Genomic DNA, 61,963 nt, shown 5'->3' with positions numbered 1-61,963 from the left:
ACCCAGGAGTCCAGGCCCCAGCTCCTCCTCCCTCAGACCCAGGAGTCTAGGCCCCTGGTTTCTCCTCCCTGAGGCCCAGGAGTCTAGGCCCCAGCCCCTCCTCCCTCAGACCCAGAAAGTCCAGCTCTCACCTTCCCCCTGGTTTGGTTCATGCAGCACCCACCCTGTGGAAGGTGTCTCAGGATCACTTCAAGCACCACCAAGGACTCTCATGCGACCCTAATGCTGCCATCACCTTAACCCCAAGGCCAGAGTCTATACTACAGCCTCCCTAATAGAGGGAAAGGACTGGATTCCCACCCCTTGCTCCTTCCCTCTTCCCGCATCCAAACTACATCCCGCAAATACACCAGTGAACCTGGTACCAAGGTGATGGCAGATAGGTTGAGACCAAGAGATCAGAGCTGCAAAGACAAACCCGGTCAGAGGGAAAAAGAGTGAGAAACAGAATCCAGAAGAAACCGAGAACAAGACATAGAGACAGCCTGGCACGGTGGCTCACGCCTGTAATCCCAACACTTTGGGAGGCCGAGGCAGCCAGATCATTGAGGTCATGAGTTCGAGATCAGCTTGGCCAACATGGTGTAACCCTGTCTCTACTAAAAATACAAAAATTACCCGGGCCTGCTGGCGGGCACTGTAATTCCAGCTACTTGGGAGGCTGAGGCAGGAGAATCAGAGCCACATTTCTGCAAGGTGGCCCGCAGTGGTGGCCAGACACTATCCCAGGGCCAGGGGCTAGTGGGGCAGGGGACTCAGAAATGACCTGCTCATGCCTACACTGGAGGATTGCAGTGAGCCAAGATCGCACCACTGCACTCCAGCCTGGGCGACAGACTGAGATGGCCTCATAAAAAAAGGAAATAGAGACAAAAGCACAAGGCAGAAGGCCATAATAGAGACAGGAGGAGGTGACAGGGAGACAAAGACAAGGAAAAAAAATGTGGAGGCAGGGAGGAACTCGAGACAAAGACATGGAAATAGAATTAGACAGGGAGGAGGAGGCCGAGAGCAAGAGACTTAGGTGGGGAGACATGAGAACTCCAGATCAGATGGAGACCAAAACTGGGGCGAGACGGGGAGCCAGAAGGACAGAAATGAGAGAGAGCGCCACACAGAGAGGTGCAGTTAGGTAAAGGCAAGGGATGACAATGTCAGCAAGGTGGGGGGCACATGGAGAAACGGGTAAACTGAGGCAGCACCATGGTGGACAGGGAGGTAGACCCCGACCTTCAAGGAACAGGCAGTGCCGACCTGAGGCGGGCGGGATGTGATCATAATCCAGTGTGGGCATGAGCAGGTCATTTCTGAGTCCCTGTCCCACTAGCCCCTGGCCCTGGGATAGTGTCTGGCCACCACTGCGGGGCCACCCTGCAGAAACGTGGCTCTGACCACAGCCTGTACCTTCCCCACCCAACCCCAGTGGATTCCTTATTTATTTATTTATTTATTTTGAGATGGAGTCTCACTCTCACCCAGACTGGAGTGCAGTGGCACGATTTCGGTTCACTGCAACCTCTGTCTCCTGGGTTCAAGCGATTCTCTTGCTTCATCCTTACGGATTCTTGAGCCTGCAGTGCTGCTGCTGTATCAGCCGAGGTCGGGCGACGCGCACACTAGGCGCAGAGCAGGGATCTGGAGAAGCAGAGAAGCCAGGGCCTCACCACTGCGCGGGAGTTTGAGCCTCTCTGAGCATCGATGTTCCATCCGCCATTTCCGCCTCTCTGAGCATCGATGTTCCATCCGCCATGCGGGCCCGGCCAGGGTCGCACTCGCTCCCCGCATCCTCCCCGCCTCACCTCGTGAAACACGCACAGGCCCCGTGTTCCTCCAAAAAGTTGTTTTTGTCTTTTTTAAATAATGTGAAAATGCCACGCGAAGGTTTGAACCAGAGACCCCTCCAGGGGCTGGGGAGGGAAAGGGGAGACGCGAAATGGGGGGTCCAGGTCCCCGAAGCCTGCAGCCCCTGTCTGGAGCCAGGAGTGGGTGAGGAGGGACCTCCGCTGTGTCAAGGGGCTCCAGGCCCAAAAGAGTTCAGTTCAGTTCCAAGAAAGGCGGCTCTCTATGGAGGGGTGGGGGGATTCCTGCCTCATTTGGCACCGAGGGGGTCAGGGGGGTCAGGGGAGCCATCTGGGGGGCTTGGGGGCGGGGGGCCGGGGCCTCCCGTTTGGCACATGGTGGGGGAGGGGGAGGGGGAGGGCCCAGCCTCAGGGGCCTCCCCGGAGGCGGCGTCTGCGGTGGTGGCAGTGGCGCCGCTGTCCACAGAGGATTCCATTCTCAACCCCTCTTCTGAGGGTGCAGGGGGGTCGGGTCTTCGGGGAATCAGTTCTCCACGGGGCCTGAAGATGGACAGGGGAGAGAGAGACATGAAATTACTAGGGGGACAGCCTCATGCCTTCGAAGTCACTCAGTGGAAAAGCAAAGCCCTCACCCATCGTGACTCAAAAGATCTGCTGTCTCTTCTCTGTCCTCACCTACCCTTCTTCTCCCCTCTGCTCCAGCCACTGGGCCTCCTGCTGTTCCTCCAGTGCTCCCAGCACGCTCCCACCCCAGGGTCTTTGCACGTGCTGTTCCCGCTGCCTGGAACATTCTTCCCCCGTGACTAAGGCCCCACCTGCAGCATCCCCTCCACTGAGTCCTTCCCCAACCATACTGAGTCAAGCAGTCACCCCTGCACCCTCCAGTCTTTCTCACTCATTTCCCTCTGACTGTTTTGCGTTTGTCACTCTGGGATTACCCTGTCCTTGTTTTTGTTGTTGTTGTTGTTGTTGTTTTGTTTTGAGACGGAGTCTCGCTCTGTCACCCAGGCTGTAGTGCAGTGGCGCAATCTCGGCTCACTGCAAACTCCGCCTCCTGGGTTCATGCCATTCTCCTGTCTTAGCTTCCCGAGTAGCTGGGACTACAGGTGTCTGCCAGCACGCTCAGCTAATTTTTTGTAGTTTTAGTAGAGACGGGGTTTAACCATGTTAGCCAGGATGGTCTCGATCTCCCGACCTCGTAATCCACCCGCCTCAGCCTCCCAAAGTGCTAGAATTACAGGCATGAGCCACTGTGTCCGGCCAACCCTGTCCCTGTTTTTTGTTTTTTTGTTTTTTTTTTTGTTTTTGTTTGTTTTGAGACGGAGTCTCGCTCTGTTGCTCAGGCTGGAGTGTGGGATCTTGACTTGCTGCAACCTCTGCCTTCTGGATTCAAGCAATTCTCCTGCCTCAGCTTCCTGAGTAGCTGGGATTACAGGTGCCTGCCACCACACACACACCCGGCTAATTTTTCTATTTTTCTTTTTCTTTTCTTTTCTTTTTCTTTTTTTTTTTTTTTTTTGAGATGGAGTCTTGCTCTGTCACCCAGGCTGGAGTGCAGTGGCGCGATCTAAGCTCACTGCAAGCTCCGCCTCCCAGGTTAATGCCATTCTCCTGCCTTAGCCTCCTGAGTAGCTGGGACTACAGGCGCCTGCCACCATGCCTGACTAATATTTTGTATTTTTTTTAGTAGAGACAGAGTTTCACCGTGTTAGCCAGGATGGTCTTGATCTCCTGACCTCGTGATCCGCCTGCCTCGGCCTCCCAAAGTGCTGGGATTACAGGTGTGAGCCACCGCGCCCGGCCTGCCCTGTCCTTGTGGAGGAGCTTCCTGTCTGCTTGTTCCTATAGAATGTAACCTCAGTGATGACAGCGGCCGTGGTCACTGCTGTGTCCCCAGCAGCCCATCTGGCACAAAGCACCCCTTTTCCCTGTGGAAAGAACTCTCCCCAGGAACTCCGACCAGACTTTCCCATGACTCTAGCTCTGACCTCCCTGGACGAGTGGAATGAAAGCCTCATCCATTGCACAGACCAGAAAACTAAGGTCCGGGAGGTGCAGGTTCTCGCTGGGGGCCTCATATCAGGCTCCCTCATGCTCCACCCTGTACTTCTTACCTGGCGGGCCTGGGTCAAATCATTGCCCTCACTCCCAGTCCCTGAGCTTCAGTTTCCCTCTTTCAATGGGAAGCATGACCTTCGTGCTTCATGAAGACTTTGGGGTATGTGGCATCTCTTAGTACCCAGTAAATGTTTGCTAAGTGGACAGAGCCACACTGAGCAGGGCAGAGGAGAGGACCCGCCTCAGGCCCCCACACCGTGGTCCTGGGAGCCAGACAGGCGCGGCAGCTCGTAGCCCACGCTGCTGCAGAAGTATTTGTCAACAGAGCTAAGGGATTTGGGGTTCGGCACGATTGCGCCCTCCATCTCCTCTGCTGATGATTAAAGGTGAAGTCATTCTCGCTTGCCGGCCCTGCCAGCTCAGCCCTGACTCACCACTTGGCAGTGTCCCCATACCCTGGAATGCACCCCCACCCTGTCCTCACAGAGGCCCTGCGATGACGGCTTCAGGGAGGAAGTGACATTCAGAGTGAAGCCTGAGGATGCAGCCAAGTGAAGGAAGAGTCAGCCCCCAGCTCTGTCCCGCCCGCCCTTGACTCTCTGCCCTGTCCAACCTCTCCATTCCCATGGCCCTGGCTCACTGTGCTTTCCCCAGCCTCTCCCCAGCCTCCCAGCTCCCACTCTTGCCCTTCTGCCCCCAAAAGGCCCCAGAGCAGTCTTCCTACACCCAACATTGACTTCCCTCCCCTGCTTATAGTCCTCCATGGCTCCCTAGCACCCCCAGGACAAAGTCCTAGTCCTCAGTGCACCCCCTGCCCTCACTCCTCAGCCCTCCATGTGCTCTAAGTAACCCTCAGCCACACCAGTCTCCTTCTGTTCCTTGAGCAGGCCAAGCTCTCTCTTGCCTCAGGCCCTGTGTGCAAGCTGTCCCCTCTGCCAGCACGCAGTCCCCTCCTCCTTCACCTAATGACAACCAATCCTTCCAGTCCCCAGTTAAATGACACTTTTTTTTTTTTGAAATGGAGTTTCGCTTTTGTTGCCCAGGCTGGAGTGCAATGGTGCAATCTCAGCTCACCACAACCTCCGCCTCCCGGGTTCAAGCGATTCTCCTGCCTCGCCCTCCCGAGTAGCTGGGATTACAGGCATGTGCCACCACGTCCAACTAATTTCACATTTTTAGTAGCGACAGGGTTTCTCCATGTTGGTCAGGCTGGTCTTGAACTCCTGACCTCAGGTGATCCGCCTGCCTCGGCCTCCCAAAGTGCTGGGATTACAGGCGTGAGCCACCACGCCTGGCCTTAAATGACACTTCTAAGGGGAAAATAAAACCCTTTCCTCTTGTCATCTGCTTTCTCTGCAAGCCTGAGTTTGCAGTTACTCATTTGTCATAGCAGCGTGTGGCCAGCATCTGCAGGGAGGGCCAGGCAGGCTCACCCGTCTTGCTCCACACACAATCCCCTGTGCCCAGCACGGCGCCTGCACGCGGAGGACGATCAGAAAACATCGACTTAATTTTAAGTGCAGTAATAGCTAATAATAATAATAGCTAACAGGGCTGAGCACGGTGGCTCATGCCTGTAATCCCAACTGAGAGGCTGAGGTGGGCAGATCACCTGAGGTCAGGAGTTCAAGACCAGCCTGTCCAACATGGTGAAACCCCATCTCTACTAAAAATACAAAAATTAGCCGAGTGTGGTGGTGGGTGCCTGTAATTCCAGCTACTCAGGAGGTTGAGGCAGGAGAATTGCTTGAACCCGGGAGGTGGAGGTTGCAGTGAGCCGAGATCACGCCATTGCACTTCAGCCTGGGAGACAAGCGTGAAACTCCATTTCAAAAATACTAACTAACTAACTAAATAATAATAATTGCTAATGGTTAGAGACTGCTGCTGCATGAACAGGCTCCGTGCTGCATACATGCATACACGGGAGGATTTAGCCATTTAATTCCCTCAGCAATCTTATGAATTAGATCCTGTTATCATTCCCACTCTATATATGAGGGAACTGAAGCACAGAGAGGGAAAGCGACTTGCCCCAGGTCACACATGTAAGAAATGGCAGGGACAATATCTGGACTCAGGCAAGATTGGGGAAGTAGGAGTGAAACCCTTCAGTGGCGCCTTCTACCTTAGCTCTGACACCGGGGAGCACCACCTGTTCCGCCGGGATGGGTACAAGCCCTGCGTCCTGGGGTGTTCCCTGGCTCGGCAGCAGGGGGCAGCAGAGAGCCCAGTCCCGTTCCAGTCCTGCGCTGGGACCTGCCACTGTGCCCTCCTCTCCCTGAGAGTGGCCTTAGCATCGCTAAGAGTTGGAAACTAGGGGCGACATGACCCCTCTCCCAAGGTGGCCACGAGGATTAACGATATGGTGCATATGAAACTCCAGGAAAGAAACCTGACCAATGTTCGCTACTAGAGAGGGCACAGACTCAGAGGCCGAGCAACTGCCTCTTTGAATCCCAGCTCCTCACTTCTTTCTGTGCCTCGGTGTTCTCGTTTGTAAAATGGGGACGAGATTGGCCAGGCCCGGTGGCTTACGCCTGTAATCCCAGCACTTTGGGAGGCCGAGGTGGGCGGATCATTTGAAGTCAGGAGACTGCCCTGGCCAACATGGTGAAACACTGTCTGTAGTAAAAATACAAAAAAAGTAGCTGGGGGTGGTGGTGCATGCCTGTGAACCCAGCTACTTGGGAGGCTAAGACACGAGAATCGTTTGAACCTAGGAGGCGGAGGTTGCATTGAGCTTAGATTGCACCACTGCCCTCCAGCCTGGGCAACAAAGCGAGACTCCGTCTCAAAAAAAAAAAAAAAGAGGACGAGACTAGAATCCACCCCATGGGATCGCAATGAACATTAAATGGGTTAAACTGTGGGGTGAGGCACTGCAGGGTCCACGCGAGAGCAGCGGTGCCGCTGTGACTGCTCTCTAACCCCCAGCTGTGTCCTCCCTGCTCTGGTTCACACCAACCGGCTTTGAGCACTCTGGGTTTCTCTCTCCTTGTCTGCCCCTGAGCACCGTGTTTCCCAGAGGTGGGATCAGGATCCGGCAAGTGCCAGGCCGGAGTCTGAGCCCAGAGGTGGGACAAAGATGGGCAAGAGTTGGGGGTGGGGGGAATCCCCGCAGAAGACGAAACTGAGGCTGGGGGTGGGGGACAGCCGGCCTGCCTGCCTACGACCGTCTGATTGACATCGCCTGGTCTGAGCTGGTTCCAGAACTGGGTGGGGTGTCTGTTGACTGAGAGGGGAGAGAGAAGAGACTGGGAAGAGAGAGGCAGGGACATTGAAAGATGGGCACAAGAAGTTGGCAGTGGAGGCCGGGCGCGGTGGCTCACGAGGTAATCCCAGCACTTTGGGAGGCCGAGACGGGCGGATCACGAGGTCAGGAGATCGAGACCATCCTGGCTAACACGGTGAAACCCCGTCTCTACTAAAAACTACGAAAAACTAGCCGGGCGACGTGGCGGCGCCTGTAATCCCAGCAAACCCGGAGGCTGAGGCAGGAGAATGGCTGAACCCGGGAGGCGGAGCTTGCAGTGAGCTGAAATTCGGCCACAGCACTCCAGCCTGGGTGACAGAGCGAGACTCCGTCTCAAAAAAAAAAAACAAAAAAAACAACAACAAAAAAGAAGTTGGCAGTGGAACGTAGCGGGACAGAGATGGGCAGAGGAGGGGCAGGGCCGAGGATATGGTACCTGCGGGCCGGGCGTCGGGGGCCCGGGCGGGTGGCCCCGGGGTCTCCAGCGCAGGCGAGACGGAGAAGCGGGAGAAGCACAGCGGGGGGCCTGGAGGGGGGAGGAGGGGGAAATCCTCCGCCCACTCGAAACTGCCTCCTGCGGCAGAAGACCGCAGTCAGGCCGCAGGCACCTGCGGCGCTTCCGCCCTCCGGTCCCGCCCCTCCCACCCCATAGGCCCCGCCCCGTCCGCCCATGGCTCCCGCCCCCTCCTGCCCCATTGGGCCCGCCCTCACCAAAGCCGCTGTCGTTGCTGGGAAACCCATCTCCGGGGGTGGCGGGGTGGGGAGGCGTCGGGGGCGCTGGAGGCGTTGACGGGTCCGTGTCCCCCTCGGGGGGGCCCTGGACGCTCAGCTCGTTGGTTGGCGTCTCCTGTGAAGGCAGATTAGCGGGAAGCCAGAGGGGACAAACCGTCACGTCCCATTTACCGCATCCCCCAAAAGCAACAAAGCCGGCTATTTTTTCTGGGGCTCTAGGAATCCCAATTTATAATCACACGCTCTGGAGAGGTGGCTGGAGCCCCTAATCTGGCTTCGAAGCCTCGGGCCAGCCTTAACCTCAACCTGGCCCGAGGCTCCTTACCTGGCAGCTGAGCCCCGCGCACAGCTAAGTAGCCCAACGTGGGGATTCTCTCCTGGCTCATTAATGCGCGGCCTCCACCGGATCCCCTAACCTAAAGCGATCTCCATAAGCCCCACCCCGTCCCCGTCAGTCCCACCCACCTCTGAGATCTAGACCTGCTCCAGTGGCCCTCCCAACCCCTGTCCCATCCTGAGCGCATCCCATGCTGGACGCAGTGACCCTGCCCCCGAACCCTCCCTCAGAAGTAGACCTGCTCCTGCCCTCTAAGTTCCACCCCTCTGAATATATTTCAGTGGCCCAGGCCCCAGTTCTTGGCCTTATTTCCATTTCTCTCACAATCTCAGCCCGGTATGCCTGCCCCAGGTTCATCTAGACAAGGCCCCAGTTCCTCAGCACCACTCGCCCTCCCTTTTTCTCTTCAACACCATCCGTGTTTTTCTTTTTGTTATAGACGGAGTCTCACTGTCGCCCAGGCTGGAGAGCAGTGTTGTGATCATGGCTCAATGCAGCCTCAACCTCCCAGGCTCAAGTGATCCTCCCACTTCAGCCTCCCGAGTAGCTGGGACTACAGATGCGCACCACCACACCAAAATAATTTTTTTCTTTTTAAGAGATGAGGTCTGGCCATGTTGGCTAGGCTGCTCTCGAACTCCTGGCTTCAAGCGATCCTCCCGCCTCGGCCTCCCAAAGTGCTGGGATTACAGGCGTGAGCCACTCGCGACTGGCCTCTTAACACAATCCTCTACCCATCTCTCTAAAGACCCGTCCGTCCCAGTCGTTAGGTTCTCTCATCCCTGACCCCACCCCAAAATACTTTAAGACTGCCTGCTGCATCTCTGAAGCCCACCTGCAGCCTAGCCATGGCCCTTCCCTAGTGGGTAAGATCTGCTCCATCCCGAACCAGCCCTATAGACACTAGAACTCTAGTCAACAAACAATGCCCAAACTCTCACTAGGCCCCGACCACACCGTCCAGGCCACTTCTCAACACTTCCTCTTCTCAACACTTCCTCCCTAGTCTCTCCAGAATCCCATACTTGACTACCCAGTACGCCCTCTTTCCTTCCAGACTCACCCTCACTTTCCAGGCCTCTCCTCGCCCTCTACACCCCGCCCCCATCACAAGCCCTGCCCTCACCCTAGGTCCCACCCCAGCTCTAGGCTCGGCCCGTCCTCCCGGCCCTGCCCCACTGTCAGGCCCTGCCCTCACACTCAAAGCCTCCGCCCGTCTTCCTAGTCCCGCCCCATTTCCCTGACCAGTCTCTTCCCAGACCCCGCCTTCACCCCCTAGGCCCTGCCCGCGCCTTGCTCGATCCGCCTCGCCTTAGGCTCCGCCCCCATTCCAGCCGTGGACTTTCTCCAGGCTTCCTCTTGCCGCACCATAGGCTTGGCCTCCCTCAGACCCCGATCCAGACTCTGTCCCGATCCTAGGCGCAGTCTCCTTCCAGGCCTCGCCCCCGCTCTAGGCTTAGCCTGCCTCCAAACCCTGCTCTAGACCCCGCCCCACTCTAAGCTCAGCCTTCGTCTAGGCCCCGCCCCAGGCCCTGCTCCTCTAGGCGCGACTTCCCTCCAGGCCCCGCCCTGGGCTCCGCCCCACCCTAGCTCGGCCCCGCCCCACTCCAGCTCTGCCTCCCGCCAGGCCCCGCCCAACTCTAAGCTCGGCCTCTCTCCAGGCCCCGCCCCGCTCCAGGCTCCGGCTCCCTCCGGGCCGCGCCCCCGCAACCGCGCCCTCTCGGGTTCCGCACCTGGTCGAAGAGGTAGACGGTCACGTCCCCGTGGAAGGAGACCATCTTGCGCTTCCTCTCCAGCTCGCTGTCCTCTGGCTCGTCGGCCCCGCGCGGAGACTTGAGCAGCCCCCGCAGCGGGCGGGCCGCGTCCGCGTCGGCGCTGCTCACCACGACGGGCACCGGGGCTGCTCGCGCCCTCCCGGGGCCCCGCGGCCCCGCCGCCGCGCCCGACGCCGCCGCCTCCTCGTCCTCCTCCTCGTCCTCGTCCTCGTCCTCCCCGTCCTCCTCCGCCGGCCCCGGCGCCCCCGCCCCGCCGGCCTCCCCGCCAGCCGCCCCGGCGTCCGCGCCCTCCCACGGGGGCCGCCGCGGGCCCGGCCCCGGGAACGGCGTGAGCGTGAGCGGCGGCAGCGCCAGGGAGAGCCGGGAGAGCCTGGCTGCGAGGGGAGAGACCTGGTGAGCCCCTGTCCCGGGGAAACTGAGGCAGGCCCTCCCACCTAGCTGTGTGGCCTCAGGTAAGCCCTCCACACAATCTGGGCCTCAGCACCCACTTCGTGAACGGAAGAGCTGCACTGGGGCCTTTCTCCAGGCAGTGTGGGAAGGGTCCTCTCCAGTGCTCAACCTCCCCAGAGCTCCCCAGTGGCAACGGCTTTAAGCCCCAACTTCCCATAGCCCACCAGGCCCGCATGCCCTGGCCCTCTGATCTCTCTGGCCTCTGTCCCCACCTCCTTTGGCCTGACGTCCATCTAGCCACATGGGCCACCCCACCATTCCTCCCACCGAGTAGCTGGGACTGCAGGCGCGCGCGCCACCATGCCCGGCTAATTTTTTGTATTTTTAGTAGAGACGGGGTTTCACCATGCTAGCCAGGCTGGTCTGGAACTGCAGACCTCGTGATCACCCATCTCGGCCTTCCAAAGTGCTGGGATTACAGGCGTGAGCCACCGCGCCCGGCCTGGACTGCCTTTTCTAAGGCAAGTCCTGCACATCCTCCAGCTCTGGGCTTTCAAAGCCTTCAGAGATCTCCTAGGGCTCCTGGGAGGTTAGGAGCACCCACTCTGCACCCCATCCACCGAGCACCTCTCCTTCTGAGCAGTTTTCTCAGCGTGTAATTATACTTCTGTGGTAGTGTGTTGGCCTCGCTAAAGAACAGAGACCGAGTCTGGCTCATTCATAGCCTCATTTCCAGGCCCCAAGCACATGGAAGTACTCAGTCAATATTTGTAGGATTAATGAGTGAATGCTCCTGCTCTGTGAAAATGACCAAGGTACTTCCCCTCTCTGGCGCCTGATCGCCAAAGTTGGGGTGTCTAACCATCTCCAGGCCCCTTCCCTGCTCTAAGACTTTTCAATTTTAGTCTGCTAGGAAGGAAGGACTTGAGGTCCCTGAAGGAGAAAACCTGGCTTGGAATCCCAAGTTTATCTTCGCTTGCTGTGTGTCCCTGGGCAAACAGATCCACCTCTCTGTCTCTCTCTCTTTTCTTTTTTTTTTTTTTTTTTTTTGGTGGGGAGGGGGATGGAGTCTTGCTTTGTCACCCAGGCTGGAGTGTAGTGGCGCGATCTCGGCTCACTGCAACCTCTGCCTCCCAGGTTCAAGCAGATCACCTGCCTCAGCCTCCTGAGTAGCTGGGACTACAGGCACATGCCACTACACCTGGCTAATTTTTGTATTTTTTAGTAGAGACGGGGTTTCATCATCTTGGCCAGGCTGGTCTTGAACTCCTGACCTCGTGATCTGCCCTCCTTGGCCTCCCAAAGAGCTGGGATTATAGGCATGAGCCACCACACCCAGCTAGATCCACCTCTTTGAGCCTCTGTTTCCTCACTGGCAAATGAACAGGGGTCACTTATCCCTCCATTACTGCATAAGTTAACTAACTGCCCTTTGTGGGCTGATGGCAGGGGCAAGAGGAAGATTTAGGTGGGGCAGGGAGAAAGATGAATGCAGATGGTCCCTCTCTGGTCCTCATTCTCTATACTCAAGTTTCACTACCTTTTGCTATTCTCTTTTTTTGTTTTTGGTTTTTTTTTGAGACGGAGTCTCGCTCTGTCGCCCAGGCTGGAGTGCAGTGGAACAATCTCGGCTCACTGCAAGCTCCGCCTCCCGGGTTTACACTATTCTCTTGCCTCAGCCTCCCGAGTAGCTGGGACTACAGGCGCCCGCCACCTCGACCAGCTAGTTTTTTGTATTTTTTAGTAGAGACGGGGTTTCACTGTGTTAGCCAGGATGGTCTCGATCTCCTGACCTCGTGATCCGCCCGTCTCGGCCTCCCAAAGTGCTGGGATTACAGGCTTGAGCCACCGCGCCCGGCCTGTTTTTTGTTTTTTAACGAAGTCTCCCTCTTGTCTCCCAGGCTGGAGTGCAGTGGTGCGATCTCGGCTCACTGCAACCTCCACCTCCTGAGTTCAAGCGATTCTCCTGCCTCAGCCTCCCGAGTAGCTGGGATTACAGGCACTTGCCACCATGCCCAGCTAATTTTTGTATTTTTAATAGAGACAGGGTTTCACCACGTTGACCAGGCTGATCTCGAACTCCTGACCTCAGGCAATCCTCCCACCTCGGCCTCCCAAAGTGCTGGGATTACAGGGAGAGCTACCGCACCCAGTCTAGAGGGGGTTTTTCTGGAGCTATGAGTACCCAGATAAAGGTCAGGGTGACAACCTTTAAAAATTAGGAAATTTGGAAAGGGGAAATTTGGGGTCTTGAAGGATGAGTAGTTTACTTGGAAAAAAGCAGGCTATTCTCTTTTCACCCCCCAATTCTTCTTCTTATTTTTTTTTTTTTGAGACAGAGTCTCGCTGTGTCACCCAGGCTGGAGTGCAGTGGCCGGATCTCAGCTCACTGCAAGCTCCGCCTCCCGGGTTTACGCCATTCTCCTGCCTCAGCCTCCTGAGTAGCTGGGACTACAGGCGCCCGCCACCTCGCCCGTCTAGTTTTTTGTATTTTTTAGTAGAGACGGGGTTTCACCGTGTTAGCCAGGATGGTCTCGATCTCCTGACCTCGTGATCCGCCCGTCTCGGCCTCCCAAAGCGCTGGGATTACAGGCTTGAGCCACTGCGCCCAGCCTCACCCCCCAATTCTAATCCAACCCAGATCCTCTGAGGCATTTTAGCTGCTCATCTCCCAACATTTTCTTGCTGCCTGGGCTGTTTCCTGATACAGCTGGTCACAAACTCCCTACAACAATCTCAAGGAAGTGACAGTGTTCGAACACCACAGGCTTTGAGGAAGAAACGTCCTCTGTCCAGCTCACTTCCTGACCCTTGCCCACTGAGCCACAGGCTCCTCTATGGAGATAACTGTTTCCTCAAGTGTGGCTGTGAGGTTGCCAAAATAAAACAGGACCCAGCCACTTATAACTTTCATACCCACATTTAAGGAAATTGCGCCTCCCAGAGATTCTGCTGGAACTGTATTTCCTATGTCCACATCTAAACAAGGGCTATTTATTTTTACCCTTCATTTATCTTAAATAGTTTCCTCTGTGGCAAAACACTTCCTGCATTCCTACCAAAACTTTTCAAGAAAAGGCATAGCTGTGCCTTCCAGCTCACTAGTCCCATGGTGGTGGAGTTGGGTCAGGGCAGGGTCTGAAGCTCCCTGGGTCCCAGCCTTGGGCAGCTCAGGGCCTGGCACACAGGGGGCCTGGCACACTGGATAGATGCCTTAGCTTATTGGAAAGTTGTTTTTGTTGTTTTTTGTTGTTGTTTTGTTTTGGGGACAGAGTCTTGCTGTCACCCAGGCTGGAGTGCAGTGATGTGATCTCGGCTCACTGCAACCTCTGACTCCCAGGATCAAGCTATTCTTGTGCCTCAGCCTCCCGAGTAGCTGGGACTACAGGTACATGCCACCATGCTGGCTAATTTTTTTTTTTTGAGACAAGAGTCTTGCTCTATGGCCCAGGCTGGAGTGCAGTGGCGCAATCTTGGCTCAGTGCAAACTCTGCCTCCCGAGTTCAAGCGATTCTCCTGCCTCAGCCTTCCGAGTAGCTGGGATTACAGGCGCCTACCACAAAGCCTGGCTAATTTTTGTATTTTTAATAGAGACGAGGTTTTGCCATGTTGTCCAGGCTGGTCCTGAACTCCTGACCTCAGGTGATCCGCCCACCTTGGCCTCCCAAAGTGCTGGGATTACAGGCATGAGCCACTGAGCCCAGCCAGCTTATTAAGTTTAAATCAGCACATGCTGGCAGCCTGGGGGCCTTGAGCCATCCACAGACAGGCTTCCTTTCAATTGGCTACAACCATAAAAACACAACTAAACAAAACCCAGAGCTCTAGTTCAAAAGGGAAAAGTAGCAGATTCGCCAACACCAGGTACATATTCCTGAGAAGTGGCTGCCCTGTCTACGCAGGGCATTTCTTCTGAAGCCCCATTCTGCCTCCCCAGCATGCTTCATTCATTTCCCTATGTTGTCTGGCCCCTGTGGGCATGAGTTTGAGACCCCTGGTCTAAGTGAACTGCAATAATAAAAGCAGGTGCTTACTGAATCCCCAGCTCTGATTAAGTGCTTTGGACGTCCTAATTCATTTAACCTTCACAGCAACCCTATGAGGTAGGTTCTAACCCTGCCATGTGTTTTTGGCAGATGGGTAAACTGAGGCACCATGCAGCAAGGACATTTGCCCAAGGCCAAAGAGCTAGAACGAGGACCGAGCCAGGATGTGAGCCCAGGTAGTGCGGGCTTCAGGGCCTGCATTCATCACTGCCAGCCCGACCCCACATCTTTACCCACACTCACCCTCCGCAGCCTGGGAAACAGCCGGACCTCAGCCCCGACTGCGCCTCGCAGCCTCCTCACCTTTGATCTGCTCGCTGTTCCCCTGAGGGGGTCCCAAGTCCAAGAACAGTCGTGGCATCTCGGGGCCCTTCCTCTCGGGCTTGGGGGGGTCCCCGTCTCCGCTGGGTGCCGTGTCTCCGCCGGCCCTGCTGTCTGGGGCCCCGGGCTCTCCCTCGGGCGCCACCTCCGGCCTGGCTCTCGGGGGCGCTGGCTCCGGCCTCCTCGGCTGTGCCTCCGGTGGCGGTGGCAGCGGTGGCGGCGGTGGCTGCGGCCTCGTGTAATCTACCCATCCGGCCTTTGCGTCCACGCCGCTTCCGGGGCCGCCGCCGGGGGCCGTCCCCGTGCCCACTGGGGCTCGGCCCCCACTCCCGAGGTCCAGCCTCCCAGCCCCTGGGGCTCTCGGCGCCCCCCCAGTCTCGGGGGCTCTCCTCTCGGTCCCGGGTTCCAGCGTCCCGTTCTTGGGGGCTGGGCCAAGGGGGCCAGGGGCTGTCTCCCCGCCGTTCCGGGAGGAGGCCACTGCGCTGGGTGCAGGGGCTCTCTCCAGAGAGGTCTCTGGGGCTGGCTCCCCGATCGTGGGGGCTGGACCCCAACTCTCGGGCGTCTTCTCCCAGGGCCCTGGGGCTCTCCAAGGCCCAGTCTCTGGTAGCCTCTCCGTGTTCCTGGGGAATCTCAGGACCCCATTCTCTGACACCTTGTCCTCGCTCTTTGGGGGTGTCAGGCCCCCATTCACCAGCACCTTCTCCCCGGCCTCTGGGGACCTCAGCTCCCCATTCTCCAGCGCTTTCTCCTCCCTCCTTGGGGGTGTCAGCTCCCCATTCTCCAGCACTTTCTCTTCTCTCTCGGGGGACCCCAGGGCCCCATTCTCCGCAGCCTTCTGCTCGATGCCTGCCTTCTCCTCGATGCCCGGGGCTGTCTGGTCCCCGTTCTCCAGCACTGTCACCCCGTTCACTGGGAGGCTCAGGCTTGGGGCTTGTTTCCCGTTGCCCAGGGCTGTCGGGTCCCTGTTCAGGCCCAGGACTTTCTCTCTGTTCCCGGGGCCTCTCCCCGCCTTCCTGGGTCCTGTCTCCCGGGCTGTCGCCCCCTTCTCCCCCAGGAGGTTCCTTGTCACATCCTCCCGCAGGGACATCAGCAGCTGCTCCGTGCTCACTTGAACCACGAAGGTCGGCTTCTCCCGGGGCCCCGGGAGTGGGAGCGGACCCGGATCTGGAGGTGGCCGGGGCGCTCCTGGGTCGGGTGGCTCGGGGGGAGCCCGCGGCCGAGGGACCCCTTCCTCCTCGGCCGCCCCCCCACCTGGGAAGGCTCCCTCGGGGGAAAAAGGGGTCTCGGTCTCGTAGCCGCTGTCCCCCGGCTTGGGGCCCGGCGACGAGAGGCCTGAACCGGGACTGGCCACGGCCGAAGGGGGGTCGGGGGACGCGGCCGGGTCCGCGGGGGCCCGAGGAGGTGGCGGCGGGGGGGGGGGGGGGGGGGGGGGCCCCCCCCCGGGGGGCGGGGGCGGGGCCGCGCCCCCAAGAGGGGGGCCGGAAACCGGGGGGGGGGCCGGGGCGGGGGGGGCCATGGGCAAGTCGGCCAGGGAACCCCGCTCTGCCCGCAGCGAGGAGTCGTCCTCGGGGGGGTGGGGGCAGCCAAGAGCAGGGTGGCCCCCCCAGCCTGCTACGGCGTCCCCCCGCTCCAGTGGCAGGCAGGAGCAGGCCCCCTCGCGGCTGCACAGAGGACAGGGTAGGGGACCCCTGCGGCTTGGGCCACCTCCAAGGCTGCTGCTGTCTTCCCCTGGGGAGCTGCCCTCCTCCTCCTCCTCTTCTTCTTCCACCCACGGGGCGGTCCCCCGCTCCCCCAGGACCTCGGCAGGGTCTCCGGCCAGGGTCTCCCCGGCGCCCCGGCCCTCGGGGTCCCAGCCGCTCAGCAGGAAGCTGCCTGACGCTGAGGACTGGGCTGGGAAGGGCCGGGGTGCAGGGAAGAGGGGGGAGGCCCAGGTCTCGGACACCAGCTGGGGGACCTCGGAGGGGGCCTGGGGGGCCTGAGGGGCGGGCACTCCTGGGTCCAGGGGGTCCCAGTCGTTGGGGAAGAGGGGCTCAGGAGGGGAGCCGTGCTCCTCCAGGCGGATGTAGTACTCGCTGCTCACGGAGGGGCTGCGGGCGCTGATGACAGGCAGCACGCTGGGCGTGGACAGCGCCTCGTAGAAAGGGTTGGAGGGGTTAGCGTGGGGGGCCGGGGGTGCCGACGCTGGCTGCCAGGCAGGTGCCCCCCCACCCCGGCCGGCCCCACGCCGGGCCTTCTCCCACAGGCACTCGAGGTTGAGGCCGCGGCTGCTCTCGGTGACCGTGAGCACATCGTCGGGGTCGGCTCCAGGGAAGCCATCCAGTAGGGGGAATGGCGAGGAGAGGGTCCCCGGGCGGGGTGCACTGTGTGCAGGGGGCCAGGGCCAGGGGAAGGGACCGTCTCGGGGTGGAGGTGGCGGCGGTGGGGGCCGGGGGGGCCGCTCCGAGAGCAAGTAGGTGAGCTGCAATTGGAGATCAGAGGCTGAAGGGCGCTGGGCAGGTGGCCGCCAGCAGGACTGAAGGATGTCATACCTGGGGAGAGGTGGGGCAGAGTGAGCAGGGCAGGGACCCAGGGAGGGGAAAGAGACCCAGGGAGGGGACAGACAATCAGAGATAGGGGGATAGAGATGCAGAGGGGAACAGAGACCCAGAGACAGAGGGACAGAGACCCAGAGACAGAGGGACAGAGATCCAGAGAGAGAGGGACAGAGGGCCAGGCTTAGTGGCTCATGCCTGTAATCCCAGCACTTTGGGAGGCTGAGGCAGGTGGATCACCTGAGGTCAGAAGTTCAAGACCAGCCTGGCTAACATGGTGAAAACCCGTTTCTACTAAAAATACAAACAATTAGCCCGGTGTGGTGGTACCTGCCTGTAATCCCAGCTACCTGGGAGACTGAGGCAGGAGAACCGCTTGAACCCGGGAGGCGGAGGTTGCAGTGAGCCAAGATCGTGCCATTGCACTCCAGCCTGGGCAACAAAAGCAAAACACTGTAAAAAAAAAAAAAAAAAAAAAAAAAGGAGAGGAACAGAGACCCAGAGAGAGGAGGACAGAGAACCAAGAAGTGGGGCAGAGATCCAGGGAGAAGAGGGGACGGAAGAGGACAGAGATTCAGAGGAGGTAACTGGGCTGGGGAGCTAGGTACTGAGACCCAAAGAAGCAGGGGTGGGGGTAAGATGCCCAGAGAGAGAGGGTGACGGGGACCTGGAGGCAGAGGGGACACAGCAGCAGATGGGAACAGCTGGTGAGGGTGGTGGTGTCCCCGTTTGGGCTGTGAGCTCTGGAATCAGACAGGTAAGAAACGGGTCTCTTAGGATGAAGTGGGTTCAAATCACAGCTCAGCCATTCCCTGCCTGTGTCCCCCTGCAAGTAGCAAATGCTGGCAGAAATGGTGGGGACAGCTCCTCTTCACTCTTGAGGGGTATGGAGGGCAAACGGGATGTGGGTGATGTGGGAAACGAGACGGGGAGCTGGGACCATCCTGGGTGGGGTGCGGCAGGCCAGGAGCCCCGAGTGGGCTAGCCCTCACCAGTAGTCCGCATAGGGCAGCTTGAGCCTCGGCCGGGCCAGCTTCACGTGCTGCTGGCGGACCACGAAGGCGAGGACCTCCTCGTCTGACAGGTGGCGGTAGGGTTGGGCCCCAAACTCAAACAGCTCCCACAGGGTCACCCCCAGGGACCTGCAGAGAGCAGAGAGAGGTCAGAGCCCAGCCCTGACCCGCCCGGGACTCAGTTTCCCCATCTGTAGAACTGGTGGCATCTAGTAACCCTTCCATCTTCCTGGCCTGCCTCGGCCCCCGCGGCCCCTGGTCCTCACCAGATGTTGCTCTCGCGGCTCTGGTCCACCACCATGAAGGTCCCGTGGAGCTCCCCGAGGAGCTCGGGCGCCGCCCAGCGCAGCGGGATCCACAGGCGCTCTGGGGTCAGGTAGTAATCCTCCTGGGGGAACCAGGGCGGTGTCAGGCGAGTCAGGGCACCCCACAGCCCCCACCCCGACGGAAGGAAGCCCTACCTTGTAGTTGCTGTGGGCCAGCCCGTAGTCTCCGATGCGCACGGTCAGGTCAGAGGTCAGCAGGCAGTTGCGCAGGGCCAGGTCGCTGCGGGAAGAATGAGAGGAGGTGAGCACAGGGGCAGCCCTCCAGCCACACCCTGACCCCGCCCCTTCACACTAACTCCACCCTTCCATTTGATCTGTCTCTCCCCTCTGACTGCTTTCATTCTCCCCTGCTGTCTTGTCTTCTCCCCATCCTGATTCTTCCAAGTTTCCTCTACTTTTCCTCTGCACTGGCTCCTCCTCTTCTTCATCTGACCCTTCTGGCTTCTCCTACTTCGCTGTTGACTCCGCCCCCTCCTCTCCCGGCCCCTCTCCTCGTCACGTGACCCTGCCTCCCCCCGTCACCCGGCTCCTTCCGTTCCTCTCCTGGCCCCTCCTCCTCTCTTGGCCCCTCCCCCTCCTGATCCTCCTCCTCCCCTGACCCCTCTCCCTCCCCTGGTTCCTCCTCCTCCTCTCTTGGCCCCTCCCCTCATCACCTGACCCTGCCTCCCCCTCACTTGGTTCCTCCCATTCCCCTCCTGGCCCCTCCTCCTCCAGACCCTCCTCGGTTCGTCCCTATTTTGTGTCAGCCACTCATGGGTACGCCCCTCCTTTAGCCCCTCCCCTGCAGCCTCCCCTCCTTCTCCCTTTCCCTTAGTAGCTCCTCCCGCGGTTCCCCGGCCCGCCCACCTGTGCACGTAGTTGTGGGAATGCAGGTGCGCCAGCCCGCGGGCGATCTCCAGGCCCATCCTCTGCAGCGTCCGCAGGTCTCGAGGGGGTAGCTCAGGGGACAGGCCCTCGGGGGGCCGCTGGGCTCGGAGGTAACGCTTCAGGTCCCCCTGGGAGGGAGGCAAAGAAGGTCAGCAGCACCAGTCGCCCAGGCCTCCAGCCAGTCTGCCCGGAGGATGGAATGGCCTCTGCTGTCACTGGGTAGCCCCTCTGAGCCTCAGTTTCGCCTGCTGCTTGCAGCAGGTAATAACACAGCCTATCTTGCCTGCTTGTTCAGGGCAGCCCCCAGGACAGTCAGCACTCATGAAATGTTAGCTCATGCCACACATCATCTACGATGATGATGATGATGACGACGAAGCCAGGGGCACCAGGCTTGGCCCCGGCCCCGTCCAGCTCTCCCCTCTGCCCTTCCCCAACCCCCCAAGACCCTCACCAGTTGACAGAACTCCATAATCAGCAGAAACGGCAGCGTCTCCACACACAGACCCAGGCACTGGAGGACATTGGGGTGCTGCAGGCTCCTGTGGAGTGAGGAGGCGGCTGGGTTGGGAAGGCAGCCCCTTCTTCTTCATCCAGCCCCAACCTCCCAGCAGAGCCAAACTGCTGCCTCCACCCTTTTTTTGTTGTTGTTTTGAGATGGTGTCTCGCTCTGTTGCCCAGGCTGGTATCCTGCCTCAGCCTCCTGAGCAGCCAGGATTACAGGCATGCGCCACCACGCCCGGCTCATTTTTGTATTTTTAGTAAAGACGGGGTTTCACCATATTGGCCAGGCTGGTCTCGAACTCCTGACCTCAAGCCATCCACCCTCAGCCTCCCAAAGTGCTGGAAGTACAGGTGTGAGCCACTGAGCCCGGCCCACTCTACCTTTTTGATCTGTTTCCTCATCTCAGAGTCTCTCTCCTTGACTGCACCCCAGTCCTTCCCCAGGTCCCCATCTCTGGATGGCGCTCACTGGCCTGCTCCTGGGGCCAGATCCCCAGGGACCCCTTTACCTCTTCTTCCTCCTCACACCTCACCTCCACCTTCGTTCCTGCCCTTGACTCTTCTCAGTCTTCTCCTCCTCATCCCCACAGCCTCCTCCTGGCCTCCCTGGCTCCAGTCTCTACCCTTCCCTTTGCCCCGACCTGCTTTTCACCGCACACAACCCTCTGTCGCTCCCCAGCACCCCAGGATAGAGCACCAGCTTTTTGATTCCTCCTGCCCCTCAGGCTGGCCCAGGAGTAATCCTATGTGGGTTTTCCCAAACCTGCAGGCCCTTGCTTAGGCCTGGGCCTTTGTACCTACAGTTTTCTCTCTCTCTCTTTTCTTTTCTTTTTTTTTCTTTCTTTTCTTTCTTCTTTCTTTCTTTTCTGAGACAGAGTTTTGTTCTTGTCACTCAGGCTGGAGTGCAATGGAGTGATCTCAGTTCACTGCAACCTCCACCTCCCGGGTCCAAGCGATTCTCCTGCCTCAGCCTCCTGAGTAGTTGGGATTATAGGTGCCTGCCACCAAGCCCGGCTAATTTTTGTATTTTTAGTAGATAGGGGGTTTCACCATGTTGGCCAGGCTGGTCTTGAACTCCTGACCTCAAGTGATCTGCCCACCTCAGCCTCCCAAAGTGCTGGGATTACAGGCATGAGCCACCTATGGTTCTCTCTCTGCAGAACGCCCTCCTCTGATCAGAGTTCTCTTGGCACCCCCCTGCCTCTGCCTCAACATCATCTCCCCTGGAAGCTTCGCTGCCCCCCAGTGCCAGGTTGGATACCCCCTTTACCCTCACGCTGTGGGAAAGAGTCAGACTCGGGGGTTTGAACCCTGACTCCCACTTTCCTAGGTGTGTCATCTAGGCAAGTCCCTTCACTGCTCACTGCCTCGGGTTCCCTCATCTGTAACAGGGGGACCTCTAGAGCCAGCAACTTCCTCCGAGGAATTTCATGAGATCTGAGAAAAGCTGGTATGTGCTGAGATCCTAGCAATTACTGCTGTTTTAATGGCAACATATTATTTGCTTTTATTTTCACCCTGCATTTTTCTTTTTTTTTTTTTTTTTTTTTTTTTTGAGACAGAGTCTTGCTGTTTCACCCAGTCTGGAGTACAGCGGTGCAATCTCGGCTCACTGCAACCTCTGCCTCCCAGGTTTAAGTGATTCTCCTGCCTCAGCCTCCCGAGTAGTTGGGATTATAGGTGCACGCCACCACACTCAGCTAATTTTTGTATTTTTAGTAGATACGGGGTTTCACCATGTTGGGCAGGCTGGTCTTGAACTCCTGACCTCAAGTGATCTGCCTACCTCGGCCTCCCAAAGTGCTGGGATTACAGGCGTGAGCCACCGTGTCCAGCCTTCACCCTGCATTCTAACTGTATTTCCAGGGATACTCACTCTCCACGAGCTTCTTTCTGTCCTACATTCTTTGCACCTGCTGTTCCCTCTGTCTGGATTGCATTTCCCATGGTGCTTTGCATGGCCAACTCCTCCATATCAACCCCGCCTCCCTGATGGTCCTGTCCAAAGTGGGCCCTGTCTCTGTCACATATTGCCTCAATTCCTCATGGTACTTGTCATTCTCTGACAGTTTCTCTCGCTCTCTCTCTTTTTTTTTTTGAGACAGAGTCTTGCTCTGTCGCCTAGACTGGAGTACAGTGGCACAATCTTGGCTCACTGCAGCCTCCGTCTCCTGGGCTCAAGCAGTTCTCCTGCCTCATCCTCCTGAGTAGCTGGGATTACAGTCATGTGCCAACACGCCTGGCTAATTTTTGTGTTTTTATTAGAGATGGGATTTCATCATGTTGACCAGGCTGGCCTTGAACTCCTGACCTCAGGCAATCTGCCTGCCTCGGCCTCCCAAAGTGCTGGGATTACAGGTGTGAGCCACCGCACCGGCTGACAGTTTCTCTTTTTAAAATGGATTTATGGCTTGGCACGGTGGCTCTCACCTGAAATCTTGGCACTCTGGGAGGCCGAGGCAGGAGGATGGCTTGAACCTAGAAATTTGAGACCAGCTGGGGCAACATAGTGAAAATCCATCTCTACAATTAAAAAAAAAAAAGAGGCCGGGCGCGGTGGCTCAAGCCTGTAATCCCAGCACTTTGGGAGGCCGAGACGGGCGGATCACGAGGTCAGGAGATCGAGACCATCCTGGCTAACACGGTGAAACCCCGTCTCTACTAAAAATACAAAAACTAGCTGGGCGAGGTGGCGGACGCCTGTAGTCTCAGCTACTCGGGAGGCTGAGGCAGGAGAATGGCGAAAACACGGGAGGCGGAGCTTGCAGTGAGCTGAGATCCGGCCACTGCACTCCAGTCCGGGCGACAGAGCAAGACTCTGCCTCAAAAAAATAAAAATAAAAATAAAAAAAAAAATAAATAAATAAAAAAAATAAAAATAAAAATAAAAAAAAAAAAGAGAGATCGGGCGCAGTGGCTCACACCTGTAATCCCTGCACTTTGGGGGACCGAGGTGTGTGGATCACTTGAGGTCGGGAGTTCGAGACCAGCCTCACCAACATGGAGAAACCCCATCTCTACTAGAAACACAGAGTTAGCCAGGTGTGGTGCTGCATGCCTGTAATCCCAGCTACTTGGGAGGCTGAGGCAAGAGAATTGCTCGCACCCAGGAGGCGGAGGTTGCAGTGAGCTGAGGTCGTGCCATTGCACTCCAGCCTGGGCAACAAGAGTGAAATTCTGTCTCAAAAACAAAACAAAACAAAACAAAAATACCTGTAATCTCAACATTTTGGGAGGCCAAGGTGGGTGGATCACCTGAGGTAGGAGTTCGAGACCAGCCTGGCCAACATGGTGAAACCCCGTCTCTACTAAAAATACAAAAAATTAGCCTGGTGTGGTGGTGCATGCCTGGAATCCCAGCTACTCGGGAGGCTGAGGCAGGAGAATCGCTTGAACCCGGGAGGCAGAGGTTGCAGTGAGCTGAGATTGCACCACTGAACTCCAGCCTGGGCAACAAAGCAAGACTTCATCTGGAAAAAGAAAAAAAAAAAAAAAAAAAGACAAATAAATAAATAAATAAATAAATAAAAATAAAAGTTAGCCAGACCTGGTGGCTATGCAGGAGGCTGAGGCAGGAGGATCACTTGAGCCCAGGAGCTCAAGGCTAAAGTGAGCCTTAGGGGAAAAAAAGTCTCTTTCTTTATCTGTTGTGTGCCTTTTCCACTAGGGGGTGAGCTTTCCTAGGATGAGAATTTGGTGTGTCTTCCTGCCTGCGTCCCCGGTGCCTGGGTTAGTAGATGCTGAATAAACACATGCGGAGAGAAGAACTGGCTTGGAAGTCTGTAGGAGGAAGAGAACATTTCAGGCTTGCAGCCCAGGGTCTGGCCAGGAGTAGGTGCACAGTAACTTACTAGTTATTTTCCTACTGGGTGCCTGGCTGGAGGCAGAGCCACTTGTGTGCTGTGGGGCCGCTGCCCGGTACCCAGCCGTCTACTGCCTGTGTGTAACCACGGCTCTGCTGTGTATGCTGTGTGTCCTTCTCAGGAGAACAGGGTCTCTTGCTCCTGCTTGGCGGAAGAATTGTGCAACAGTGTTGTTGTTATTGTTGTTGTTTTCTCACTCTGTCTCCCAGGCTGGAATGTGGTGGTGGGATCTCAGCTCACTACAACCTCGGCCTCCTGGGTTCAAATGATTCTCCTGCCTCAGCCTCCGGAGTCGCTGGGATTACAGGTGCCTGCCCACCACTCCTGGCTAATGTTTGCATTTTTAGTAGAGACAGAGTTTTACCCTGTTGGCCAGGCTGGTCTCGAACTCCTGACCTCATGATCTGCCTGCCTCAGCCTCCCAAAGTGCTGGGATTACAGGTGTGAGCCACTGTGCCTGGCCAATTTTTTTGTATTTTTGTAGAGATGGGGTTTCACTCAGGCTTGTCTCCAACTCCTGAGCTCAGGCAATCCGCCCACCTCAGCCTCCCAAAATGCTAGGATTACAGGCGTGAGCCACCGTGCCTGGCCCGACAAAGTGTTCACAAGGCTCCTGCCATGTGTGAGGCTTAAACAGTGGCTGGAGTTCCCAGCACTTGGGGCAGCTGTTGTAGGAGGAAGCCAGGATTCACTGTACACCCACAAATCTGGCCAAGGCCGGCCGCTCTGCTGTCAAATCCTCCCAGCAACCTGCTAGGCAGGATGATGATCCCCATTTGATCCAGGTGGAAACAGAGGCTCAGAGAGGTGAAGTGACTTGCCTAGGGTCACACAGCTGGTAATGATGGGAACGTTGGGATTTCATCTCGGGTCTGTGGCTCGCTCAGCACAGACAGCACTTGTCTTGTCTCACAGACAGTGAGAGCCAACAGCACTTGTGCTGGGGTAACGAGACAAACCCCGAGCTGCTGCTAGTAGAGACCTGCACTGTCCAACAGAGCTTTGCGAAGGTGGGGATGTTCTGGACCAGCCCTGCCTACCAGGGGAGCCACTGGCTACAGGTGGCTATCGAGCACTTGAGATATGATGATATTTTTAATTTGATTGCGTTTTAATTTAGCTTACATTTTATTTATTTATTTATATAATAGAGACGGGGTCTTGCTCTGTCGCCCAGGTGGGAGTGCAGTGGTACAGCCATAGCTCACTGCATCCTCCAATTTCTGGCCTCAAGTGATCCTCCCACCTTGGCCTCCCAAAGTGCTGGGACTACAGGCATATACCACCTTGCCCATCTTAGCTTAAATGTAATAGGCATATGTGGCCAGTGGTTGCTGGCACAGGTTTAGGGAGAGACAGGCAATAAGCAAGTGAGCAGATGGTATAGTGACAACCTGGGGTACGGGTTATGAAGAAAACACACACCATGACGGGGTGGAGCATCTCAGGCCCCTCTTTGGAAGGAGGGGAGGAGTAAGGGAAGGTGTCTCTGAGCTGAGGCCTGAGGAAGGGAAGGGGCCCCATCCACACCTGGGGGTGAGCAAGGAGTGACATTCTAGAGAAAGGATATAGCAAGGAGCAATGCACTGGGGCAGGGAAGAGGCTTCCGTGGGGAGGGTCAGTGAGGAGGCCAGGGTGGCTGGGGTGAGGGGGACAATGGAAGGAAGGGGACTGTGTCAGACTCTGCAGGGCCTGTGGGCTGTCAGGAGGAGCAGATGTGTCCTGTAGGCAGTTGGGAGCCATGGAAGGTTTTGGAGCAAGGGAGTGCCAAAACCCAATGTGTTTCTCAGGGTAAAGCCCACCTTTACAACTGTTCTGATAAGGGGTCTCTGCAAACACACCCTTTCCAAAACAGGGAACTCACTACCTCACAAGGAATTTATCTGGCAAGTGTGTACCTAGACACCATCCTAGAAGCACTGAGAGTGGAGTAGAGACCAAGCAGGGCAGGGATGGAGCTCCACAGTGACCTGCTCAGGAACCTAGTCTGTGGCCTGGGGAAGGGAAGTACCAGCCGGTACCCAACATTGAACATGGAAATCTCACATCCTCTCAGCTGCCCACTTCATGAGGACACTAGGGCTTCTTGGACTGACTTTCCAGATGAAGATCCAGAGGTTCAGAGGGGAGAGGAACAGGCCTCTAGCTCAGCTTCTGTGCTCCGGCCTCCTCCACCATCCTGCCTCTCATTTCCCACCCTTAGCTCGGTCCAGAGGAAGGACCTGAGGTTCAGGGAGGGAAGTTCTGCCAGAGCTGCACAGCCAGGAAGAGGTAGATTCCAGGTTCCACCCCATACAGTGCTCCTTCCACTCCTGAATGTCACCTCAACAAGGCACACACCCACTGGAAACCCCCAGTACCTGTACGGCTGTGCTTCCGAGATGAACTTGCGTTGCTCCAGGGGCCCTGCGCTGGCTCGGAGCTCCTTCACCACCACCTGGGCAGGGGTGTAGTCGGAGAAAATCTCTCCCAGGATCACCTGGTCAAGGGGAACCCAGGAGTCAGCCAGTGCCATTTCCCCAGCCCCATCCCTGGGACCAGCTCCACCCCACCACACAGCTTCCAACCCCCGGCTCCTTCCCAGCTTCTCCCTCCACATCCCACCACCCTTGAACCACACCAGACATGGGGTGAGACACTCACAGGCCCAGAATCCGATGGACGCAGGGACGGATGGAAGGATGGACAGACGGACGGACGCGTGGAGAGCCGGGTGGCGCGGCGGAGTGGTCAATGGAGTGAGGAGGGAGGCGCTGACTGACAGATGTCGGGGATGGGGCGGGTGGGAGCCGGTGAGAGGTGGACGGAGGGGGAATGGGAGGCTGAGGGGGCACGGGGAGGAGGCGAGGGATAGATGAGAAGTGGTGAGAGCAGGGGTGTGGACACAGAACAGGAGGACAGCTCGGGATCCATGGAGCCCTGCCTCCCCTCCCCAGCCCACTCACCTTCCCAAACCAGCCACTCCCAATCTCCTGCAGGTAGCTGAGGTGCTGGCGGCTAAGGCCCAGGGGGGTGGTCATGTCTGGGGAGGGCAAGAGGGGAAAGCCCCTGAGCCTCTCCCCACTCCCGAGTGCCACCAACACACCCCAAGTCAGTGGGGACTGGGGTCAGAGCAGACATCACTCTCTTTTCATTGGCTGCCACCCATATTCCATGTCAGGATCTCAGCTTCCTCATTGGTTGCTCACAAGACTCCAGCATCCAATCAGTCCTTCCCTTTGGCATCCCAAGCTCCTATGATGTGATTTCAGCCTCCCATTGGTTGCCTCTGAGACTGTGCTCTATGCTAATCTCACCACTGCTTGCCCCACAAGAATCCCCAAATCTGGTTTTGGATTAAGCAATGGCTTCCACCAAGATGATCTTTGTCTGCCTTCCCATAGGCTGCTTCCAAGATTCCGGGGCTCCCACCTATGCCTTTCCCGTTGGCTGCCCCTGGTCTCAACCGCCCCAGCCCCTAAAGGAAGACACTCAACATCTTCTGGCCTTTCCCGGGACACCATGGGATTCCGGTCATGGCGTGGAGCAGTACCTGAGTGTGAAGGCTGCGGGGCAGGCATTGGCAAGGAGACCTCAGCCAGTGGGAGAATGTAGACATCAGGCAGCGACTGTGAGGAGGAGGTCTCCTCCGCAGGGGGAGTGTACTCCCCGGAGCAGTCCTCCCCTTCAGGGTTCTCAAACTCCTGGGGCCGAGAGAGGCGAGGAGGAGTGGGAGAAGGCAGGGCTGAGAGACACGCCATCGTCTTTCTCTTACGTTTGTCTCCCCTTCATTTTTGTAACTGTCTCCCAGTCCCAGCCCAATTTCCATCCCCCCGTTTCTCCATCCCAAGGCTCCAGATCTTGCCATAGCTTCAAACTAGAAGGTGCTCTCGGATTTACTGCCCCCCTCTCCCCACCAACCACCTGTGTTGGGGGTAAAGGCCTTGCTGGAGTCTTCCTCCCCAGGTTGAATCCCCTCATGCACCTCACCTTGAAGCCGACATCGCCCCGTTTGCAGCACAGACAGGTGAGGAGGAGGAAGATGAAGGCCAGCAGGCCTGAGCAGGAAATGAGGACCACAGCGTAGGGAGGAGCCAGAGGAGCCCGGCCCAGGGCGAATCCATCTGCAGGCACAGGGCTGGGCTGGGGTCCCAGCTTCAAGTCCCTGGATACTGAAATCATGCCCCCTCCCGGCCGGGCACCTTTTGGACTACAACTCCCATGATGCTCTGCGACCAGGGTCCCTTGGCAGAGGTGCAGAGTGGCCCAAGGCATTGTGGGAGTTGTAGTTTGGGGCCTTCCCAAGTGGTTGGATTGGGGGTGGGGTCTCTTCTCTGGTCCCAAACTGGGACCCCCCCCACCTCACCCCACCCCATCCCCTCACCCCAGGCTTGGATGAATTCCAGTGAGGGCTGAAGGAAAGAGGAGTAATAGTGAAGCCTGGAGCTTGCAGAATTTAAAATACGCTCCCATGGACAGCCTCATTACCCCTCATTGGGGAGGAGGACGAGCTCTCAGCTGCAGGCTGGGACAGGATTCTTGCCCCATGCTGAAACCCCCCAGTTTGTGGGGTTGAGATCTGTCTCTTTTAGGGACGCTTGGCGCACACCGATGTCCTCTATCCCCAGCCCCAAGACCCAAAGAAGGGAACTCCGCAAGCCCTGGGTCTCTCCAGAAGCCAAAGACAGCCTCCCGTGTTGTGTCCCCCTTAGAAATAGTATTCCTGTCCTCTGCCCCCAATTCTACCAGAGGCCCTATCCTTCCCCGGCTTCCTGCACACACCAGCACAAACACATGCGTGCACGCATACACACATGTTGCCGAAACGGAGCCCCCTCCCCACCCAGCCCCCAGCCTCCCTCCCACAGGCCCTGCTGACAGAGGCACCGTCCCCGTCGCTCCGGGCCCGGCTGGGCTGCGGGAAGACGCGCACCAGGTGACGGGGCAGGACCTGCAGACAGACCCCTGGGAAGACAGCGAGGCCGCCGCGCGGGTGGGGGCCGCCGGACAGACGGATGGCCCGACAGACTCACCGGGGTGGGCCGGGGACGCCAGGCAGCCGGAGGCGGAGACGGCCGCAAGGAGGATGAGGGCGCCGGGGGCAGGCATCTTGTCGAGGATGGCAGGGAGGTGGAGGTGGTGGCGGCTGGGGAGGAGGGGGGGGCGGGCCCTCAGCCCCCAGCCATGGGGACCCGCGCGACCCTGGCCTCCTCCCGGCCCAGGAGAGGGGCAGGAGACGCAGGACAGGGGGAGGGAGGGGCTGCTTGCTGGCTCAGGTACCCCCCTCCCCCTCTTTGAAGGGACAGACGGATGAAGGGATGGAGAGGCGGACAGAGGAGAGGAGCTAGGGAGCCGGGGTTGCTGGGGTGGGGGGGAGAGGGTAGGATGGGGGGGGGCGAGAAAGAGGGCCCCGCCCCCGAGGGCAGCCAGGATTGGGGGAGCAGAGAGCCTGTCACAGGAAGGGTGGGAGGAGGGAGGATGGAGCGTCGTCATGGCAACTGGCTCCCCCGTAGCATTGGCTGCCAGGAGGGAGGGGAGGAAATGGGAGGGGGAGGGACAGACAGGGACCGGCACACGCTTGCGGCGTGGGGGGAGGGGGGGCAGGGCCCACGGGTGCCTGGCTCGGACACCGCTGTGACATGCCACCAGCATGGACACATGTGCTACACGCTAAGATGCAGATGTCAGGCACGCGCAGCCCACACACAGCTGACACACGTCGCAGGGACGCTCATAGACAAGCGCATCACATACAAAGGTGGACAGCCATCAGCAGACGGGGACACGTACACGTCACACACAAAGACGCAGGGACCGCACTGGAAACTCACAGGCAGGCCGGCTTCCAGCACAGATGCACCCGGCCACGCAGGAACGTCAAAGCATCACAAAGACCCACACATGCCCCAGACAAAGTAAAGCCCCAAATCCACAGACGCACACGGCACAAAGATCCCCACGGACACCACTGTGATATGCTGACACTCATAGTCACAGTCACGCAGACAGTTCCTAGACAAATGAGCAACAAAGAATACCCACAGACACAAGTATCACATACATGCATGTCACATGGACATGCACAGACAGCAATTGCACGGACACACGCAGACACACACATCATATGAACTAACATAGACATGGACCCAGCAGCTACACAGAGACAGGCACATCACATACGTGAGTACACAGAAACGTAACACATGCATATATACGGACATGTAACATGCATCATTCACACGGACACACACTTCACACACATGGATACACACAGACACATTACCTACACATGCATACAGGCACACACAACTCATACATACAGGGCTACATAAATCACATGCAAAAATGCACATACATACACCACACACTGATACACACAGACACATATAACATGCACATATACACAGTCACACACTATACATAAACACAGACATAGGCACACAGATCAAATACAAAAACACACAGAGATGCATGTATCACATACCTAAACAGACTTGGACACACACATCACAAATACACACACCTTTCACACAAGGTTACAAAGACACAGAACCCCACCACAGTCACACATCACATGCAGAAACACGCACGGGCACACATGACACATACAAAGATTCACACACCCACAACACAGACACAGACACGCGCACAGACACACGGATCGCAAATACCCACGTTTCCCGTGAGGTTTCGCAGACATTACACAACCACAGCACTTGCCTCATACAAAAGATACATGATCATAGTTTATTTAATGTATTTATTCTTATGAGTATTTAGTCTGTGCCAGGTATCGTCCGCAGCGTTTTACACGTACAGAATTACCTTGCAATCCTCATAACAGCCCTCTGAGACAGGTATTTTTAAATCATGCCCATTGTACAGATGAGGCAACTGAGGCACAGCGCGGGGTAGTCACCTGCCCCAAGGCACACAAGCCGGGAAGTGGCAAAGCTGGGACTGGAACCCGGTCCATCGGGGACACCGACACATCAGACAAGGACACACATACATCACGTGCCAGGCCGCCGCCGTCTCGGGGTCACATCCCACCCTCCAGCGCCCCGAGCTGCAGACACACCCGGAAGCGCGGACTCCCACCCTCGGCGCGGACCTCTCCATCGTCCGTGAGCACCTGCGAGGCGTTCCCCTGGGTGAGGCTGGGCCGGAGCTGCGCACCCAAGACGCAGCCTCAGCAACACTCGGCGCAGGCAACCCAGCCCCCCACCCCAACCCCCCAGCGGGGACCCAGGGCTTTCCACCAAAACGCGCAGCCGTGGCGCACACCGGCCGGGCAGTGCACACTCCCCGCAGAGCGCAGCCCTCCTCATCTGGGGGCTCAGGGGAAGGGGGAAGGGGCTGCCTTCGGGGTGTCTCATTGGAGAAACTGAGGCAGGTTCATCGCGGGAGGGAGGGGGCGCACGGAAGGGCTGCAGAGTGGAGGGGATGCAATCGGGGGGCGGGGAGTGAGAAAAGACGCAATTTGCTGCCCCGGTGGCTGAAGGGCACAGAACCTGGCGGAAGCAGAGGCTTATGGGAAATGTAGTCCTGGCCTTGAGACTTGTAGGAAATGTAGTCCTGCTCGACCCAGTAAGGCGGCTCAGGTTAAGCTGCGGCTGGATGCGGGTAGCAGAAGCCGAGGGAGGGTCCGCTGCATGGGTCTTTGGAAGTGATGTGAGCAGAGTTATCGAGTCCTAGGGAGCGGCACAGGCGGGGCTGCAGTCCTGACCCTGGCCCCAGCTCGCTTGTTCATGTATTCACTTAACAAACGTTTATCAGGCGCCCACTATGTGATTAGGCAGGCGCTGGGCCAGAAGCTGGGGCCGCAGCAGGAAGCAAGGGAGACGTGTTCCCTCAACTTCTGGAAGTCTCGGGGCTTTAAGGAAAGCAGCCACGAGTGGAAGAATTGCACATTAGGACTTAAGCACTGCCAGGCACCTCTGAGTCAGGGTGGGGATGGAGTGGGTCTTGTCTGGGGAGTAACAGAGGGTTCCCTAGAGCTTTTCAAACTGTGAGCGCCCAGCCATTAGCAAGGGTGATATCAAGATCTTCGGTGGTCTCAGAAACAAAGTCACTCTCTGAAAAGAAAGAAAGACAAAAAATACTCCGTGGCAATCAGCAATTTTTTTTTTTTTTAAATGGGGGCCGGGCATGATGGCTCACGCCTGTAATCCCAGCACTTTGGGAGGTCAAGGAGGGCGGATCACGAGATCAAGAGATCGAAACCATCCTGACCAACATGGTGAAACCCCGTCTCTATTAAAAATACAAAAATTAGCCGGGTGTGGTGGCAGTTGGCTGTAGTCCCAGCTACTCAGGAGGCTGAGGTAGGAGAATTGCTTGAACCTGGGAGGCAGAGGTTGCAGTGGGCCCAGATTGCCACGCCACTGCACACCAGCCTGGCAAAAGAGAAACACCCCATCAAAAAAAAAAAAAAAAAAAAACACACACATAAGGAGAGAAAAAGAAAAAAGAAAAGAAAAGAAAAATGGAATAGAATAAACTAGAACTCCATAGCAGACTGCATGCTCAGTATAAAGGAAATGTTAATGTATGAAACTTTTTTTTGTTGTTATTGTTGAGCCAGGGTGTCGCTCTGTTGCCCAGGCTGCAGTGCAGTGGTGCAATCATAGCTCACTGCAGCCTCAAACTCCTGGGCTCAAGCAATCCTCCCACCTCAGCCTCTGGAGTCGCTGGGACTACAGGTGCATGCCACCACACCAGGCTAATTTTAAAAATTTTAGTTTTGTAGAGATGGGGGGTCTCCTTGTGTTGCCCAGGCTGGTCTCAAACTCCTGGCCTCAAGCAATCTTCATCCCTCAGACTCCCAAAGGCCTGAGCCACCGTGCATGGCCCATATATGAAACTTTTCTTTCTTTCTTTCTTTTTTTTTTTTTTTTTTTTGAGATGGAGTCTCATTCTGTTGCCTAGGCTGGAGTGCAGTGGCATTATCTTTACTCACTGCAACCTCTGCCCCCTGGGCTCAAGCAATTCTTCTGCCTCAGCCTCTCTAGTAGCTGGCATTACAGGCATGTGCCACCATGCCCAGCTAATTTTGTATTTTTAGTAGAGACGGGGTTTCACCATGTTGGCCAGGCTGGCCTCGACCTCCTGACCTCAGGTGATCCACCCGCCTCAGCCTCCCAAAATGTTGGGATTACAGGCGTGAGCCACTGTGCCCAGCCGATTTTTCAGATTTTAAACAAGGTCATAGGAGTATCTACTGCATCTGTTGAACAACCCCAGAGGGGCTTGGCGGCCGACCTGTCATCCAACACTTGAGTATTTCCATGATGAGACTTAGTTAGGAACAATCCCACCTTACAAAAGAAATAATTTAAGAGTGTGAAGCCTGGGCTAGGTGTGGTGGCTCACACCTCTAATCTCAGCACTTTGGGAGGCCAAGGTGGGTGGATCACATGAGGCCCGGAGTTCGAGACCAGCCTGGCCCACGTGGTGAAACCCTGTCTCTACTAAAAGTACAAAAATTATCCGGGCGTGGTGGCGCACACCTGTAATCCCAGCTCGGGAGGCTGAGGCAGGAGAATCGTTTGAACCTGGGTGGTGGAGTTTTCACTGAGCTGAGATTGTGCCACTGCACTCCAGCCTGGGCGACAGAGCAAGACTGCCTCAGAAAAAAAAAAGAAAAAGAAAAAGATTATGAGTCTGTTTGGGTCAGTTTTATCACCAAATTTATCCTAATACTTTTTCCTTTTTGGCACTTTATTGATTTCAAAAAAAACTGAAACTACATGTCAGTGGTTCTCAAAGCATGGTTCAGAGTTCCCTAGGAGTCCCTGAGACCCTTTCGAGGGGTCCATGAGGTCGAAATTATTTGTACATTACCCTCCTGAGATGTTAACTGCCTTTTTTATTCTCGTTCGCTCATGAGTGGACAGTGGAAGTTTCCAGAAGTTGCCCAACATGTAATGAATGGCAGCACTGAAGACAGACACAGATGCAATGATCCAGCCAGATATTAAAGAGATGTGCGGCCGGGTGCACTGGCTCATGCCTGTAATCCCAGCACTTTGGAAGGTCGATGCCAGTGGATCACTTGAGGCCAGGAGTTTGAGACCAGCCTGGCCACAGAGCGACAGAGTGGAACTCTGTCAAAAAAAAAAAAAAAAAAAAAAAAAAATTTCAAAAAGACACAAACAATGCCATGCGATACACTGAGGTTTTTTGGAAAATAGTTCTTTTTTTTTTTTGAGATGGAGTTTCATCTCATTGCCCAGGCTGGAATGCAATGGGGGTGATCTCAGCTCACTGCAACCTCCGCCTCCTGAGTTCAAGTGATTCTCCTGTTTCAGCCTCCTGAGTAACTGGGATTACAGGCGCCCGATACCAGGCCTGGAAATTTTTGTATTTTTAGTAGAGACGGGGTTTCACCATGTTGGTCAGGCTGGTCTCGAACTTCTGACCTCAGGTGATCCACTCGCCTCAGCCTCCCAAAGAGCTGAGCTTACAGGTATGAGCCACTGCGACCAGGTTTTTTTTTTTTTTTTTTGAGACAGAGTCTTGCTCTGTCGCCTAGACTGGAGTGCAGTGGTGCAATCTTGGCTCACTGCAACCTCCTCCCAGGTTCAAGCGATTCTCCTGCCTCAGCCTCCTGAGTAGCTGGGATTATAGGCGCCTGCCACCACGCCTGACTAATTTTTTGTATTTTAGTAGAGACAGGGTTTCACCGTATTGCCCAGGCTGGTCTTGAACTCCTGAGCTCAGGTGATCCACCTGCCTTGGTCTCCCAAAGTGCTAGGATTACAGGCTTGAGCCACCACACCCCACCAAATAGTTGTTTTTATAAAAATAGGTTTATAAGTTAACTTGCAATGGAAACCCAGTGCTTTGGGAGGCCAAGGTGGGAGGATCCCTTGAGGTCAGGAGTTCAAGACCAGCGTGGCCAACATGGTAAAACCTCGTCTCTATAACAAATACAAAAATTAGCTAGGCGTGGCGGCACACACCTGTAGTCCCAGCTACTTGGGAGGCTGAGGCATGAGAATTGTCTGAACCCAGGAGGTGGAGGTTGCGGTGAGCTGAGATGGTGCCACTGCGCTCCCGCCAGGGTTACAGAGCAAGGCTCTGTTTCAAAAATAGCAACAACAATAACTTTGCTGAATGAAGGAAAGAACAAGGTTATTTCCTGCAGGTGCATTTGATGACTGATTCAAGCCGGGAGCACTCCCCTGTCCCCTGGGTGTTGCCCACTTAGCGCAAGTTCCCAGCTGATGGGCTACGACTGTCCATTCCAGGGAAGAGGAAGAGAAAGTTGTCATGAGGACGCAGAAGGGTGCACTGCACTGAACCAGCGTTCCTTGCAGAGAAGCCTCCACAGAGGATGATATTTAGGCCCGGCTGTGGCTGGGGGCAGGGTTGAGGCTGAGGCTGGGGGTGGGGAGCTGAGCAGGGAGGGCATTCCAAGCAGGGGCCACAGAGGGCACAAAGACCTGGAGCTGTGGAACCGCTTGGGACCTTCAGGAAACTTGCACCTGCCCCGCCCACCGCCTCCCCTGCGCGGTGGCTCTGGCCGAAAGCTCCCAGTCATTGCCGACTGGCTGTCTTTTTCCCACACCTCCACGTCCAGTCCATTAGCTGACTCTACTTTCAAAATATTTCCAGAATCTGGCCACCTTTCACCACCTCTGCTTCCACCCTCATTGTTTGCTTGAACTATTGCAGTAGCCTCCTTGATGCCCTCCACACTCGGCCCCCCACCCCATCATCTCTTCTTGCTACAGCAGCCAGGAAAGCCTCTTAACTCCGAAGTTAGCTCATGTCCCTCCTGTGCTCTCAACCCTCCCCTGGCTCCCATCTCACTTGGAGTAAAGGCCAACATCCTCCCCATGGCCCACGCACCTCTAAATGATCCGCCCCTCCAAGTCTGTCTGCCCTCTTGCTGGTACACTTCCCCTTGTTCATGCCTTTCTAACCACGTTGGCCTCCTCCCTGTTCCTCCAACACTGCACAGGCGAGAAACAGCTTCGGGGCCTTTGCACTCAGCGCCCTGTGTTCTCCGGGGACTCCCCATTCCCCAGGTCTGCACCTGGCTGACGTCTTTGTTTCAATTAGGCTTCTGCCCACGTGTGGCCTCCCCCAGAGATGCCTTCCTTGGCTACCAAGGCAGCAACCCTGACCCTGACGCCCTTCTTGTCCCTTAACCCATTTAATTTTTCTTTCTTTCTTTCTTTTCTTTTTTGAGACCTAGTTTTGCTGTTGTCGCCGAGGCTGTAGTGCAATGATGCGATCTCGGCTCATTGCAACCTCTGACTCCCTGGGTTCAAGTGATTCTCCTGCCTTAGCTTCCCAAGTAGCAGAGTTTACAGGCGCCCACCACCACGCCAGACTAATTTTTGTATTTTCAGTAGAGATGGGGTTTCACCATGTTGGCCAGTCTAGTCTCAAACTCCTGACTTCAGGTGATCCACCTGCCTAGGCCTCCCAAAGTACTGGGATTACAGGCGTGAGCCACAATGCCCAGCCTCCTTTTTTTTTTTTTAAGACAGAGTCTTGCTCTGTCACCCAGGCTGGAATGCAGTGGAACAATCTCAGCTCACTGCAACCTCTGCCTCCCAGATTCAAGCGATTCTCCTACCTCAGCCTCCTGAGTAGCTGGAATTATAGGCACCACCAAGCCCCGCTAATTTTTCTATTTTTAGTAGAGATAGGGTTTCACCATGTTGGCCAGGTTAGTCTCGAACTCCTGACCTCAGGTGATCCTCCAGCCTCTGCCACCCAAAGTGCTGGGGTTACTGCGGCCAGTCCCTGTATCATTTTTCATAATTGCAATCAGCTCCACCTGACTTGGGGCCGCATATTCGTGCATGGAGCCCTGGAGAACAAGGATCTTTGCTTCTGTTTCCTGCTGTGTCCCCAGTGCCAGGTACACAGAAGAGTCTCAGTGAGTGTGACTGCAGGAATGAGGCTAGGATGACAGGGAGAGACAGCCCCAGCAGTGGGCAGAGGTGAGGTTGCCAGAGGCTCTGTCTGCAGAGGCAAGGAGTTGAGTCTCCACTGGGAAAGTGAGTGTGTGTGCAAGCAGGGTGACCAGGGTGACCAGGCTGCAGGATTGGGGGAACACGGCCTCCTCCTCTTTTATGAAATTGAAGGACCATTAGGGTAAGAGAGGCTGGGGGAGGAATATTCCATGAGCCCAGAATGCTGCCTCAGACTTCATTCACTAATTCATTCATTCATTCATCCATTCAGCAAACAAGCCCCCATTCCAGCAGGCCGGTTGGGTGGACGAAAAGAAAGAAGCTGAAGGGACAGCAATATCAATAATGGTATTTTTGAGACAGAGTCTCGCTCTGTCGCCCAGGCTGGAGTGCAGTGGCCAGATCTCAGCTCACTGCAAGCTCCGCCTCCCGAGTTTATGCCATTCTCCTGCCTCAGCCTCCTCAGTAGCTGGGACTACAGGCGGCCACCACCTTGCCCGGCTAGTTTTTTGTATTTTTAGTAGAGACGGGGTTTCACCATGTTAGCCAGGATGGTCTCGAGTTCCTGACCTCGTGATCCGCCTGCCTCGGCCTCCCAAAGTGCTGGGATTATAGGCTTGAGCCACCGCGCCCGACCCTATTTTGTTTTTGTTTTTTTTTTTAAGACAGAGTCTCTCTTTGTTGCCCAGAGTGCAGTGGCACGATCTCGGCTCACTGCAGCCACCACCTCCTGGGCTCAAGAGATTCTCCTGCCTCAGCCTCCTGAGTAACTGGGATTACAGGCGTGCGCCACCACGCCCGGCTAATTTGTGGATTTTTAGGAGAGGTGGGGTTTCACCATGTTGGTCAGGCTGGCCTCAAACTCCTGACCTCAAGTGATCCGCCTGCCTCGGCCTCCCAAAGTGCTGGGATTATAGGTGTGGGCCACCACAGCCTGGCCTATTTCACTTTTAATGGAGGTATAATTTAAAACAATAATAAGCAGAGATTTATTTATTTATTTATTTATTTTTTTGAGATGGAGTCTCGCTCTGCCACCCAGGCTGGAGTGCAGTGGCGCAGTCTTGACTCACTGCAACCTCTGCCTCCCAGGTTCAAGTGATTCTCCTGCCTCAGTCTCCCAAGTAGCTGGGATTACAGGCGCACACCACCACGCCCAGCTAATTATAGGCATGCACCACCACGCCTGGCTATTTTTTTTTTTTTTTTTTTTTGTATTTTTTAGTAGAGATGGGGTTTCACCGCATTGCTCAGTCTGGTCTCGAACTCCTGACATCAAGTGATCCACCCTCCTCAGCCTCCCAAAGTGCTGGGATTACAGGCGTGAGCCACCGCGCTCCGCCAGCAAGCAGGGATCTTAAGGGTACAGTTTGAGGCCAGGCATGATGGCTCATTCCTGTGATCACAGCACTTTACACTTTGGTGCAAAGTTTGAGAGTTTGAGACCAGCCTGGGCAACATAGTAAGACCCTGGCTCTACAGAAATAAACATTAAAAAATAATCTGGGCATGGTACACCTGTAGTCCCAGCTACTCAGGAAGCTGAGGCAGGAGGATCACTTGAACCTAGGAGTTGGAGGCTGCAGTGAGCTATGATCGAACCACTGCACTCCAGCCTGGGTGACGGTGTGATACCCTGTCTCTAAAAAAAAAATGTTGGGTGTGGTGGCTCACACCTGTAATCCCAGCACTTTGGAAGGCTAAGGCAGGTGGATCACTTGCGGTCAGGAGTTCGAGACCAGCCTGGCCAACATGGTGAAACCCTGTTTCTACTAAAAATACAAAAATTAGCCGGGTGTGGTGATGCATGCATGTAATCCCAGCTACTAGGGAGGCTGAGGTGGGAGAATTGCTTGAACCCAGGAGGTGGAGGTTGCAGTGAGCCGAGATCACTCCACTACACTCCAGCCTGGGCGACAGAGTGAGACTCCATCTCAAAAAAAAAAAGAGCCAGGCGCGGTGGCTCAAGCCTGTAAACCCAGCACTTTGGGAGGCCGAGACGGGCCTCCCAAATATTCTTTTGCTTCCTCACTGTTTTGAAATATCAGTTATAGGCTGGGCGCAGTGGCTCAGCCATTCTCCTGCCTCAGCCTCCGGGGTTGCTGGGATTACAGGCGCCGCCACGTCGCCCGGCTAGTTTTTTGTAGTTTTTAGTAGAGACGGGGTTTCATCGTGTTAGCCAGGATGGTCTCGATCTCCTGACCTCGTGATCCGCCCGTCTCGGCCTCCCAAAGTGCTGGGATTACAGGCGTGAGCCATCGTGCCCAGCCGATTTATCTTTCAAAGCTGTGGCTGAAATGTTCCCCACTGACCAATGACACTGCTGACAGCCCCTGGGGGACCACGTTGATCTGTTTCCGGCGACTTAGCTGCCTTGATGCGTCCAGCGGGTCGTCCTAACGTCCCGTCTGGCTTTACTCTTGTGCGTTTGCACATCTGCTGTTAATTTCAATAAGACAAAAACCCTCACTCTGTTTAAATGCAGAGAATACAGAGTTGTGGGTTTTTGTTTTGTTTTGTTTTGTTTTTTGAGACGGAGTCTCGCTCTGTCGCCCAGGCTGGAGTGCAGTGGCCAGATCTCTGCTCACTGCAAGCTCTGCCTCCCGGGTTCATGCCATTCTCCCGCCTCAGCCTCCCGAGTAGCTGGGACTACAGGCGCCCACCACCTCGCCCGGCTAGTTTTTTTTATTTCTTAGTAGAGATGGGGTTTCACCGTGTTAGCCAGGATGGTCTCAATCTCCTGACCTCGTGATCCGCCCGTCTCGGCCTCCCAAAGTGCTGGGATTACAGGCGTGAGCCACCCCGCCCAGACTAGAGTTGTGGGTTTTATTTTACCTTTTTTACTAAGGGGAAAGAGAGTGATGCATACTTACGATCCTCTGTTGGTTTGACAAAGGCATCTTCTAAGTATGCCTTTGGAATTCAGAGTTGGCAGTTAAATTCCGATGGCCACATTTGAGAAGTAAGAAGTTATCTTGGGTATGGAGGGAATGGGAATAAGGGCTCCTGGGATGAGGGATGGGAATGGGCTTCTGAGAGGCTGGGAATATTTTCTTTTTTTTCTTTTAAATCTGGTTGCAGCATAACTGATGTGTCCATTTGGAATTAATTCATCAAGCTGTACACTTTTGAAACATGTTGTCTTTTTTTTTTTTTTTTTTTTTGAGACAGTCTTACTCTGTCACCCAGGCTGCAGTGCAGTGGCGCAATCTCAGCTCACTGCAGCCTCCACCTCCTGGTTCAAGCAGTTCTCCTGCCTCAGCCGCCCAAGTAGCTGGGATTACAGGTGCCGTGTTGTCTTATGTTTGTACAGTATAACCCAATAAAAACTATAAAAAATGTTATTGACAGGGAAACAAATAATCAAATAAGATAACAAATGAGAGTCAAAGACTTTTTAGAAACATAATTGTCCAACGGTTAAGAGCCTGGGCTGTTTATATTTGAATCCCAGTGTGCCACCAAGGCTGTGTAACTTTGGGTAAGTTACTCAACTTCTCTGACCCTCAAGTTGTATATCTATGAAATGAAGATAACACCTACGTCTACCTTAAACAATGAGAAGCAGGAAATGTGATTAAGAATTGAGTTTAAGACTGGGCGTGGTGGTTCACACTTGTAATCTCAACAATTTGAGAGGCCGAGGCAGGAGGATCACTTGAGTCCAAGAGTTTGAGACTAGCCTGGGCAACATAATGAGACTTCCATCTCTCTTTTTTTTTTTTTTTTTTTTTTGAGACGGAGTCTCGCTCTGTCACCCGGGCTGGAGTGCAGTGGCCGGATCTCAGCTCACTACAAGCTCTGCCTCCCGGGTTTATGCCATTCTCCTGCCTCAGCCTCCTGAGTAGCTGGGACTACAGGCGCCCGCCACCTCGCCCGGCTAGTTTTTTTGTATTTTTTAGTAGAGACGGGGTTTCACCGTGTTAGCCAGGATGGTCTCGATCTCCTGACCTCGTGATCCGCCCGTCTTGGCCTCCCAAAGTGCTGGGATTACAGGCTTGAGCCACCGCGCCCGGCCAGAGACTTCCATCTCTATAAATTTTTTTTTTTAATTAGCTGGGCGTGGTGGCACCTGTGGTCCCAGCTATTGAGAGGCTGAGGCAGGAGGAACGCTTGAGCCCTGGGTCACAGAGTAAGATCCTGTCTCTAATAAAACCCCAAAACAAAACAATAGAGTTTACTCAAGCACAAAGTTTGAGACAGCCACAGACTCTGAAAGAATGTGGTCATTCTTAAGTGGCGAAGAAAAGGTTTCACTTATGTAGGTAGAAACAGAGAAGTTTAACAGCATTTAACATGTTCCATACAAAGCCAGTACACTACGTTCTGTGATACGATTGGTAGCAGCTTGCTAGATTTTAAGGAAGATTTTTGTTTTATTTTGATTTTGTTGGTTTGTTTTTGAGACGGAGTCTCGCTCTGTCGCCCAAGCTGGAGTGCAGTGGCGTGATCTCAGCTCACTGCAGCCTCTGCCACCTGGGTTCAAGCAATTCTCCTGCCTCAGCTTCCTGAGTAGCTGGGACTACAGGCACCCGCCACCACACCAGGCTAATTTTTGTATTTTTAGTAGAGCTGGGGTTTCACTATGTTGGCCAGGCTGGTCTCAAACTCCTGACCTCAGGTGATCCGCCTGCCTTGGCCTCCCAAAGTGCTGGGATTACAGGCGTGAGCCACCATGCCGGACAAAGAAAGATTATTTTAACATTCCAGGAAGAGGGATAATGATCTGTGGCGTCTTATCTCTGACGCCATTCCATTATTTCTCATCATTTACGGGAAGAAGCGGAAGTTTCAGTTGCCGGCGTCATGACTCAAGCCACTTAGATTTCTCTTGAGGCTCAAAATAATGTAATGTTCCAACAGCTCTAAGTTTGACTGATTTAATTTCACACCAACTGGGCAGAATTACCTGAGATAAAGAGAACAAAGCATCTAGCCAGGTAGTTGTCACAGAGCAGATGTTCAGTCAATGATATTCGTATCGTTTTGGTGGTAGATGTGATAAATGGGTAAATAAATAGAAAATGGACCAGGAATGGCGGCTCACACCTGTAATCCCAGCACTTTGGGAGGCCAAAGTGGGCAGATCACTTGAGGTCAGGAGTTCAAGACCAGCCTGGCCAAAATGGTGAAACCCTGTCTCTAGTAAAAATACAAAAATTAGTCGGGTGTGGTGGCATGTGCCTGTAGTCCCAGCTACTCAGGAGGCTGAGGCAGGAAAATCACTGGAACCTGGGAAGCAGAGGTTGCAGTGAGACGAGATCAGGTCGCTGCACTCCAGCCTGGGTGACAGAGCAAGACTCCATCTCAAAAAAAAAAAAAAAAGAAAGAAAGAAATAGAAAATGCAGAACTGCTATGCCAATAAAAAATGGACAAGGACAAGGACGTGAACAGACAAGTCACAAGGCAGAATGACAGTAGATTACCAACTGATGGGAAGGCATTTATCCTCAGTACTCACTATTTTTAAATTTCTTTGTGTGTGTGTGTGAGAGAGAGAGAGAGAGAGAGAAAGAAAGAGAGAGTCTCAGGCTCTTGCCCAGGCTGTAGTACAATAGCTCACTCTCAGCTCACTGTAACCTCCGTCTTCCAGGCTTAAATGATCCTCCCACTTCAGCCTCCTGGAAAGCTGGGAGACTACAGGCAACCACCACCACACCTAGCTAATTTTTTTTTTTTTTTTTTTGAGACGGAGTCTCGCTCCGTCGCCCCAGGCTGGAGTGCAGTGGCTCAATCTCGGCTCACTGCAAGCTCCACCTCCTGGGTTCACACTATTCTCCAGCCTCAGCCTCCTGAGTAGCTGGGACTACAGGCAACCGCCACCATGCCTGGCTAATTTTTTGTATTTTTAGTAGAGACGGGGTTTCACCGTGTCAGCCAGGATGGTCTCGATCTCCTGACCTCGTGATCCGCCCGCCTGGGCCTCCCAAAGTGCTGGGACTACAGGCATGAGCCACAATGCCTGGCCACACCTGGCTAATTTTTATATATTTAGTAGGGACGGGGTTTCACCATGTTGCCCAGGCTGGTCTTGAACTCCTGGACTCAAGCGATCTGCCCATTTTGGCCTTCCAAAGTACTAGGATAAATAATTTATTATTATTGTTATTTTTTCATTTTTTGTAGAGGTGGGGTCTGGATATGTTGCCCCAGGCTGGTCTTAAACTCCTGGGCTCAAGTGATCCTTCTGCCTCTGCCTCCCAAAGTGTTGAGATCACAGGCGTGAGTCACTGCACCGGCCAGTAGTAACTGTCTTAATAGTATGTATTGCTCTCCGAAGTAATCATGTCCACTTGTTTGTCTGTATGTTTACTGTCCATCTCCCCTCTTCTCACCCCTTAGAAAATGAGGTCCCTACCAGGCACAGTGACTCAGGCCTGTAATCCCAGCACTGTGGGAGGCTGAGGCGGGTGGACCACGAGGTCAAGAGTTCGAGACTGGCCTGGCCAACATGGTGAAACCCCATCGCTATTAAAAATATAAAAATTAGCCCAGGCTGGGTGCAGTGGCTCACACCTGTAATCCCAGCACTCTGGGAGGCCAAGGCAGGCAGATCACCTGAGGTCAGGAGTTCGAGACCAGCCTGACCAACATGGAGAAACACCATCTCTACTAAAAAATACAAAATTAGATGGGCATGGTGTCACATGCCTGTAATCGCAGATACTCGGGAGGCTGAGGCAGGAGAATCACTTGAACCCGGGAGGTGGAGGTTGCGGTGAGCTGAGATCATGCCATTGCACTCCGGCCTGAGGAACAAGAGTGAAACTCTGTCTCAAAAAGAAAAGAATGAGGTCCCCGTGGGCAGGGCCTGTGTGTCAATCTTGCTCACGGCTGTCTCCCAGCACCTAGAGCACAGGCTACCATACAACAGGTGCTCCAGAAAGTATTCGTGGACTCAATGAGTGAATACATAAATGAAAATGAAAGTCAACTCTTCACTTACCAAATTAGCAAAGCTCTCTAAAAGGCTTAAATTCAGTGCCAGCGAGGACGCCGTGAGTGTGAATGAGTGGAGATTATTTTAACTTTCCTAGATGCCAACTTGGTACTCTTACCGAGTAATTCCATTTCTGGAAATAATATAAGATGTGCACAAAAGTTTATGCATGAAGATTTTCTCTATAGCATTATTTGTAGCAGTAAAAATAATAGAAATAGCTTTAATATTTGTATCATAAACTTTATGTATTTCTAATAATAAGGTCTAGAGAAAGGCTTTGGAAACTACAGAAAAGCAATATTGTGGAATATCATGTAATTAGTTTAGTTAAAATGGAAGAAAGGTTTTATGGTATATTAAGTAGAAATACGTAGGGCTGGACATGGTGGCTCACACCTGTAATCCCAGCAGTTTGGGAGGCCGAGGCAGGTGGATCACCTAAGGTCATGAGTTTGAGACCAGCGTGGCCAACATGAAGAAACTCTGTCTCTACTAAAAATACATAAATTAGCTGGGTGTGGTGGTACGCACCTATAATCACAGCCACTAGTGGGGCTGAGTCAGGAGAATCACTTGAACCCCAGAGGCAGAGGCTGCAGTGAGCTGGGATCACGCCACTGCACTCCAGCCTGGGCAACAGAGTGAGACTCCATGTCAAAAAAAAAAAAGTTATGTGTAATACAGCGAGATGACATACGGTCATCCATTGGAATCCATGGGGGATTTGGTTCCAGAAGCCCCTGCAGATACCAAAACCTGAGGATGCTGAAGTCCCTGCTATAAAATGGCATAGTGTTTGCATAGAACCTGCACATATTCACCTTGTTGGTTTATTTATTTATTTATTTTTTGAGACGGAGTCTCGCTCTGTCACCCAGGCTTACGTGCAGCGGCGCGATCTCGGCTCACTGCAATCTCCGCCTCCAGAGTTCAAGCCATTCTCCTGCCTCAGCCTCCCGAGTAGCTGGGATTACAGGTATGCGCCACCATGTCCAGCTAATTTTTGTATTTTTATTTTATTTTATTTATTATTTATTTGTTTGTTTACTTATTTTGAGATAGAGTTTCACTCTTGTTGCCCAGGCTGGAGTGCAATGGCATGGGCTCCACTCACTGCAACCTCTTCCTCCTGGGGTTCAAGCAATTCTCCTGGCTCAGCCTCCCAAATATCTGGGATTACAGGCACGCGCCACCACATCCTGCTATTTTATTGTATTTTATTTTATCTTATCTTATCTTATCTTATTTTAAGATGAAGTCTCACTCTGTCACCCAGGCTAGAGTACAGTGGTGCGATCTTGGCTCACTGCAACCTCTGCCTCCCAGGTTCAAGCGACTCTCCTGTCTCAGCCTCTGGAGTAGCTGGGACTACAGGCGCATGCCACCATGCCTGGCTAACTTTTTTGTATTTTTAGTAGAGATGGGATTTCATGGTGTGAGCCAGGATGGTCTTGATCTACTGACCTTGTGATCCGCCCGCCTTGGCCTCCCAAAGTGCTGGTATTACACGTGTGAGCCACCGCGCCCGGCCTCATTTTTGTATTTTTAGTGGAGACAGGGTTCCACCATGTTGGTCAGGCTGGTCTTGAACTCCTGACCTCAAATGATTCACCCACCTTGGCCTCCCAAAGTGCTGGGATTACAGGCGTGAGCCACCGTGCCCGGTCTCCTCCCGTATATTTTAAATCATCTCCACATTACTTGGAATGCCTAATACAGTGCAAATACTAAGTAAATAGTTGTTATACTGTATTGCTTAGGGAATAATGACAAGAAAAAAAGTCTCTACACATTCAGTACAGACACAATTTTTTTTCCTGAATATTTTTGATTCACTGTTGGTTGAATCCACGGATGCAGAAACCCACGGAACTGGTACGCAGTAGCACCTCCTCTCTCTCACACTATATATAGAGAGAGGGGATTTTATTTATATATATCAACGTAGTGTAAATGTAAGTTTTCATATATACATGTGAAATTGGTAGGACAACAGGATGGTAACCACACAATTTTACAAAGATAAAACTTGGAAATACTGGAAATAGATGTGTCAGAATGCTATCACTGGTGGGAGAAACGTGGCTCCTTGCTGGGGGACATACTCTTATCTGTGGGGTGTGTCTCCTAGGAGTTTTTTTCTGTATATTTTTCCCACATATTTATTTATTTATTTATTTATTTATTTATTTATTTATGGGTGGGGAGACAGAGTCTCACTCAGGCTGGAGTGCAATGGCGTGATCTTGGCTCACTGCAGTCTCTGCCTCCGGGTTCAAGTGATTTTTATGCCTCAGCCCCACCAGTAGCTGGGATCACAGTCACCGGCCACTACACCCTACTGACCCCTACTGAGATGGGGTTTCACCGTGCTGGTCAGGCTGGTTGGTCTCAAACTCCTGGCCTCAGGTGATCCACCCACCTTGGCCTCCAAATAGCTGGGACTACAGATGCATGCCACTATGCCTGGCTAATTTTTTTATTTTGTAGTGATGGGGTCTCACTATGTTGTCCAGGCTGGTCTCCCACACCTGGCCTCAGGTGATCCTCCCACCTTGACCTCCCATAGTGCTGGGATTACAGGCCTGAGCCACCATGCGTGGTCCTATTTATTCATTTATTTTGTAGAGACAGGGTCTTGTTCTGTTGCCCAGGCTGGAATACAGTGGTGAGATCATGGCGCACTGCAACCTTGACCTCCTGGGCTTAAGCCATCCTCCCACCTCAACCTCCAAGTAGCAGCCGGGACTACAGATGCATGCCACCATGCCTGGTTAATTTTTTTATTTTGTATAGATGAGGTCTCACTATGTTGTCCAGGCTGGTCTCCCACTTCTGGCCTCAAGCGATCCTCCCACCTTGGCCTCCCAGAGTGCCAGGATTTCAGGTGGGAACCACCGCACTCGGCCTCGGTTTGATCACTTTAATTGGCTGCATCGCATGTCCGAGAATGGCTGTGTCTTGGTTTATTTAATTTTTCCCTTTCGCATGTCGTCTGGGTTATTTCCAGCTTCTTTCCCATGACAAACATAAACAACACTGCCGGGAACATCACTGAGTTCGTGTTCACATATGTCTCTAGGGAGATTCGGAGACGTGGAAATTCAGGAACGAAGGTGGCCCACATCTAAATGTCAACTGAGCTGTCCCGTGGCCTCCAGAGAGACTGCACGTCCCTCCTCGTCCATTGTTTTACAATTTTCAGGATTTCGATTTTGAGCCTGTGTTATTTTTCTTTCTTTCTTTCTTTTTTTTTTTTTTGAGACGGAGTCTCGCTCTGTCGCCCAGGCTGGAGTGCAGTGGCCGGATCTCAGCTCACTGCAAGCTCCGCCTCCCGGGTTCACGCCATTCTCCTACCTCAGCCTCCCGAGTAGTTGGGACTACAGGCGCCCGCCACCTCACCCGGCTAGTTTTTTGTATTTTTAGTAGAGACGGGGTTTCACCGTGTTAGCCAGGATGGTCTCGATCTCCTGACCTCGTGATCCGCTCGTCTCGGCCTCCCAAAGTGCTGGGATTACAGGCTTGAGCCCGGCCGAGCCTGTGTTATTTTTCTTTTCTATTTATTGATTTATTTTTATTTTACTTGAAGTTCTGGGATACCTGTGCAGAACATGCAGGTTTGTTACATAGGTATACATGTGCCATGGTGGTTTACTGCATCGATCAACCCATCATCTGGGTTTTAAGCCCCACATTCATTAGGTATTTGTCCTAACGCTCTCCCTCCCCTTTCCCCCCATTCCCCACCAACAGGCCCCGGTGTGTGATGTTCCCCTCCCTGTGTCCATGTGTTCTCATTGTTCAACTCCCACTTATGAGTGAGAACATGCAGTGTTTGGTTTTCTGTTTCTGGGTTAGTTTGCTGAGAATGATGGTTTCCAGCTTCACCCATTTCCCTTCAAAGGACATGAACTCTTTCTTTTTTATGGCTGCATAGTATTCCACAGTGTATATGTGCCATGTTTTCTTTATCCAGTCTATCGTTGATGGGCATTTGGGTTGGTTCCAAGTCTTTGCTGGTGTAATATTTATTTATTTATATTTAAGACAAGAGTTTTGCTGTGTCACCCAGGCTTGAGTACAGTGGTGTATTCTTGGCTTACTGCAACCTCTGCCTCCCGGGTTTAAGCGATTCTCCTGCCTCAGGCTCCCAAGTAGCTGGGATTACAGGCGACTGCCACCACACCCGGCTAATTTTTGTATTTTTAGTAGAGATGGGGTTTCACCATGTTGGCCAGACTGGTCTCGAACTCCTGACCTCAGGTGATCCTCCCACCTTGGCCTCCCAAAGTGCTGGGATTATAGGTGTGAGCCACCACACCTGCCCTAAATGAAGCTTTATTAAGTTTGGGCTCAACATGTATGGCGTGAATTCTTCCCAGTTTGTTGAGAGAGCTGTGGGTCCATGGTGCTGAGCGGAGTGGCCAAAGCCCCTCCTCCTGAGACCCCAAACCAATGGGGGAGACAGACGGAGCTTCCGACTTCCTTAGCCTGGGGAGTGGCTTTTACAAACTGCACAGGGCTTGGTGCGGTGGCTCACGCCTGTAATCCCAGCACTTTGGGAGGCTGAGGCAGGCAGATCATGAGGTCAGGAGTTCAAGACCAGCCTAACCAATATGGTGAAATCCCATCTCCACTAAAAAATACAAAAAATAACCAGGTTTGGTGGTCTATGCCTGTAGTCCCAGCTGCTCGGGAGGCTGAGGCAGGAGAATCGCTTGAACCTGGGAAGCAGACGTTGCAGTGAGCCGAGATTGCACCACTACACTCCAGCCTGGGCAATAGAGTAAGAGTCCATCTCAAAAAGAAATTAAAACGAAAGTAAAAATAAATAAATAAAATAAAATAAATCAAAATGAAAACTGCCCAGGAGTTGGGCGTAGTGACTCATGCCTGTAATCCCAGCACTCTGGGAGGCCCAGGCAGGCGGATCATGAGGTCAGGAGTTCGAGACCAGCCTGGCCAATATGGTGAACCCCTGGCTCTACTAAAAATACAAAAATTAGCCGGGTGTAGGGGCAGGTGCCTGTAATCCCAGCTACTCAGGAGGCTGAGGCAGAAGAACTGCTTGAACTCGGGAGGCGGAGCTTGCAGTGAGCCGCGACCGCGCCGTTGCATTCCAGCCTGGGCGACAGGGCAAGACTCCGTCTCAAAAAACAAAAAAAAACAAACTTCCCAGGAAATTCTGATGCGCAGCCCTTCGTGGGGACTAGTGGCCCAGGGCTACTGCTTATTACCCATTTATTATGAGCCGGGAAAGGTGCAAAATGTTTTATCCTTGAGTCCAGTTCATGTCTCCAGCAGAAGTCCGGGACGCTGGGTTCTAGCACCGCCTTCCGCCAGCTTCGACTCGGACAAGTGACGTCAGCGCCCTGTATGTTGGTTTTCTTATTGGTGAGATGGAGATAATAATAGTGCCGACTCATAGGATCATCATGAGGCTGAAAGGTGTAGCTGTGCAGATCTCTTGGCACCGTGCCAGACACTGAGTATGTGCTACACAAGTGTTTGACAAATATAATAAAACTGACGGCTGGGCACCTGTAAATCCCAGCACTGTAGGAGGCCGAGGCGGGCAGATCACTTGAGGTCAGGAGTTCAGGACCAGCCTGGGCAACATGATGAAACCCCATCTCTACTAAAAATACAAAAATTAGCCGGGCATGATGGCGGGCGCCTGTAATCTCAGCTACTCGAGAGGCTGAGGCAGGAGAATCGCTTGAACCCGGTAGGCGGAGGTTGCCGCGAGCCAAGATCGCACCACTGCACTCCAGCCTGGACGAAAGAGCGAGACTTCATCTCAAAAAATAACTGACTGTGTATCTTGGAGTGACAGAGCTGTCCCTGCTTCTGTAATGTGCCTATCTATGCATTGGCGAGGCATGTCAATCCTGCAGCTGGGAGAGAGTTTACATGGGAGGAGGCAGCATGAGGGATCCGTCCCCAAGCACAGAGGAAAACGGAGCTGGGACTCAGCCCTCACGGTCCTGCCACTCAGCCAGCTGAGAGGCACGGTCCCACCTCCAGACCCTCACCTGTGCTGTCTCCTGGGTCCAGAACGCTCTTTCTTTTTCTCACCTCCTTCAAAGGCTTGTTCCAATGTCATCACCTCGGTTTAAAGTGGAAATTCAGCTTAACCCCTTCCCTACCGGTGCCTACTGTCTCCTGATTGGCCTTATTCTTCTCCATGGCCCTAAATGTACACGTTTACCTGGAAAGAGCTCCCTGCAAGGCAGCTGCATACCATTATTAAGACTCTGTGACAGGAGGGGCACAGTGGCTCATGCTTGTAATCCCAGCACTTCCAGACTAGCCTGACCAACATGGTGAAACTCTGTCTCTACTAAAAATACAAAACTTAACTGGGCGTGGTGGTGAGCACCTGTTATCCCAGGTACTCGGGAGGCTAAGGCAGGAGAATCGTTTGAACCCGGGAGGCAGAGCTTGTAGTGAGCTGAGATGGAGACACTCCACTCCAGCCTGGGCAACAGAGCGAGACTCTGTCTCAAAAAAAAAAAAGGACTCTGTGACTACATGTATATATATACACACACACACACACATGCATATATATATATATATATATATATATATATATATATATATAAATTTTTTTTGTACAGACGAGGTCTCACTATGTTGCCCAGGCTGGTCTTGAACTCCTGAGCTTAACCGATTCTCCCACCTCACTCTCCCAAAGTGTTGGGATGGCAGGCGTTAGCCACTGCACCTGGGCCGCCAATATATATATATAAAATATGTATATATGTATATATACATATATATACGTGTATATATATATATTTTTTTTTGAGACAGAATCTCCCTCTGTCGTCCAGGCTGGAGTGTAGTGGTGCAATCTCGCCTCACTGCAAGCTCCTCCTCCCAGGTTCCTGCCATTTTCCTGCCTCAGCCTCCCGAGTAGCTGGGACTACAGGCGCCCGCCACCATGCCCAGCTAATTTTTTTTATTTTTAGTGGAGACAGGGTTTCACCGTGTTAGCCAGGATGGTCTCGATCTCCTGACCTTGTGATCCGCCCGCCTCAGCCTCCCAAAGTGCTGGGACTTACAGGCATGAGCCACCGTGCCCAGGCGATTTTTTTTTTTTTTTTTGAGACAGAGTTTTGCTCTTGTTCCCCAGGCTGGAGTGCAATGGCACTATCTCGGCTCACTGCAACCTCTGCCTCCCAAGTTCAAACAATTCTCCTGCCTCAGCCTCCTGAGTAGCTGGTATTACAGGCACCTGCCACCACGCCCAGCTAATTTTTTGTATTTTTAGTACAGACAGGGTTTCACTATGTTGGCCAGGCTGGTCTCGAACTCCTGACCTCAGGCGATCCACCCGCCTCGGCCTCCCAAAGTGCTGGGATAACAGGCGTGACCCACCGTGCCCAGCCAATATTTTTAAAGGTCATTTTCTAACTGACACTAGGTGTGTGGGCCACCAGCTCCTCCCCCATGTTCTCTGCTCCGGCCACACTGGCGTCCTTTACATTCCTCTATCACACCAGGCTCCTTTCCACCACAGGGCCTTTGCACTGGCTGTTCTCAATGACTACAGTACCTTTGCCCCAGATATGCACCCAGCTTACTCCCTCACCTCCATCAGGCCACCTCCTCTGAGAGGCCCACCTTAACTGCCCACCTAAAGCATCCCTTAATTTAGCCAGGCATGGTGGTGAGCCCCTGAAGTCCCAGCTATTCAGGAGGCTGAGGCAGGAGGACTGCTTGAGCCCAGGAGTTCGAGACCAGCATGGGTAGCATAGGCAGACCCCACCTCTACAAAAATAAAACATAACAAATTAAGGCCAGGTGCGATGGCTCACGCCTGTAATCCCATCACTTTGGGAGGCCGAGGCCGGCGGATCACCTAAGGTTGAGAGTTCAAGACTAGCCTGGGCAACATGGAGAAACCCTGTCTCTACTAAAAAAATACAAAATTAAGCCAGGCGCAGTGGCTCATGCCTGTAATTCCAATAGTTTGGTAGGCCGAGGCGGGCGGATCACCTGAGGTCGGGAGTTTGAGACCAGCCTGACCAACATGGAGAAACCCTGTCTCTGCTAAAAATACAAAATTAGCAGGGCATGGTGGTGCGTCTCTGTAATCCCAGCTACTTGGGGGGCTGAGCAGGACAATCGCTTGAATCCGGGAGGTGGAGGTTGCAGTGAGACGAGATGACTTCACTGCACTCCAGCCTGGGCGACAAGAGTGAAACTCAGTCTCAATAATAAAAATAAAAATAAAAATAAATAATAATAAAATCAAAAATTAGCCGGGTGTGGTGGGGCATGCCTGCCTGTAATCCCAGGTACCCAGGAGGCTGAGGCAGGAGAATCGTTTGAACCCAGGAGGCAGAGTTTGCAGTGAGCCGAGATTGCGCCACTGCACTCTAGCCTAGGCGACCGAGTGAGACTCCGTCTCAAAAAAAAAAAAACCTCACTCCATCACATCTGCAGTCTCTTTCGTGGTGGGAGGTCACACGTTCGCACTTCCCAGGATTAGGACCTGAACATCTCTGGGGGGACAATGTTCAGCCCACCATGAGTCCGTTCTCACTTTTTTTCCTTCCACTGTGTCTCCAGTGCTTGGAACAGTGCCTGGCATGCAACAGGTGCTGGGGAATGAATGAACATGAATGGATGGGACCCAGCAGCAGGAAGGGCTGGATGCATGTGTCATGGAGCATGTTTCTGGGGACTGAGGGCCAAGGAGGAAGCCAGGCCCCTGGAGGAAGTGGGGGCAGTGCCCTGGCCCGAGGCAGGAGGAGGAGGGACGGAACAGGGATGAGCAAGATGAGGGTGGCAGGCGGAAAGATGAAGCAGCGATTGGGGCGTCCTGTTCTGTAATCCGGCCTCCTGCCCACCCGTGCACCACCCTCGGGCTGGGCCCAGGCCTCTCTGAAGCCACTGCAGAGAAGGGGGGCATGGGGGGGGTGGTAGTGCACGGGGATGCCCAACTGGCACAGCTGGTTTGGCTGGTCCTGGCGTTTGGCAGAGGAAAGCACCGGGGACAGGTGAGGATGGTGTTGGGAGCACCCCAGGCCCAAAAGACACAGGGGAGGAGCGGCTACTGTGCTCACTGGTGCACCCCTATAAACCCAGACCCCCCAACACAACACTCCCACCTCACACCCCTCACTTGGCTCAGTCTGTCCCAGCCCAGGAAACCAGAAACCCAACCTCCCTGACCCGGAGCCCCAAGCCCCTCCTCCCTCAGACCCAGGAGTCCAGGTCCAGCCCCTCCTCCCTCAGACCCAGGAGTCCAGTCTCCAGCTCTGGTTCCCTGACACATTGTCGCTACAACCGTGGCCTGTTGGACCCCCTGCTCTGTGTGCACCTGCCTGTCTCCCCACCCTGTTCTCCTTTTGTGACCATGCAGCCAGTAAGGACCCAGGTTCTGGCCTTCAGTGCCCCCACCCCATTCCCCCAGCATCCCTCCCCAGTCTCTGTCATCTTGGGGACCCAGGAGCCAGCACTCTCAGCCGCCCCCTCCCAAGAGAGGAGCCTAGGTGTGATGTGGGGCCCACCCCCACGTGGCCTCCAGCCCAGCCCCAGCCCAGCTCAGGGCAGGCGGGGCATGAGTGTGAGTGTGTGGGGTGGGGCGGGCGGTGGTATCGGCCCTGGGGGCCTGTGCCGGCACATCGTGGGGATGGAGTAATCAGGGTGGGGTGGGGAGCAGACAAGGAGGTTTCGCTGCACCCCAAGATGGACCCACTGATTACAGGGGACGGCTGGGGGGAGCCAGCGTGGCTTTGAGGTATCAGCCACCACCTCTCACCCCACCCATCTGAGGTGACCTCCTCAAAGGGGACATTGCGTGGGCTTGGGGACAGGGGTGTCCTCTACCACCCGCAACCTCCCCCCAACCCCCTTCCCCCGGTCCACGTGTCTTAGTGTCCCATTTTGTCTGTCTGGGTCACCAGGGTCTGGCCCAGGCCCCTCCTCTCTCAAACCCAGGAGTCTGGGCCCCCAACTCGGGACTGTGCCCCCTCCCCACCCTATTCGGCTCCCTCCTTCGATCCTTCCTGACTTGGGATTTGGGCGCCCCACCCCCAGCCCCTGCCCCCTCGGGAATCCAGCCTCTAAGCAGCCAGGGCTGGCTGTCCTCAGGCTCCCAGAACTCCCGGCAATGACTGGCTTTTAATGGAAAGGTGAGGCTCTGGAGGTGACAGTGGCCTCGATTCTGTGGAAACGTGACCTCATGACCCAGTGACCTCCCTTTGCCCATGTCTGAGCTCCAAGAGCAAAATGGCACATCCCAGGGCTTGGGGGGCAGATGGCCCCCCCAAGAGAGGCCAAGGAATTGCTCCAGGGTGGGAATCCCCGCTCTCCACCCTCAGCCCATTGGCAAGGCCACTTCCAATGCCCTTTTCGCAATCAGCCCCTGAGGTGTAGAACAGGAGACAGCCTCCCTGTGGCCGGTGGCACACAGGGGACCTGTCCATTGTCCTTTGGGTTTATGGGAGTGGAGGGCAGGTCCTGACTGGCCCAGCCCATCCCCACCTACCACACTTAAGCCCCCAGGGATGGGTGTGAGTGTCCCTGGACGCCCTCACAGTCAACCCCTACCCAGGAACCCAGGACTACCTCCCTATCCCCCGTGCTGGTCTTTGTTTGGGGGGTTTTTGTTTTGTTTTGTTTATTTTGTGTTTTGAGACAGAGTTGCGCTCTTGTTGCCCAGGCTGGAGTGCAATGAATGGCACGATCTCGGCTCACGGCAACCTCCGCCTCCCAGGTTCAAGCAATTCTCCTGCATCAGCCTCTCAAGTAGCTGGGATTACAGGCACCCGCCACCATACCCGGCTAATTTTGTATTTTTAGTAGAGACGGGATTTCTCCATGTTGGTCAAGCTGGTCTCGAACTCCCGACCTCAGGTGGTATGCCCACCCTGGCCACCCAAAGTGCTGGGATTACAGGCATGAGCCACCGCGTCTGGCCTGTTTTGTTTTTGTCACCCAGGCTGGAGCACAGTGGTGCAATCATAGCTCACTGCAGCCTCAACCTCCTGGGTTCAAGTGATCCTCCCACATCAGCCTCCCGAGTAGCTGAGACCACAGGTGCATGACACCATGCCCAGATAATTTTAACATTTTTTGTAGAGATGAGGCCTTGTACCCCAGGCTGATATCAAACTCCTAAGCTTCAGCGATCCTCCTGCCTCAGCCTCCCAAAGCGCTGGGATTACAGAGGTGAGGCACTGAGCCCGGCCCCCAGAGGCCCCCTCTTTGGCCTGGCGGAAACACCTCCCAGTGTCTTTCCAGCCTCTAGGCCTTTGTCCCTGCCAGGCCCTGTACCAAGATGCCTTTTCCACTAAAGTCCCACCTACCCACCTGGTGAGTTCCTCTGTCCTTGGTTTTGCCTACTGGGGCATCCTTTTCCTGGGAAGTCATTCCTGGCCTCCCAAGAAGGTCCTGGCCTCTACAGCCAGGATGCAAAGCACACAGAACTTAGCCTGAGCCAGCAGTCAATACAAATAGTCTCCAAGCCACACACCACAAGTTGCCACATTTTTTTAAAAAAGCAATAGGTAGCCAGGCATAGTGGCTCACGCCTGTCATCCCAGCACCTCCGGAGGCTGAGGTGAACGGATCATTTGAGGTCAGGAGTTCAAGACCAGGCTGACCAACCTGATGAAACCCCATCTTTACTAAAAATACAAAATACAAAATAATTAGCTGAACATGGTGGTACACCCCTGTAACTCCAGTTACTCGGAAGGCTGAGGCAGGAGAATAGCTTGAACCAGGAAGGCAGAGGTTGCAGTAAGCCGAGATCGCACAGATGGTGACAGAGTGAGACTCAGTCTCAAAAACAAACACAAAAGAAACAGGTAAAATTAATTGTAGGTTTCTCCAGCTTTAAGACTGGAAGGGCCAGGTGCGGTGGCTCATGCCTGTAATCCCAGCACTTTGGGAGGCTGAGGCAGGAGGATCACGAGGTCAGGAGTTCAAGACCAGCCTGGCCAACATGGCGAAACCTCATCTCTACTAAAAATACAAAAAAACAGCCGGGCACAGTGGCTCACACTTGTAATCCCAGCACTTTGGGAGGCAGAGGTGAGTAAATCACGAGGTCAGATGATCGAGACCATCCTGGCTAACATGGTGAAACCCCATCTCTACTAAAAATACAAAAAATTAGCCAGGCGTGGTGGCGGGCACCTATAGTCCCAGCTACTCAGGAGGCTGAGGCAGGAGAATGGCGTGAACCAGGGAGGCGGAGCTTGAAGTGAGCCGAGATTGTGCCACTGCATTCCAGGCTGGGCAACAGAGCGAGAAAATGTCTTTAAAAAAAAAAAAAAAAAAAAAAAAAAAAAAAAAAAGGACTAGAGGGAAAGAAGAAAAGAAAATAATTAATTGTAGGAATAGATTTTATTCAATTTGATGTATCTAAAATATCACCACTTCAGCATGTAATCAATATAAAAATTACCCATGAGATGTTTTATATGCTTTGTATCTCAATTTTGATGCTCAATTTCCAAAAGTTACATTAAAATGGAGACTTACCAAGGCATTAATGTCATGTTTAAGGGGAGAGTATTTTATGCTGTTTCTGTTTTTAAAGTTAAATTGAAATTAATTAAAATGAAATAAAATGGAAAATGTCCACTTTCTCAGTCACATTGCCACATTTCTAGTGCTAAATAGCCACCTATGGCCAGTGGTTTCTGAGATGGACAGCACAGGTCTAAGCCATTTACTTACCTGTCTTATTTGTGGACACAATACTAGAGACTGACCCAGAGGAGGTCTCTGCAGATATTAGTTGGAGAAATAGATGATTGGATATCTGGATGAATGGATGAGTGGATGCATGGATGGATGGATGGATGGGTAGATGGTTGGAAGGATGGATGAATGGATAGAGGATGCATAGAAAGATGGATGCATAGATGGCTGGTTAAATGGATACCTGGCTGAGTGGATGAATGGAGGGAGGGATGGATGGATGGATGGATGAAGGATGGTTGAGTAGATGCTTGGATGGATGAATGGATAGACAGTGATGAATGGATGGATAGATAGTGATGAATGGATGGATGGAGGAATGGTTGGGTGATGGTTGGATGAATAAATGGCTGAATGAATGGAGGATGGATGGATACATGGATGGTTGGATGGTTGGGTGGCTACATGAATGGATGAAAAATGGATGGATGGGTGATGGATGGCTGGATAGATGGATGATTGAGTGGAAGGTTGGATGGATGAATGGATGGATGGATGATGAATGGATGGATGGGTGATGGATGGCTGGATAGATGGATGATTGAGTAGAAGGTTGGATGGATGAATGGATGGATGGATGATGAATGGATGAAGAGGTGGATGGTTTGATGGCTGATGAATGGATGGAGGGATGGATGGTTGGATGGGTAGATAGATGGCTGTTGAATGGATGATTGGATAAGTGGTTGGGTAGCTGGATGAATGGGTTGGGTGGATGGATGATGGAAGAATAGAGGGACAGGCGGATGCATAGATAGAGGGATGAACAGCTGGAGGAATGAATGCGTGTATAATCCTTGCTCCTCTCACTACCCATGACCAAGTGGCACTGGGTTTTCCACTTGCATTTTCCCATACTCTTCATCCTTTTTTTTTTCTAATTGAGACCGAGTCTTGCTCTGTCACCCAGGCTGGAGTGCAGTGGCACAATCTCGGCTCCCTGAAACCTCCACCTCCTGGATTCAAGCAATTCTCTGCCTCAGCCTCCTGAGCAGCTGGGATTACAGGCACCCACCACTCCTGGCTAATTTTTGTATTTTTAGTAGAGACGGGGTTTTACCATGTTGGCCAGGCTGGTTTTGAACTCCTGACTTCGTGATCCACCTGCCTCGGCTTCCCAAAGTGCTGGGATTACAGGCGTAAGCCACCGCGCCCGGCCCATTCCTTCATCCTTCTAGTCTCATCCTTGTCTCCCAGATGTCCAATTCCCTCAGATTCATTTCTGGGGGTTGATGGTCTCCACTAGTATCCCTGCACTCCCATAATTGGCTAAAATGTCACTCTGGTGTCTTCTGGTTCTTCCTTGCCACCTCTGGGAGTGGACCTCTCGCCTCCCAGAATCAGGCTTTTGCATCTCCTCAGCTCCTTCCTCATTTTCCACAGAGATTCGACGGACTTCTCCTTGCACCACTATGACCCTCACTCATTCCATCACGTCTTCCTCTGACGATTCATTCATTCCACCAACCGGCACTTATTGAGCATCTACTATATTCCAGGCTCTTCCCTTGGGAAACAACTGAAGATGTGACATAGAACAAGCCCTTCTTTCATGGGGTCGACAGTCTCGTGGGGAGACAGATGATAAACAAGACAAAGAAGCAAAACATTTAGGAGGTCAGATGGTGATGAGTGCTTTGGGAAACAGTAAAACAGGAAAGACGAATGGAGAAGTTGGTGGATGAGCCTGGGGGAGGTGACACTGGGCAGACTCGCACGAGGGGAGCCCATGAAGCTCCCAAGTATCGGGAACCGTGTGCCAGGTGGGGGAAAAGCAAGGGCGAAGGCCCTGCAGTAGAAGCCTCCCCTGGGTCTTAGGCCTCCTAGTTTGGCCAATTTCTAGCCATTGCCCACTCAGGTACAACTTCAGGCCCTACTGCTCCCTTCCCCAACCTTCCTGTGCCCCACGGCTGCCTCCCCACCTGCCTGCCAGTTTCCCTCTCGGGACCCCTAAGGACCTGGGCATTCCTTTCCCCAGACTCTCCCCACATCCCCGCCCCAGCAACACACAGAGCCAAGACAAAGGGTCATTGAATAGAAAACAAAGGTGTAGGCAGTCCAGCCCGAGGCCAGGTGGGGTGTCATGGTTCAGTCCCCCACCTCTGACATCAGAGGGGTTCACTCAGCCTCAGAGGGGGAAGCCTGGCCCTCTCACCCTTCCACCCACCCTGCAGGAGAGCCCTTTTCACAGCAGGGAACATCAAGGCTTAACACTGAAAGTACCAAGGCAGAATGTTGAGGATGTGGAGTCAGTGGTGGCTGGGGGCAGGGGTGGGCGCTCCCACAGCTCAGCCTCCTGGAGACGGGTCTTGGGGTGGTGTACTGAGAGATGGGATATCCCAGAACCCTCCTCTTCTGCTCACCCTCAGAGTGAAGGCAGGCAGTGCTGTGTGACCTGGGAGAAGTCACATCACCTCTCTGGGCCCCCTTTCTGCATCTGTTAGATGACTCTGACATCTTCCATCCCCCTCACCTATGCAACAATAATTGGTCAGTAAATACAATTTTATTTGTTTTGGCTTTTTTTTTTTTGAGACGGAATTTCGCTCTTGTTGCCCAGGCTGGAGTGCAATGGCACCGTCTCGGCTCACTGCAACCTCTGCCTCCAGGGTTCAAGCGATTCTCCTGCCTCAGCCTCCCGAATAGCTGGGATTACAGGCACCTGCCACCATAACCTGCTATATTTTTGTATTTTTAGTAGAATGGGGTTTCACTATGTTGGCCAGGCTGGTCTCGAACTCCTGACCTCAGGCGATCCACCCTGCTCAGTCTCCCAAAGTGTTGGGATTACAGGCATGAGCCACTGCGCAGGCCTTCTTTTGGCTTTTTTTCTTTTCTTTTCTTTTCTTTTTTTTTGAGACGGAGTCTCTCTCTGTTGCCCAGGCTGCAGTGCAGTGATACGATCTCAGCTTTCTGCAACCTCCACCTCCTAGGTTCAAGTGATTCTCGTGTCTCAGCCTCCCAAGTAGCTGGGATTACAGGCACCTCCCACCACTAGCGGGGAGACTGGTTTCGTGGGCAGACTCCAGGACTCTAACGGGTCAGCGACCAACAGCTGGGGAGGGCCAGGGTTTGGGGTAGGGGCAGAACAGAAGAGAACACTGTGTATGTGTATGCTGAGCCCACTGTGCACCAGATGCTCCACCAGCAGCTGACAGTGCCTCCCTCAGTCCTCACAGCAGCCCGACGGGTGCCATTCACAGATGGGGAAACCAAGGCAAGATGAGCCTCTGAGCCTGGTTCCAGGCCCCACAGCTGGGAGGCACTGGAGCTGGGATTTGAACCAGGGCTGTGACCTTCAAACTCTCATGCCCAACCATATCTGGCAGTTGTGTCTCATATCTGTGTCTGTCCCTGTCCCTGACCTTTCTATCTGTCTCTGTCTCTGCCCTCCGTGTATCTCTGTTGCATCTCTCAAGGTCTCTGACCCCTGTGTGTCTCTATCTCCTCTCCTCTGGTCTCTGTGTGTCTCTGTCTCCGCCCTCTGTGTATCTCTGTTGAGTCTCTCAAGGTCTCTGGCCCCTGTGTGTCTCTGTCTCCTCTCCTCTGGGTCTCTGTGTGTCTCTGTCTCCGCCCTCTGTGTATCTCTGTTGGGTCTCTCAAGGTCTCTGGCCCCTGTGCATCTCAGCCCCCTCTAGGTCTCTGTCTCCCACGCGCTCCGCCCTCTCCCTCTCTCCCTGGCTCCCACCCTGTCTGTGCTGCTGTGGTCCTGGCTGTGCCTCTGTCCCTGTGTGTGTTTCCAGGGTGCCCCTAAGCATCAGCTTGTGAAGGCGAGTTTCTGTCGCCCGTCCCTAGCGATGGCCTAGTGCTTGGAACAGTGCGGGGCAGACGGGAGATGCTCAGTAAATATTTCTCAAATGAATAAAGGAATGAATGAATGAGTGAATGAATGAGCTCGCTGAGATGGGTGAGATCAGCGCCATTTCCCAAATGAGCAACGTGGGCTCCAGGTGGGCGTCCACAGGCCCAGAACTGCCGGTCTAGAAGGTTCCAGTGTGGGCTTGACACTGACCCCCTGGACTCTGCCCCCAGCTGAGCACCAGACGCCAGGACGTGCCCATCACTGCTCCTCCCCACCCTCAGAGCAGGGTGACTCCCTCCGGCCTCTCCCCGCTGTCGGAGGCGTGGGTAGCAGCTGGGAAAACCGGCTGGGTGCTGCCCCTCCCCTTGGGCCGGGCACGGAGTAGGCACCTGGCGGGCTCCCCAGGTGGCAGACGCTGTCGCTGCGCACACCTGGCCTCCGTGCCGCCTGCTCCCTGCTCGTCCTCCCCTCCCCACCCTCACCCACCTGCCATGGACGGGCCCGCTGAGCCCCAGATCCCGGGCTTGTGGGACACCTATGAACCTGACATCTCGGAAATCAGGTGAGGCCCAGACCTGGGCAGGAGCCAGGAGATCCCAGGGAGGAGGTGGCTGTTTGGGGGAGCCAGGGGCTGCGGCAAGGGTGGCCTCCAGCCCCCCATGGCGGCAGGCCTAGCCCAGACTTGGCTGGCGGGGCTGGGCTGGGCTGGGGCATCCAGCGTGGTATACAGGTCCCTCCTGAGAAGGGAGTGAGGACTCGGCCGTGCTGAGTCACCAGCGGGGATGCCTGGGGTGTCCCTGTCCCTCTCCGGGACTCAGTTTTTCTGTCTGTCAAAGGGGCTCACAAGCTCTGTGTCTCCCTGATAGAGGAGTGGAAGAGAGCAGGCCACTTGGTGCACAGTAGTTGCTCAGGAAACACAACGGCCTGTAGTACCCAGGACACCCCATGCCAGCCTGAAATAACGGGGGTGTTTGGGGTGAAATGGGAGAAACTGGGATGCCGCTGAGACCCAGAGGGAGTCTGTGTTCTAGGGGGGCTTGGGGCTGAGAGGGCAGGCTCCAGACTCTGCAGGCATCCTAAGAGTGGTTAGAGCAGAGCACTGCCCACCTCCGTGAGCTCAGCGTGACTCCCTGTTCCTGGGGATGAGTCAGGCACTTTGACAGCACCTGCTTTCCAGGTGGGGAAACTGAGGCTGGGAGGGACTGCGACATGACCGCAATTACAAAGTTGGAAGCAAATCTGAAGCCAGTCTGTCTCACCCCAGAGCCTATGGTTTCTCCTGCTCCTCACGGCCTTGGTGATGTCCCTTTACCCCCTCCCCGTGGCTCCATTTTTCAGGTGAGTGTGCAGAGGCCCAGAGAGGGCAGGCAGCCTGCCCCATATCACACAGCGAACTGCTGAGACAATCTGCAACCCCTTGTATCTTATACTCTTGCCAAGTGAGACCTTCCTGGCAGCCTGGACCCCTCCAGCCACCGTGGGCTGTGAGGAGGAGGACAACCAAGACCTGTTCTCAGCCCAGTTGCCTCATTCCTTTCTTATTTTATTTTATTTTTTGAAATGGAGTTTCGCTCTTGTTGCCCAGGCTGGAATGCAATGGCACAATCTCAGCCCACTGCCGTCTCCACCTCCCGGGTTCAAGTGATTCTCCAGCCTCAGCTTCCCAAGTAACTGGGATTACAGGAGCCTGCCACCATGCCTGGCTAATTTTATTTTTGTATTTTTGGTAGAAAAGGGGTTTTGGTATTTT

At 54.3% G+C, this 61,963-nt stretch overlaps 2 protein-coding genes across 2 annotated transcripts in view; one reads left to right on the top strand and one right to left on the bottom strand.

The window, feature by feature from the left end:
• Positions 1-1,825: 1,825 nt before the first annotated feature.
• LMTK3 (lemur tyrosine kinase 3) lies at positions 1,826-29,157 on the bottom strand. Its single transcript, XM_023182511.1, has 15 exons — positions 28,831-29,157; positions 27,788-27,921; positions 27,351-27,501; positions 26,764-26,840; positions 26,179-26,297; positions 19,906-19,993; positions 19,431-19,579; positions 18,720-18,804; positions 18,525-18,646; positions 18,238-18,387; positions 14,697-17,242; positions 9,916-10,331; positions 7,825-7,960; positions 7,550-7,687; positions 1,826-2,339 (listed from the first exon to the last, which is right to left on the bottom strand). The coding sequence occupies exons 1-15, from the start codon at positions 28,904-28,906 to the stop codon at positions 2,323-2,325; spliced, it is 4,404 nt and encodes a 1,467-aa protein (XP_023038279.1). The 5' UTR covers positions 28,907-29,157; the 3' UTR covers positions 1,826-2,322.
• Positions 29,158-60,704: 31,547 nt separating this feature from the next.
• SULT2B1 (sulfotransferase family 2B member 1) overlaps positions 60,705-61,963 on the top strand; it is a 54,263-nt gene continuing 53,004 nt past the window's right edge. Inside the window, exon 1 of the mRNA XM_026457353.1 lies at positions 60,705-60,775. Within this exon, the coding sequence (XP_026313138.1) occupies positions 60,705-60,775 (71 nt within the window). The remainder of the gene's footprint in view (positions 60,776-61,963) is intronic.

Source organism: Piliocolobus tephrosceles, chromosome 21, assembly GCF_002776525.5.
Source record: "Piliocolobus tephrosceles isolate RC106 chromosome 21, ASM277652v3, whole genome shotgun sequence".
Taxonomy (NCBI): Eukaryota; Metazoa; Chordata; class Mammalia; order Primates; family Cercopithecidae; genus Piliocolobus; species Piliocolobus tephrosceles.
Note: the sequence above shows the minus strand (reverse complement) of the source record. Positions and strands in the feature narration are given on the sequence as shown.

Bases quoted from the DNA above. Each gene is read 5' to 3' on its own strand.
- LMTK3 (XM_023182511.1), bottom strand. From the start codon at position 28,906: ATGCCTGCCCCCGGCGCCCTCATCCTCCTTGCGGCCGTCTCCGCCTCC. The intron at 10,332-14,696 runs GTGAGGAGGCTG...CTCCCCTCGCAG, and splicing joins GAACAGCGAGCAGATCAAAG to CCAGGCTCTCCCGGCTCTCC. The intron at 7,961-9,915 runs GTGCGGAACCCG...CTGCCTTCACAG, and splicing joins CCGTCTACCTCTTCGACCAG to GAGACGCCAACCAACGAGCT.